The sequence below is a fragment of the Populus alba genome, chromosome 1, assembly GCF_005239225.2.
Source record: "Populus alba chromosome 1, ASM523922v2, whole genome shotgun sequence".
NCBI lineage: Eukaryota > Viridiplantae > Streptophyta > Magnoliopsida > Malpighiales > Salicaceae > Populus > Populus alba.
Genome location: NC_133284.1, coordinates 7,796,689 through 7,866,906, shown reverse-complemented (window position 1 = coordinate 7,866,906; position 70,218 = coordinate 7,796,689). Strand labels below are relative to the sequence as shown.

The following is a 70,218-nucleotide window of genomic DNA, read 5'->3' as shown; positions in this document are numbered from 1 at the left end:
GGTAGATGTCTTTTAAGAAGATACGCTGACGGGAAATAGTCATTGATTAAGAAAAATGAACACAATGTTGATAATTTATGCATAAGTTATGAAGAGTGTATCGTTCTATTAACTTTCAAAAAATCCATCACTTTGTGTTGTGATGCATGCTAATAACTTAAAATCCTAAAGATTTGCACGAGAGAATTCAACTCAAGGTGATTGGGATGAGGTTGAGGTTTAGGATGTCGACTTCGGCTAGGCCCGTGCGTGTGTTGGTAGAAATCCGTTTGGTCTGGCCTGAATGGATTGGATTTAGACGGATGCTTTTTGTTTTTTTTTTTTGGTAATGGTCATCTATTTGTAATTTATTTTTTTTTCTTTTTACCTTGTGATATGCATGCTTGCTGTACCAGAGAACTAACTAATTTGACAAAGAGAGATGGAAGGAAGGAGATTAGAAATTTTACATTCCAAGAACCTTGCTGGGAAGTTAAAACACATGATCGGTACCAAGACAGATCGAGATGATCACGTAAGTCTACGTGGTCACACATCAGCGTTGAAAATGTTTAGCATTGACAAGATTCATTGAAACCTTGTGCACCTGGTTTGCAAGCTTATCAAATCATTCTGGTCCCAAGGGGGTGCTAGGATGGCCAGGTGAGGTCCTTTTCCATTTTTAAAATCAAGAAAAGTTGACAGTTCATCACGTGATTATGGTGTCAAATAGCAGGATCTGAAGATTGTGCGACCTGAAAGGGATTCTTGCATATCAATTTATACTTACTTGATTGTTGTTTTTTTTTTTTTTAAAAAAAAAAAAAAAAAAACAAAAAAATAAGAAGCAAGGCTGCCCGATATAAATAGCCTAGCTAGGTCCCTTCGTTCAAAGGTACTTTTTGGGGCCCATACTGTTCTAAAAAACTAATTAATTAATTAAGGAAAAGTACCAGATACAATGTTAGGGATTTGATCATGGACGATTTATGATCATATCGAGAACTTATTATAATTATGTCCCACTGTCGAAGGTCGATTCTCCACTTTAGCAAAGCGTTCGACCTATGCCATTTAACTGAATTAAAAATTGAGGTTTTGGTGGACATTTTTTCATCCAATTTTGGAAAGCAGATTGCTAACACAATGAGAAAGGAAGGGGAAGTTTTCACTACGAGGAAGTCATCTTTGTTTTTTTATGACAAGAATGAAGGGATTCGTACTTAGTTCAATACAAATTCTCAATTGAAACGACATCTATGAATCTAGTTAATAATTTATAAAAAGAAATTTGTATTTTTATTAATATGGGTGTCTGAACCAGCTTATTTGCACCTCGATTAATTTAATAAATCCTGAAGTTAACGAATATCTAAGTCTCAAATGGCTATCAGGTTTATGAGACTTAAATTAATGATTTTTAAGGAACAAATTTAAAATTTAACCAGTTTAATTATATTTTTTAAAATTAAAATTATATTTTTTGAAGGTATAGAAAAAAAGGCATGAACTCTATTGAGCAACATGGTTCTTAGTCAGCCCTTTTCTGCTACCAGGCTACTATCTTTGTAGAGAGAGGTGGACATCTTCTTCTTTTTTCTTATTATTACATTTTGGTAGTTTTGTTTGACCACAAGGGGTGATCAATGAGCATTTCATTGGCCATGGAAGGGATTTTTTTCAATAAAGCTAAACGAGTAAAGTCATCCCGATTGTGGTATTACATGGATTTTTAGGATGTATTTAAGATTCTAATGGTTGTTTTTGTTTGGAAATATATTAAAATAATTTTTTTTTTTTATTTTTAAAAAATTATTTTTGATATTAGCACATTAAAATAATATAAAAATATTAAAAAAAAAAAAATTTTAAATTTTTTTAAAAATATTTTTAAAACATAAATACAAACACACCCTTGTTGGACACTAATGTGATTCGAGTCACAATTTCAATACTTGTGAGCTTTGATTTTTCAGCAGAGAATTTGTTCATTCGTGGATAATTATAAGAAGGGCTGCTACTATTACATTTATTCTGTCTCTTAAGAAGGCATCTGGGTCCTGGCCTGATCACTTCCATATTAAGTAAGGCTTTTACCGAGGATTTAAGTTGGGCCTGGACTCTTTACCTGAGGTTGAAGCCTTATTGTTGTCGTCCAATTAATCAGGCCTTGTTATCGGCCGTAGGCCTGATTTTATGTTTTGATTGGCCATGTAGCTACTTTGAGCTCACATTTCTTGTTGTGATGCAGTCTTCTTTTTCATCAGCATGCCCCTCGAAGCCATTAATTTGCATCAACGAACACTGTAATAGATTTGTCCAGCTTATTATTCTATAGAACCGATAACGTATCATAAAAATTATATGTTTTTTTATTGGAATATAATAGCATAATACCATGTTTTTTTTTAACAAAAAAAGAGGTACTCCAAAAGAATAATTTTGAGTTTTTCTTTTACACACACACACGTAATCAAGATTATTACTGATAGAAAAGAAAGTTAGGAATGTCGTATTGAAAGAAATAAAGAAAAATAAACATTTACAAATATATATATATATATATAGATTGAGATTTGGTTTCACAAATTGAATTGGGCAAGAGGAAAGTTTAGCTCCTTGAAAAAAATATTTTAAAAGGGGGACAAAAAACTGGGTTATGAGAATACGTGTGTGAGATTGTTATGTGCATGCATTAAAGAAAAACCAAGCTCTGTATATTATTAAGCCATGAGCTAGACATGTGGATTTGGGTAAGCACAAGATCTTAACAATAGACTGGCAATCGCTCACGTCCTCTAATTAGCTTAATTACATTACAAGTAGCAAAAATGTTAGGTTGTTTCTCTCACCAAATTCATGAAGATCAGGCGTGCGGGCATGAGCCACATTGGATAATATTACTCTAATTAGGTTAGCCAACAGCACCCAATTAATAAGATGTATGCAAGCAGAAGTTAAATCCATTTATATTGTTTCAGTCCTTGCCAGAGGCACATTAACACTCCCAAACTCTGCAGTCAAAGTTGGGTCACACTCACCCAACCATATTCGAGATTTTCTTCATCTGCAGCTGTTCAGTCCACAATAATGGAGCTCTTGAAATCCTGCCCTCGAGGAACAATAAATTTCTCTCGCTGCAGATATTTTTATAGGGGAGAAGTGGCTTCTGATGTCCGGAAAAAACTTCACACTTACATTAAATTTTCTATAATTTAATTGCAGGCCAAAACGTGTTGGCTGGGCTTTAATTTTGGATTTGAGCATTCCTGAAAAAACAAGCCTTTCGTGTAATAAAAAGACTCTTTAATGTCTGAGCCGTAAATGATACAAGAAAGATAAATAATATAAGAGAGAATTGAGCTTTGCAGCATAGTACAAAGTCAAGAGGAAATGTTGAGTACAAGTTTGTGAACTCAGAAGCTTGTTTTGGTGACTAAATGTTTTTATAGATCTTGCTTCACCTTGAATTACGAAGAATATTGTGTGCGTGAATAATACGCGCGTTGCCGCATTCTGACTAGTCAAAACCACACACAAAAAAAAAAGTACACGGGGCCGAAGAAAAACACAGTGTGGGGTGCAGTCCATTTGAGTCAAGCCTAAATTGTGTGGGTGTTTCCGTTGCCCGAATGATGACAAATGGTTGGGCTGTTGCTGATTGGGCCGTATGGCCCAAATGGAAAAAATTAATTATTATTTTTTCTTATATAAAAACTTAAATATTCAATTACTATTATCTTCATTCTTATTCTTGAATTGTAATAGTTGTTAAGGTTCTTTTATTTTTTTGCTTTTAAAATTTTTTTCTGTTTGAAAATATTTTAAAATAATTTATTTTAGATTTTTTTTTTATTTTTAACACTAACCCATCAAAATTATTAAAAATATATTAATTTAATAATTTTTTAAAACCAAATATATTCTTAAAAGACGCTCCTACACAATTTCGAAAGCAATGTCAAATAATCTTAAAAACAAAACCGTACGCATAAAACTTCAAAAGAGGCGGACGATTTCACCTGCATTGCGGTGTATTAATTTCCTTTGACTCCTGTGGCAATCCGACAAGGTGTCGATAGGAGTTGCATCAGCTAGACTTGAGGGAGACCTGGCATCGCAGGATTTTAAAAATATTTCATCACATTCCTAAAACTTTATGATATTTCTAATTAATTGGCTCCTCCAACAATTCGGTACATGCTCATGAATTTGATAATTTAATGATAATTTGTCAAAACAGTCTGAGGGTCGTAGGAAGGCTTTCTCTTCACTTGATTGAATTAAGTGGTTGGACCTCGATTTCGGTTCGCGTATAGTTATAATTTAATTCATGCTCTCTCCGGCCAAAAAATATTTAAGTTCCTAACCATATTATAAATGTATTTGGAAATGAGGTTGTCTGTGCTTTTAATATATTTTTTTCCCCCGGTTTACGTCGAGTCATGATCGGCATAGATGGTATTGTGGAACGAAATTAAGAGATGGTAGACATGGACAACCTTGTCAAGCAAGTCGTCGAAGGGGACATGATTAACGCTTATCAGAACAATTTAATATATATTGATGGTTTGCAAGGGCCGGTACTGAGACATATACTTGTATTGTAAATTGTAATTAATTTTTTGGTTAATGTATGGTATGTGTATTAACTGCTTTGGTTTTAATTAGCTACTGCATGCCCATTTTTTAAATCCTTAAATCTCTTTAAGCAAGTAATTAAGTGGGTGAATGTGTGTGAATATGTCTCATTTAAAAATGACATTAATCTTATTTTTTACCAATGAATTCTTCTCGAACTGGTTTAACAAAAAAAAACAGAGAGAGTAAATTATAATTAGTCTGTAGTTTAACGAGAATAATTAATTAATCCTTATAATATTAAAAACTATATATGTAGTCCTTATATTATTAAATTTGTTTATAATCCAATCCTTTTGTCAAATATTCTTCATTGTGTCTCTCAATTAAACCAAACCTAATTTGGGAAAAACCAATTATTTAAACGAAACCTAAATCATGGATTCGTACTAATTATTTATTGTGTCTCTCAATTACTGAACTTTTGTTTTCCACTCCAGCACTTAATTGGCTGCTTTTTACCCAACTAAGAAAGAAGAATTTATTTTGTTCTGAAAGGTAGATTTAGTATTGATGGCATTTCGTTTCGACAGAAGTATATATATATTCAGACATTAATAACCTTAGAGAAATTAATTAACTAGGATAAATTAATGGCATTGAGAATAAATAACTTTTGGATCTGCAATAGGATGAATTACATGAATGTGGGGCTCGAATTTATTGCTTAAACACCGTTTCACTATTATGGATTGACCATACAGTTAATCGAACACTGTATATGAAAGGAAAAACCAAGAAAAAAGCGCCAAGAAACTTTAAAAAATGTTGTAGATAGATATTTAATATTTTAGAGCATTTTGCTTATCTTATCAAATCCACAGGCCTATATAGCGATTAAGCATTTCACATGGCCTAGTTGAGAGGCTTCAAACTTGAAGTAGCAGTAATTAAAGAGAAGAAGAGAAAAGAAAGGCCAATCTTAGGTTACTTAATTATACCCAATTTTGACAGGAAATATTTATGCATGCGGCGACCGACTTTGACTGAGCTTGAGCAAGAAGAGGGTCTTAATTAACCACTTGATCTCTTCCAAATCTCTTCAAGTTCTCTAGCAAACACCTTTTGTCTATTAACAACAATTGTAATATGATCTTCATCATCAAGGACCTTAACTCGAGCACGAGGGACTTTATGTTGAACATTGTAGCTACATTCCACTGGGATGAGCTCATCTTTTTTTCCGTGGAAGATATTGACATCACAATTGAGGTGGTCACGGACTGAGTCCAAGTACCCTTCGAGCTTGCTGCCGGTGCCACAAATGATGTTGTGTAGGGTGTGCCATGCAGCATTGTGGGTGTGGCAACAGAACCCTTCAATTAAGAATGTCTTCATCCTGTACATTTTTTTTTTCTCAAAGTTTTGCATTTATGTCAATAGGAGAGTAGAGAGATGTCTCTTTCATAATGCATGGAATAAATTCAAGTAGAGGTAGAAGAGAAAACACGCACACACATCAAGCAAGCAGTAGCTGTCCCCATCATTTCTGACTTAGTCTGATGGACATTTGACCAATGTTTTTAGGGTAACTTACTACTCGATTCACCGATCATGGTGTATTTCACTAATGGTTACTACTACTTTTCCATATCTATTTCGTCAAAAAGGATTTTTCTAAATCCTTATTAATTTGGTGCTTAAAATCTACGTCAAGCAAAAGTAATTTTCACATCCTCCCTAAGTTCCCACAACAAATTAATAAATTTAGAAAGCTAAAATTAAGATCTAGAAGTTACCAATTTTATTACCATAATGCATTATTTGGATTAAATTAGCATATTTTAACTTTTGTAGCTTCAAAATCTCATATCACCAGATTTTAAAAGGAGGGATGGACATTTGTCAAACCAAGATTTGCAATTTTCACCGTTTGAACTATTGTAGGTGTACCAAATCATTCATCAGCACCATGCCCTCTTTGGAACGACCGCCAATGCCATAAAACAGTCAAAGATCTGCTAGCTGGGCAGTTGAGGGCCGGCAAAATTAATACGATGGACACCTATACTGTGATCGGTCATGGATTTCAAAAATTACACTATAGGCAAGCGATTTTTTTTTTAATTCGGATATGACAATTATCAATTGTGTGGCGGTGCACCGTGGCCCCGGCCCCTAGCAGGGCTCCAGAACTTGGATTGAGGAAATCTGTGAAGAACGTGGTACTAACTAGCTAACAGCACCGGGGACGTTATAGTATAGTGATTTAAAGGCTTAAAATGCTCAAAACCTAACAATATCGATGGTGCCATTATCCCAAAAAATAGACCCTAGCTCTAATAGAAGGTAAGTGAATGTGGTTGGGGCGTCATTGTCGGTTTGTGTCTGGGAATTGACTGGCAGGCTAGTGAAATGCCAGGTCTCACTCATTTCTTGCTATTCTAAAATCTCAAGAGCTTATTAAGAGTCGATCCTAAATTACTTAGAGCCCTTGATCCTTAAGAGAAATTAGATTTAAAGAGCTCAGAATAAAAAGCCAAATACTTATTTGAAATAAGCAAAAGAAAAGGGAAATTAAGACCAAATTAATAATAAGTTTGGTGGTTAGTTATGAAATTGAGCACGAAAGCATGAAAATGCGTTTATTATGAACAAAAGGAGAAGTCTCGATGTTTGAATTTTATCACGGCACTTGAATTCTTTGGACAGGTTTTAAGGCGGTAGAAGTTTGATGAGAATTTACCTGTTTCTTGTGACTAGTTTGGTAAGGAACTCCCACAACCGATGATTTTTGCATATGACAAGGCAAATTGCCCTGCTGATGTGCTCATACCAGCACGCCATCGAGGCACCAAATGTGATCAGTGGCCAAACACGCCTTGGAGCTACTTGTCTCATCACATGCTGCGTTGCTAGGACACCTTTTGGTACTTTGTAATATGGCTGCCAATATCACATAAACTAATCGGTAATCAATGCATTCAAAACTTTGAACGATTCCGTGATTAATTTTCTTGGATAATTGAAACGTTGAAAAAGATTAATAACAACAAAAAACTTTGGAAAAAAGAAAAGAAGAGAAGAACTTACTGGTGCAAGGAGGGTCAAGGACTTGACCGAGCCGGGGTGTTTGACGGCAAGTGCTAGGGCCAAAATACAGCCTAAAGAATGAGCAACAATGTGGAAGGATTTGACCTCGTATGGTTCAAGAACGGATTGTTCAATCATGTCCAAATGCTCTCTTAATGTGTAAAGGGAGTCAGCTGGCTTAGGGCTCCTCCCAAACCCTAATAGATCGATGGCAAATAATCGGTAGGTTGATTTAGCTGCATGTGAGAAGTTTGGAAATAATGTCTCTGTCCAAAATGCTGAAGATGAAATGAATCCATGAATGAAGAGGACATCTCCTTTTCCCTTATCTGATCACATATTACAAACCCAGTATATATTAGTTTCAAGTACTTAAACTAATTATTACACACTAGAATTAATTACACTAAATGAATAATTAATTAGTATATACTGTATGCTACTAATCAAGATAATTATTATTATTTTTAATTTGTTACCTTTAGGTCCTTCAGCCCTAACGAAGAGGGTTTCTTTGCTAGAAGAGGTCCATGAAGTGCAAGACTTGCAATCACAATCAGACCATCTTGAAATGGGATGTAAGTGCTGGCCTCCAATCTTCCCTTGAAGCATTTCAACAATGGTAGAGTTGACAGTTAATGTGGATCTCATAGTTCCTTTCTTGATCTTCTCAGATGTCTGTACAGTGACAGTACTGGACTTACCCTCCAACTTGATTCGCTTGAGCTCATTAACCGTTGATTTTGAAATCTCAGACACTAATGAAGTACGAGTGTAAAGAGTGTCCGAGATCTCTTCTAACCTTAACTTGGTAGAAGTAAGGCAAACGATTTTGGACTCACCTTGTTCAGAGACCAAGATCTTGCCACTGCTAGTTATGGCTTCCTTAGCCGAGGCACAATAACAAGGTTTCCATTCAGCTTCAATGATGAAATCCACAGCTTTGAATGCAAAGCATAGAACGAGATCAAGGATGTCTAGAAAAGAGAAGACAATGAAGCTCACAGCATCATGTAAAACCCTGCCTGTTAATGTTAAAACCATCATGGTTTTTCCCATTACAGCCATTTCTCCAAGAGGCATCACTACTACCCACTTCAAATAGCTGATTAGGCACCAGAGACACAAATATAAAGGCCTGTAGAAGAAAGAATAATGAGATGAAACTAGCTATGAGGGGGAAGTTTTAAGGAAATCATTTGTTCCTAATAGATCCAAAATGTCAATGAAAGCACGCATGCCTCTCTTCTTAGTCTTGATTTCTTGATTTGGAGTTCTCGGAAACGTTGTGGAAACAATGTTTCCCTAACTTGTTGACCACCTCCAAAATGTGCCTCACTTGATGAAAGCGTGAGGACTTTTCTTTTCTACCTTCTTAAGACGTAATGGGGAGAGAAAAGGGGGGGAGAGGGAACACACTACTACTACAGATAGCAGATAATGGAATTGATTGTTTCATTAAACGTCGTTTGTTGGCCAAGGAAAAAAGTTAGGTGGTGGTTGAACCTCCCCTGCAGGAGAAGAAACAATTCTTCTTAGCAAATAATAGGACTACATTTAAGTTTCTTTTCTTTGCCTCCTCAAATGAATATAAATAAATAACACCATTAATTAAACACCCGAACCTCTCTCTAATTAAAAAATTTTAAGGAAAGGAAAAGAATTTTTTCTAGAGAAGAAAAGATCTCTTTCTTGCACTCGAGAAATACCACTACAGCTCTAGATCAATTTTTTTCTCATCTACCAAGTTACAACCCATCATTTGTTAGTACTCTTGATCAGAAATATGTGCCTAACGCATTAATGTAAGGATTATTTTTCAAAATTGAACAGCTCCCTCCGAACCTCTTTTATTTATTGCAGGCTGTCTTGCCACATGACTCCATATATATCCTCACTAGCTTTGATACCCGCGCGATGCCGCGAGTATCTTTTTCATATAAAAAATATTTTAAAAAATAAAAATTGAAAAATGTTGGATTTTTCTGCAAAGTTATACCCAAAAATCTTGGGTTTAGCTGTAACATCTGACCTAAGAGTAATATTTATAATATTAATAATAAAATTAAACTTGCGTGACCCAAGTTTAAGTGAGCCTAGTTGTAACACCAGACCCAAGAATATTGAATGTGGATCTGGCTATAAGGTCGTGTCATAAAAGTGTGATAATTAAATAAAATAATTAAAAAAAACAAAGAAAAAAAATCAACAGAAAAGAAAAAAGTAATGAAGAAAAAGAAAAAAAATTGAATTAATTGGGTTAAACCTTTAAAACAGGTTGTCCCATAAAACTTGGGATCTGCGTCATAAAAGTTTTATAACTAAATAGAAAAAAAAAATGACGGGTTTACCTAGAATTAACCGGGTTAATCCATCAAACCAAGTTAACCCATCAAGCCCATGATACGTGTCATGAAAATCTGATAATTAAATAGAAAGAAAATTAACTTTAACAACCTAAATTAAATGAAAAAAATAATTCGTCAAATCAGGTTAACCTATCAAACCCGAGATTCGTATCATGAAAATATGATAACTAAATAAATAAATAAAATTTAAGATTAACAAAAAAAATTCATTACAAAAAATTAAAAATAAAAAACAAAAGAAAAAAACAGTCATATAATATAATACAATATAATAATAATTATAATGAAAAAACGTGGGGAAAGCTAAAGCTAAATTTTCAACCAACTCAATATTAAAAAAATAAATTTCACAAAGATAATTTAAAAAATAAACATGTGGGGGAAACACTGCAGCCAAACAAAAATCATGCAAGGAAAACACTATAGTAATCCATAGTATTTTTTTTTTTTTTTTGAAAAAAGCTACAAAGTTAAGTTTTCAACCAGCTTAATATAGAAAAAAAATCGAGATTCGTGTAATAAAAATATGATAATTAAATTAAATTTTTTTTTCACATTAACAAACTAAATTAAAAAGAAAATTAATTAAAAGAAAAAAAAACACAAAAAAAAGCAAAAAAGAAAACCCATAGGCAAAACGAAAAAAAAATAAAAATCAAGTGTTTCACTTTGTGCATAGCGATACATTATATGTAAAAAAACAAAAGAAAAACATGATTATCATACGCGTAAAAATCACACGCGTTAAATCAAGCGAGGAACAAAAAACTGTTACAGTAAAAATCACACGCGTTAAAAAAAAACATGTAAAAAAAAGCAAAAAAAAGGGGGTAACTGCTACAGAAAAACAAAACTAAAAAAAAAAAATACGCAACAGAAAAAAAAAAAAAAAAAAAAAAAAAAATGAAAAAAAAAAGCATAAAAAAAACTGAAAAAGAAAAACGAAAAAAAAAATTAAAAACAAAATTGTCTCAAAAAAAAAAAAAACTGCTTTAGCTACAGTGAATTTCCTACGCGTTTTAGTATATTACTTAATAGGTCGTAGCAGCTATTATGATCCTCGCCACCGTCCTAACTCCTGAGGTGAACTTATAAATGATAAAATCCCTGGCTTGATATCTATATAGATGGCTTGGAGGATGAAAACGGGTAGATGACAGAATCCTAGTTCTAATAAAGTACTTTTTATTTGATGGTCAGGTGATATTCTAGCTAGCTAGCAATAGTACTCTGTGCTTGTAAATTATATATGGTGATCATCAATTCAAGTTAACACACAAACTAACTTGGTATTTTACTTTTGAGATAGGAAAAGGATTCCTTGAAAAAAAAAAGTGTTTAGAATTCTTATTGACATATTATAGTTTGAACTTATCTTTATATCCTATAATCTTTCTATAAATATAAGGATCATGTTTTTAGAATTTAGGATGTTTGTGTTTCCATGTGCGTTAAATATCTATAATGAATTCGATTTTAAAAGGTTAAATACTTGAATATTTAGTATTTTCAATAATTACTATTAAAATATGCAAGAAAATAAGAACACGACAATTTAATTATCTAGGAAATAGAACCCTCAATCCTCAACCATGTATATAATATGTTATTGAATGATTGGTTCATAGCTAGTGTTAAAGAAGATAATTTTGTAATTATCAGGCCTCTATTCTTTGTATATAATGCTCAAGCAACTTTTCCTCCATCAAAGATCTTAAATGAGACAGTAAGAGAGTGTTTTTAGAAGTAAATAAAACTTGACTAACTCGGGATCGACAAGGTGAAAGAAATGCCAAAGATCTTAAATGAGGCAATATGAAAGTTTTTTGTTGAGCAAATAAAACTTGACCAACTCGGGGTTGACAAGGTGAAAGGAATGCCAAAATTAGTTCATTATTTGTTCATGGGATAAAAAATAGGCTCTAATCAGCCAAAAAAAATCCTAGTTTGAGAAATAAAATTTAGTGCATTGAGCAATGGAAACTACAAGTATTGTAGCTAATAAAATAGATGTATCATCATAAAATATATATACACACACACTTCGATAACCTTTATTTCACGCATGGAAGAAAGTTAAGAAAAATGTTTGATAATGCTCTAATTTCTAGCCAGCAAAAGCAAGATATACTTTATATAGTAAAACTTGTTTTAAAAAATTTGATTCTAGCAATATGTAGATTATTGGATTAAGATCAATTTAGAAATATATATATTGACAATTCATATGCAATTGCAAGATATTGAAGATCTATATATCCTTTGCAAAGAAAATATATAAGAACATAACTTCAAGTTGAAATCATTTGTGAAACTCATAAAATTACTTGTTTACACTCAATAAGACCTTATTTAGAGGAGAGTTCTTTATTGCTAAATTAAGTGTTTAAGAACATCAATTTAAAGGAGGATTGTTGAGATAAGAAAATGATTTCTTAATTAAAAATATTCTTTGATGATGATGATAATGATGATAAGGTGTTTAGAATTCTTGTTTAAGTAGTTAACTATAATCCTTATTAAACTAGTATTTAGAATTTTTATTGGAATAAGATATATATTTTAATGTTATTTTTATCTTATAATCTCTCCATAAATATAAGAACATGATTTCAATTTAAGGTATTTGTGTTTGTGTTTGTTGAATATCAATAGTGAATAAGACCTTAGGATGTTAAATACTTAGTGTTTATTGTTTTCAACATGGACAACATAATAATTTAATTTCACCTTCGTGCAAGGAGGAGAGGTTGCAAAGATGTGAACTTTTGAACTAACTACATGGGGTTGACGTGGGATTTTGATTGTAAAATTAATTTGGTCATCACTAGTTTACAAGACTACACTACACCAAGGCATATATATATATATATATATATATATATGAATGTAAAAAAAAAATTAGCCTATTTGACTTAACGGGTCTAAGATAATTTAGATAACTAGTAAAAAACCTAGTTTAACTTAAAAAAATAAAATCAAGATGATCATTTTTATATATTAAAATGGAAATATTTTGGATCGAATCGGGTTTCATGATTTAACCTTTTAAATCTGCGATTTAAATGAATGACTTCACTAGGTTTAAGAACTTTGTTTTCTCAAAACTAATTTTTACTTAATTATACAATAACAAAAATAGATACTCATAAAATCTAAATACAAACCAAATACTAAAATGTTTATTTAAAATTGTGATAATTTCGTTGAAAATAAACCAAAATAATTTATGAAGATAAATATAAAATTAAGCAAATATTAAAGAATAAAATTAAAAAAATAAATATGAAAATGAAAAGAAAAAAAAGAGAGTGGGAGAATGAAAAAAAAAAAGAAAAAGCGAGGCCACCTTCTTTACTTTTTATATGAACAGTGAAAGAGTTGGTTGCACCCAAAGTTTTTTTAAAGCAACACTAGTTCGGACGCATGCTATTGCTGCACTAAGAGGGGACCAAATTTTTCTTAAACACAGACATAAATGTCAAAACTTGGGGAATGTTTTGGCCTTGTTATTAAACTTAAAAATATAATTGTTTTGAAATTTTATTTTTTAATTGAGATAAATTTTTTATTGATGTATAGATATCTTGTTGAACTTAGCAAATGCAAGGTTTTTAATAGAAATCATTATTTCCATAAAAAAAAAATATGATTGTTAAAGAAATTTAAAAAATATTAAAATTATATGTCCATATTTTATGTGTCACTAAAAGCTAAAATATCATAAATGTGATAAAATCATGTTTAAAATCTATTTAAATTTTTTAAGAACAAAATGATTGGATTGAATTTTCATGAAAAATTTATTATTAGTATTATTATTTTTATATTAAATAAATAATAATAATTGAAAATAATTATTAAATTTCAAATAAGAATTTTTAATAATATTTAAGAATCATGTTAATAATATTCTAATAAATATTTTTTGGAGTAAAAAAAAAAAGAGACAAGAAAGACAAGAAAGGGTCAGCTCCAATGCCTAGCCCACACTAGCATGCCCCGTATTTTCTCTTAAAATAATAATAATAAAAAAAAAAAAACATTTAAACAATCTGCATCTGAACCGCAATATCAGATGTGGGTGGCTGAAAACGAAGGAAATAAATGATAGGCAACCAAATGTTGGAAACAAAATTAACAAATCAACGTGTGGCAAGTGTACTTTTATAATAATGATCAACCACATTTATCAGCCTCCGGAAACGACGTGTCTGGATGATGCTCGTTGGTACGGCCCGTCGTCTTGTGATATTTATTTTTACGATTCGGGTCCTTAATTAAGTGCGCAATCATATGTATATCATTGGGGAGGAAATCACTAAATTATTAATCGACGGTTAAACGAAGGAACATATGCTTCGCTTGTAATCAATTTTTACCCCCTTTTTTTTAAGAAAAAAAAAGAAAATAATATGCATACTTCTTTAAAATATATTATTTACCAAACACTTCTTTTTCTTACTATCCAAACCATAGTTTTTAAACCCGGACCGGTCCGGGTTTACCAAAAAACCGCCTGAGGCAACAACCCGGCAAAACCCGGTCGACCCGCCATGACCCGGGCGATCCGGGCAAACCCGGACGAGACCCGATTGGAGTTGGGTCCGCAATCTGAGTTTGGAGATCTCGAGGGTAGGCGTTGGTGATCTATGAAAAACTTTGAATCCTTGTTGTGTTCTCGCTTTATTACTTTGGACTTTCCATTACTGTTGAAGAAATTAACAACTCCACTCACTGCTCATCAATAGGCGTAGGAAAGTAAGAACATTGATGCTATTGTTCCCATTTGTTCCTTCTAGTTGATGACTGTAACTTAAATGGGACCAAACTCATAGTTTCAAGAGAGAGAGAACAGGGACCAAACTTACCAGCACCATCAAGTCTTTGACATCTCTCTCTCTCTCTTTCTAGCTAATGTTTTAAAGCATGTAGAAACCAGATCGTGTTCATGGAGGCGTCAAGGAGCAAAGACTCTGCTTCTGGGCTTTCAACAGATCGTGTTCAGCACAAAACAAATGGTTCAAAAAAGAGAGACAGTTGGTTGCTTGTGATGAAGCCAGAGAGGGAAGATAAGCTTTGTGAGGAGATGACGATGAGATTAAGTGCTTTTTCTCTGCACAAAACAACCGACAACCCCTTTATTATTGCCTCCCTTTTCTATTTTTTATTTTGAACTACACAGACTCACCCGGGGTTGACCCATGAAACCCAGAACCCGGTCTCTTGACCGGGTCACTCCCCGGGTCGGGTTTAAAAACTATGATCCAAACACTTACTTTTAAAAACATATGGTTAAACACTTTACAACTAGATCTACAACTAACTTCACAATTAACATCTACAGCTAACTTCTTGTCAATTCTGAGCAAATGATGCCGTATGTACTACGATGGCAACATGTAATAGCATTCAACTGGTTATTTGATATGTGATTTGTCAAGGATTAGATAATTTTTTAAAAATAAATAAATAGGTGAGTTTTTTTAATATATTTTTGAACATACGAAAAATTCTTAATTATAAATTAAAAAAATTATATATGCTTGTAATTAAATAGATCAATAATAATTTGTGCCAATAAACATAAAAAAAAATCATTAATGATAAATAAAAACTAATATGGATAAATCACTATATAAATCAAGATATTTAATTTTAAAAAATGAGTCATGTACCTAGTTATGTTTAATAACTTTGTTTACTATAATAAATTTTTTATTTAATCAAATGATTATACATGCTTGTAAAACATTAAAAAAAATCATTAAGATAACTAAAGACTAAGCTAAGAAATAGAAAGATAAATATAGATTAAAATATTTGATCTCGTAACATGGATCATGTACATAATTATATTTAATAACTTTATTTTTAGAATATTTTTTTATTTAATTATACAATAATAGAAACATACAATAACATGAAAGCTATTAAATAAACTATTATTTAATGTTGCACATATTTAAAAAATGTTATAATTTTACATGAAAACAAAGTAAAATATAAATGATATTTAACTGAAGATTAAATTGAAAAGTTAAGAAATAGATATTGTTGTAGACATTTTATCCCGAAGCACAAACCATAAACTTGATTGTATTTAATAACATTTCAATATTTTATTTAATAAAATAATATACAATATGACTCTAAAATACTCTAAGAAAGTTCCTTGTTGTCTCTTAATAAAACAATATCATTAATAACTTTATAAGTATTAAATCAATTTTATTATGATAATTATGAAATGTGTAAGTTAAAACTAGAATTCATGTATCACCTAGAACACTTTCATTCAGTGTTATTAGCAATTTCCTCTTCACTATAAACATTTGCAGCATCATATATTTCCTCCTTCTTTATACTATCTTTTCATGTAGGATAATTATATCAAAAATAGCCTATTTATGACATTCAAAGCATTTTATATTTTTAGACTTTGATTTTGATCTAGTTATGCCTTCACAATGAGAATCCTTATTATTTGTTCTACTCCTTATAATTATGCTCTCTACATGGTTATCATTATGACTCTCTAACACTTGTTTTTTCAATTTTCTAGAAGAAAACTTTGACATCTTCTGGACTAATATTTTTCTATTCATATAGTAAAGTATCAATAAAATGATCAAGGTAATGAACAAAGTAAAATCAAAGCTTGGTTCTCATCTTTAACCTTAACATTAATATTTTATGAATCTAAAATTATTTTATTGAATTTATCACGATGGATGAAAATGAGCATGTCTTCTTTTCTTACAATTAATACATGAGATCAATTCAATAATTGTAGTCTTCTTAGCAATCTCTCTGATCAAAATTTAATCAGACAAACTAAGCTAAATATGATTAAATGCCCATTCTATGAAATATTGTTTCTCTTCATCATCAATTCTCTTAGGCAAATTATCTATATTTTTAAGTGTTTTCAATAAAACCTTGTTGAACTAACAAGACACATAACCTATTGTTAAATTTCTTTACATCAAACCTCATCGTAAATTTGATAGGTTAATACGGATATATATATATATATATATATATATATATATATATATATGTTGTCCTATATATATTAGATTTTAATGATTATAATATTTTTTCCAATCTAAAAACATGTTAGAAATGACTAGACATTATTTTTTACATTAAATCTAGTCCAATTTGAATTAGATTTTGATTCCAAGAATAGACTTTGTTTTCAGCTAAAAAAACACACATTAATAACTCCTGAACTTTTCTTACATTAACAAAAATTAATTCTGACAAATGGGTGAATGATCTAAGAAAACAAAGCCGAGTAGCCGACCAGCACTACTCTATGAACTAACTTCAATATTCTCTTTGTAAACTACCACCAACACATGGAACCAGTTATTACTAAAACAGGGAAAGAAAAGAAAAGGTAAAAGAAACGGCTCTTAAATTGAAGCACCCGTTGACCTTCAAATTGAGCCCAGAAAGAGTTGAATGCATGAGAGATCAAAAGTCAAAGCCCTAACTAAATTTTGGTCTGGTGAATTCTTCGCGACCCATAACTTCCAATGCTGTCATAATTTTGCATTCCCGAAGCTTCTTGTTATTGGTTTGTCCCCCCCTTTTGTTTTTTTTTGGGAAACCCTTTAGTTCTCATGAAGACATGAACTGCTATCAGTATTAATGACGTAAACGTTGATTTCCTCCCATTGAAAAAACTGAAAGCAAAGATGAGCTGTTGAGTGTTAAAAGAGGCCATGTCTGGGGTTCAGTCTACCTGGCCTCCCGACAGCAGGATATGGGCTCTCTGCTAAACTATTATCGAAGCAGGAAATAGGAGAAATAGCCAAGTCGGTGTTGAATTCTTAACCATTACCGCGTGAGATGTATCTACTTTGTTCATTTATGTATCCATGCTGTGCTTCTTGTGACACCTCTCCTCTCTGCATTCTGTGCAAGCAGCCAAGACATTGACCAGCTGGTAAAGAAAAGAGGGATTTCCTTTATTTATTTATTTATTTTAATAAAAAAAAAAAACCTCGAACTTGAAATCTCTTTTTATAAACATTAATGTGAGCTAAGCTGCAACTCATTAGGTTTTCTTTATTTGTTCAATACTAATATGATCAAACAGTTGCGTATTCAACATAATTTCATCAGCTGCGAACCCTTATCATGATTTTCTTTAGAATAATTAATCTTCTCAATTAAAAAAAGAGGGGCATTTGGGCTGGACGAATTCACTAGACAGGCTAGCTAGCTAGCTAGTTTCTCCCTGCTTTGGTGCAATGAGATGGAGTTCAATTTTGGATGGATCTTGCTTCTGGGTCTCTGTGTTAATGCTTGTAGGGTGATTTCTTAAATAGATGAGATGTTGAGCTGGCCTGCTGGGCTGTTAGGTAATTGCATATTGGGCTTACTGACCCACATACATATTCAGCACTAGCCCTACCAAAAACAAAAATCTCCTCCTCCAAAGGAACACCAGAATGAGCGAGACCATCTGCACAAGAAATGGGCAACACATCTTCATTAAAAATGTCTTTTTGATAAGCTAAAGTTGGGCTTCATCTTCGTTAACAGCAAACTCGTAAATATATCCACTCTGATTAAGACCATGGATGCTGTTTTTATCCAGATTAACGCATCTTTTTTTTTTTTTCCTTACTTTATATATATCGGGTATCTTAGACTAACTTACACGCATCGAATTCGAATTTTATACCCCAAACAGTGCTTGCAAAACAGAATTTACGTTCCACGATTCGTGATTATCAATATTTCTTAACCTCATATAAATAGAAAGTATATTTCTTAACCTCATCTATTTTATCAATTCAGCAACTTATAGATGGTTTTGTTTTGCTTACTTTCTCTTTCCTTTGATAGGCTATTTTTATCTACAATTTGAATAAATCAACATGATGAACCTTTTCTTCATTGAGGACGTATGCTACCTATCTATCTATAGATATGGTTACATAACTATACGTTTGTATACTACCAAAAAAAAAAAACTAAAAGCGCTTAGCTTTTTCTTATAATATGTGAGGAGAAATATTTAGATTCAAGTAATGTATTGACCATTTTGTTTTTCAATGCACTGAATAATTACCTTGGGTTTGGAGGTAGAGTTGTTTTTTTTAAGGTATTAAAATGTTATTTGCCAATTGATGGGGATTAATTTCATAAGTTTAGTAAATTTCATCACTCTTGAAAGCTAAAAAAAAATAAAATAGATTTTTATGTATTTTTCAACTTTATTTGCACAATTAAAGAATGATGATGCCTTAAAAGCTCAAAAGTTTTGGCCCTACAGATAGGGTTTTTTATATTTTTGTATATTTTTACTACAGTAAAATAACATGTTTAGCTTTTGACTTTAAAAAATCTAAGCCTAGCAAGGGGGAGCATTTTTATCTTTGCTACAATTTTTTTTTTTTGTCATATTAAGATGCCCATGCCCTCGATGGTTTTTTAGTAATTCTAATTATTAAAATATTAAAAAATCAATATAAAAAACTGACGCGGGGCAATGCATTATCATCCCCTAGCCAAACGGGTAGCGCATGGGACGTATTAAGATGGCCAAAATCCACCGACAATTGTGTCATCCAACGCTTCAAGTAGCGGCGCAATTGTTGGTATGGCACATTTGGCTTAGTTAGTGGAGATTCAGTAGCAATTAAGGTTTTTCATCCTCCTTTTCTCTATCTCTTTCATGTGCATTGGTTTTCATGCTGATCTTTTAAAAATTCAAATGTGTCATCCGGTTTGTATTTGTTTTAAAATTGGTCCTCATTCATTTAATTTTTATTTGTTTTGAGTTTAAGGTTTCTTGATTTTTTTTTTTGTTTTTGTTTCAATTTCATCCCTCTGCATTTCATTTCATAAAAAATTATATCCAATTCACTTCTCATTCTTTTGATTGCTATTTCTTTTATCCTTTGCATTTTTATTTTTTATTTCATCATTTAGAATTTAATTTTGTTTTGTTTGGAATTTTAGTCCTCATTTTTTTATTGCTCTTTTTAAATCATTTTCTTTATTTATTTATTTTTCAATTAAATCTCTGATTATTTTCTTTCCATTATTTTTTTGTGCATGATTTAGTCCTCATTGTTTTTATTTTTGATATTTTTTTAATTTTTTTATGATTGAGAATTTTGCTTCGTTATTTTTTGGTGTTTGTCTTCTATAATCATGACTCGATCCACCAATTTCAATTATTAGCCCATTTTAAGTTTTTTTTTAATCCTTTTTTTAAATTGATTTTTATTTTTATTTTCATCATTTGACATTGATTTATTAAGCCTTGAGCTTCATGATTTGTTCTGATTTTCTTTTTGTAAGGTTATTCCTATCTTATATCTCGAGTTGCAAGTTATTAAAGTTAAGCTGGTTTAGCTCAAGGTTTTTTTTTTTTTTTTTTTTTTTTTTATCATATAGTATTTTTTTTCCCACTTTCAATGGGATTTTTCTAAATTTTTAAGTGTAAGACAAGTTGCCTCGGGTTTTGTTTTTGTCGTTGCTGTAATTAGATTAAATTAATTTATATCATCCTTCAACATTAAATTAGTTTGGTATTACCTTGTTCTTTTGTTTTGGTGATCTTTGTTAGATCTTACTCTTTAACAAGAATTATTTTTTTAATTAAATTAATTTATCTCACTTTTTAACATTGAATTTGTTTTATATTGAGCTTATTAGTTTAGCCTAGGTTTGAAATTTAATGGTTTGCGACTTTAGAAGATTAACCTGGATTTAGAAGGTTCATCGAGATTTTTTTCCCATTTTTTAGCTCATTTTTTTTTGTTTCATTCTCAAACATTTTCTTATTTTTTTTTTCCAATTCCTACGAGATTTTTCATTTGTTTTGAAAAAAAAACGTGATACTTAAAGACCCAGACCGACCTATGCCTCGGATCCTCTAGGTCATGAGTCAACCCGTCAGGTCGAGCATTTTGAGCATGTATTTTGATTTTGATTTTTTCAATGTTTTTCTTTTTTTAAAATATAGTCTCCACTCACTTGATTTTTATTTTTGTTTTGGATTTTTTTTTGTGAATTTATGGACTTAAGAATTTTCAATTTGGCCCTTCATTTCAATATTTGATGGTATTTTAGGTTTTGGCCCTAAATATTTTGGTTTTAAATTTTTATTCTTGGCACTTTTATTAAATTTTAATTTGTTTTCGATTTCATCATTGGATCTATAATTGTTTTTTTCAATTTTATCACTCAAGTTTGCTGGTATTTTTTTAATTTTTTTTTCATTGATTTTTTTTTTTCAATTATTTCTTTCATTGTTTGGATTTCTGGGGATTGACTATTAGTATTTTTTCTGTTCTTTCTATGATATGGAGCCATTATTTTTTTTTTTAAAGAAAAATAATACACTTACAATGCTTTATCATTGTTTTATTACGCTTCAAAAAAAATTGATGGAACCCGTAATAAAGTGCGGGCAAGCTATCTAGAATATTGCTATAATAGTAAGGTATTTTGGGTTATTTTTGTATTGGCTTTTTAGTAATTCTAAAGTTGGATGGGAATCTTTTAGTAATTCTATAGATCAAATGAATAAGAGATAAAGCAGATAATAAATCTCTTGCACAAATCTAATGTATGGCTTTAAATTTTTCTATGGAAACAATGCAGGGACAACTGCCAACCACGCCCTCTTACCTTCACACATTCTTCCTTCTCGAATTCCCAAAGCACAACATAAATATAAAGAAAAAAAGAAACAGAACTCAAAAACATTTGTGAAAGTTCAAGAATTAAAGCACATTACAGCATATTAATTCATGGTGGCTCTAAGCAGCCTCCAAGTTGTCCAGTTTAGACCTCCACAAGATCTTTCATTACATAAATGGAGACCGAGAAGTTTCATCAAGTGTAGGATTGCAGAGCCAACAGGAGAACCGGCCCCTTTAGGACAGAAAACAAAATACATGGATGGGTTCTTTGAGAAAGCGTTCATGACTCTATTTGCTAGAAAGATGGAGAAGTTTGCGGCTCCTGCAAAAAATGGTTCTGCGAGTAAAGAGAAGGGGTGGTTTGATTATGATTATGAGAGTTTTGTTGATGTTTCAAAGAGAGTGATGCAAGGAAGAAATCGCAAGCAGCAACAAGAAGTGGTTCGTGAGGTTCTCTTGTCTATGCTCCCTCCAGGTGCTCCTGAGCAGGTGGACTCTTCCTCCCTAAACTATTACTTCATTGTTTCTTGTTTTTCAATGTTTGAGAGGCAGCAGCAATACAGTACTTATTAAATAGTGATGAAACCTGTGATTAATGTTTTTGTGTGATTAATATGAGAATTTTTTGAAGTTGATGTATGGGGTTGTTTAGCTTAACATAGCTTACCTAGTTGTTGTCCTGCAAACACAGAAAGCTTACCTAGCTAGCTTCTGTTATTGCAGTTCAAGAAATTGTTTCCACCTACAAAATGGGCTGCAGAATTCAACGCTGCATTGACTGTTCCTTTCTTCCAGTGGTTGGTTGGGCCTTCTGAGGTAATCTAACAATGCCTTCTGATCAGGTGTTTTCTCACAGCTGAAAGTGTCAATACTAATTTCCCTCTTGAAAGTCATGCAAACTGGTCAATAATTTGACATTCTGTACCAAATTGTACTACTTTTAACTGTAGCACAAAGGGTCAATGATATAATTCCTTATTTAGATTTATTTGTGAGCCTAATTGCCCAAGGGAAACTCTGTTTTTTATGAGTTACAATGCAAGCTACTTGAGAGTTTCAATTGACGCTTACATTTTCTGCATTTTATATGTTCTAATTGAATAGGTTGTGGAAGTGGAGGTAAATGGGGAGAAGCAAAAAAGTGGAGTACATATAAAGAAATGCAGGTAGAAATTCTAATCTCTTTAACAAAATCTTACTGTGGTAACATGAATTATTAAAGCCTTCCTCTTTCTGTCTCCTGCTGCAACAAAACTAGGCACGGTAGATAAGTTCATCATGTTGAACAAATTTCCCAATGCTAACTGTAAATTTGAAAAATTCTTTCTCGTCAAGGTACCTTGAGAATAGTGGATGTGTAGGAATGTGTGTGAACATGTGCAAGATTCCTACTCAAGACTTCTTCACTAATGAATTCGGGCTTCCATTAACTATGATACCTAGTAAGTCTTTGTTTATGCCTTCAAACTGCGATTTATGCACGATATCAATAGAAGCATTTGTGAATTTGAAGCAAACACCAAATTCTGTATCATAAATGGATTTTTTGCTCGCAGATTTTGAAGATATGAGTTGCGAAATGGTTTACGGCCAAGTTCCACCCCCATTTGAAGAGGATCCAGTAGTAAAACAGCCTTGTCTTGCAGATATTTGTAAGTTCCCAGTGCTCATCTTTTGTGGCTGATAGACTTTCTCTTGGTTCTGACTATAACATCCTCTGCAGGCACCTTGGCAAGTCCCAACTCAAGTTTTTGTCCCAAGTTAGAAGCTTGAAATTATCTTGCTTCTCAATCCCCTTGATTGTAAAAGAATCATGTATTTGATGTGTGCCTTTCAAACCATCAACGTCGGTCTTATCATTTTTGGACATAGAAGTCCTCTGTAAAATCTAGCCAGAACCAGCTCCTTTTTTCATCTTTACAAATTTGTAAATCTCAAACTAACTGATAGTCTGCTTTTTTATAAGCCATGGTCACATCCATGGCAATCGGTTAAGTGTATATTCTACACTCAGTACGATAGTTTCCAAGAATGCAGCTTATTAGCTGGAATATGTTTGCAATAAGAATAAAATTTGATTTTGTGCATGAAAAAGAATCGAGTTAAAATAGCTGCATATGATTGGCTACTTTTGGTGTTGGATATATAGTGACCAATTGACGAGGATTCAAATATCATGAGTCATCACATTTTCTCAGTTTTTAAGGTAAACATCAAGTTCAATCTGCTCTTTAATTTACTTGGCAATAACCTGGGAATTGCCGATGATGGAAGACCAGAAAAAATCTGTTACTTGCCTGAAGTTGTCGATAGTCATAACAGCCTAAATAAAAAAAAATCAAATTTTAGTTATTAAATAATACATTCTCTGTATAGAAAGAAACGTTGTACAGATTATTATTTATTACAGGGTGAAATATGAACAAGAAATGGCCGTTTTCTTAAGCAGAAGAATTTACCATATTCGAATTCTGCTGATCATGTACTTTATAGCTGAAAAGTTTGAATTAATGTAACAACACCCCCTGATCTCAGAAACCTTACGTTTATGAGAAAGGACAAGAGTTAATTATGGCACGATTTAGTGTTTTAATACTTCCATGTGAAGGTGCCTCAAATTTCTCCGGGGCTAAAATTTAGTTTCAAGTAACAACAGTTACTCAGAGAACATTGTCTTCTTGTCTAAAGATGACACGTGAATCCATAATCACTACCTCAAAAGGTTTTTCTCTGAACTAGTCCAATCTTTAGGCTCGTGTGCTCTCTTAAGAGTTCCCAAATCAAGCCGCAAGTATTGCAAAGGAGATGGTAATTCCTGCCAGAAAAATTGTCAAATCTTTGACGAACTATGTGAGATTCTGACATGGAAGGCTCAACTAGTAATTAAGTCCCACGATATCATAACGGGTTTAAATTTTATCAGTAGAGGCATAATCTCAGTGCATAAAGCATGCCTAAGGATATACTTGTACCGATAGTGAAACCAACATAAGAAATGCATAACTCTATGTCCTAATCACATGACTTGTGGAATTATGGTTGGACTAGATAGACTCTTTTAACTAATAAAACTGTTCATACAAATTGTTGCCTGTGTGTGATAGCCTCTTCCTTGCTCTGTTTAGTCTCATGTGATTTTTGACTATATACACGTATCCGTGACTTCATTGCTAAAGACAAAGTACATGTCCACCAAAATTCATTGCCACATTCCATACTCCAGCCATTGATTACGGTATCCGACGTTAAAAAATTCAAGCAGTCTTTAAGAGACCTTGTCATTGATTAATAGTAATTTACTCTCCTCTCCCAGATAATTCCGCTTTTTTAAAAGCACGAGAACTATCAAGGGCATAAAATATGATCTTTCCCTTTTGATGTGTTTTTTTGTATGTCATGTCAGTGACTTTCAGGTCCGTCATATTTTACATTTTGGATGAAGTTTTTGTACGTTGTCTCTACGCAAAATGTCCAAATTTGCGCACTTGATCCCGTGATCAGCGTTAATCTCTCCCTCTTAACGGCCAACGAACAACCGAACTTCCTGCAACTTCCTGTCTATAAAAGGGCAGCTCCTCTTTAATAATTCAGACCCACAACCCCTTGACTGCTATACATTGCAGCAAGCATAGTTCAAGACTCTATAGTGTGGAGCTCTGGAGGGGGGGAAATGGCTAATGCCACTACATTTTCACTAATGTTGCAGTTTTTCTTCGTAACTTTTTGTTGTCTGAGCTATTTTAGCTTTGCCTTCACTTCTCAAGACTATGCTAATGCTCTTGAAAAGTCTATCCTTTTTTTTGAGGGTCAGAGGTCAGGCAAATTGCCGTCTAACCAACGGCTAACATGGAGGGGGGACTCTGGGTTGTCTGACGGTTCTACTTATCACGTACTAGTTCAAATTCTACTATAAATTAACTTCCTTTCAAAATGAAGAAAACAGGACTGATTAATCCTGGTTTTACTTTTTTGTGGATTTCAGGTGAACCTAGTTGGTGGATACTATGATGCGGGTGATAATGTCAAGTTTGGCCTTCCAATGGCCTTCACTACTACATTGTTGGCATGGAGTGTCATTGAATTCGGTAGCTCGATGCAGAATCAGATTGAAAATGCCAAAGCAGCCATTCGGTGGAGCACTGACTACCTTTTAAAAGCAGCCACTGCCACCCCTGACACACTATATGTTCAAGTGAGCTTCCATAACAAAATTCTACTATAAATTTTGCATACAGAAACCTTCATAAGGAAAAAATGCGCCTGCTCTCTTAAAAACAAATTGAACAATTTTGTAAAATAGCGATACAGAAGCAGGAATATTGAACTCTTAGATGACAGCAGGGTCCAGTAGCATAGTAGGTTTCTGCATTACTTGATAATTTGAAATGGAACTTGGGTGTGCGCTGGATGGTGCAGGTTGGAGATCCAAACATGGATCACCGGTGCTGGGAGAGGCCGGAAGACATGGACACACCACGCAATGTGTACAAAGTAACCATCCAGAACCCGGGATCTGACGTGGCTGCCGAGACAGCTGCTGCATTGGCTGCAGCTTCAATTGTTTTCAAAGAGTCTGACCCTTCTTACTCTACCAAACTGCTTCATACGGCAATGAAAGTAAACAATCACTATTGAAACTACACCCACTGCTCACTAGTCCTCAGCTTCTACACTTCCATTTACAAATAATCTAATTGTGATTATGCAGGTATTCGATTTTGCAGACAGGTATAGAGGTTCTTATAGCAACTCCCTCAATTCAGTAGTCTGCCCATTTTACTGCTCTTACTCGGGATACCAGGTAAGATAGTCTTCAGCTTCTTGGTTTTCTGAAGTTCCATCACTGTTGCTGACAAAGTTTGTCTGTTCAGGATGAGCTTCTTTGGGGAGCATCATGGATTCATAGAGCGTCACAGAACGGGTCATACTTGACTTACATCCAATCAAATGGTCACACGATGGGTTCTGACGACGACGACTACTCCTTTAGTTGGGATGACAAGCGACCTGGGACTAAGATTCTTCTCTCCAAGGTTCTATTCTATAAAGATCCCCGCCTCACCAGCACAAATATTAGAAACCAAATAAAGCCTTAACCTTGTGGGATTTTCAACAGGAATTCTTGGAGAAAACTACTGAAGAATTTCAATTATATAAATCGCATTCAGACAACTATATATGCTCTCTAATTCCAGGAACTTCTAGTTTCCAGGCCCAATATACACCCGGTGAGCAATTTGTTCTCTATTTCTGTGCTCCTTACTAGAAACGTTGATGATAGTGAATATGACAGCATCTCCTTATGCTTTGCAGGGGGGCTTTTTTACAAAGCAAGTGAAAGCAATTTGCAATATGTAACCTCCACAACTTTCCTTCTATTGACATACGCCAAGTATCTTGGCTCAAATGGAGGAGTTGCCAGATGCGGCGGTTCAACCGTGACAGCAGAGTCGCTCATCGCACAGGCGAAGAAGCAGGTGGACTATATCTTAGGTGATAATCCAGCAAGGATGTCTTACATGGTTGGATTCGGTAACAGGTATCCGCAACATGTTCATCACAGGGGTTCCTCGGTGCCATCTATACACGCACACCCGAATCGCATTTCCTGCAACGATGGGTTTCAGTTCCTCTACTCCAGCTCTCCCAATCCGAATGTCCTTGTTGGAGCCATAATAGGCGGCCCTGATAACAGAGACAACTTCGCTGATGATCGAAACAACTATCAGCAATCCGAGCCAGCTACGTATATCAACGCACCCTTTGTTGGTGCTCTTGCTTTCTTCTCAGCCAAAAATTAACAGCACCTCCCACTGTCTCATGTAATGTCGTGTAGACGAAAGCTGTAAGGGGGCAGTTTAGTACATTTAAGATAGAGCATCATGCTTGCCGCTCTAGTTCCAGATCGCTGGATTTGGTCATTTCATTTCCATAAGATCCACATGATCCATGAAGAAGGTAGGCGACTCGAGCAATAATTACCTGCTAAATCCTTCAGAACCTATCTCGTGACATGGGCAACGCAAGAACTATTGAAAAACACGAGAAGGAACGAGTCACGTCAACTTATAATAGCATTCGCCTAAAGGTCACCTGGGAAGGTTTATTTGCTTAACCTTGAAAATAAAGAATTCACAGCTCAAAATAATTGAAAAAATCATTTGCTAATCAGCCAACTGTTCTTGCGGAGAAATCAGGAGCTTAGAATAAATAAATAAATAAATCAAACATTGAAATAATCATCAATACCTTTCAACATCGGTCAAAATTCAAACCAACACACAAATATAGAAAACAAGACTTGGATTTTCTTTTTCTTTTTCTTTCTTACTTTCAAATAAAAAATATATGAAAAAGTTAACTAATAAAAAAATAAATTTATAAAATTATTGTTTTATCAATCAACCTTTTCCAACAGTAAAAATATCTTCGGACCATCTTTTTTATAAATCAAAACTAATTTTTCTCTAATAGTTTTATAAATAGAATTCCACATTGATTTGATGTATTCAAGATAGTTTTTTAAAAACAAAAATGTTAGAATATTACCGTGTAATGTTAGAAAGGTAAAAGTAATATTAAATAAATAAAACTATTTGAAGAAAAAACAATCATGAACGTTTACTTGCAAATTGTCCCCCATGTGAGATTTACTTTTATAACCTTTTAAAAAATAAAAGGTTTTTTTTTAATTGTGTTTAAGTTTATTTTACATGGAAAAAATGTTTAATTAATATTTTTTATGACTTTAATATATTAATGTTAAAAATAAAAAAATTTATTTATAAAAAGTATTTTTTAAAATTATTTTACTGTTTGTTTTTGTGTTTTTTTGGTGGAAAAATAATTTTAAATTTTTTTGATTTTTTTCATTACAAATTAATTTTTAATATTAAAATAAATTTAAAAAAATAAAAATATATTATTTTAATATATTAAAAAAAACTATTACAATGCTAAAATATTTTGTACCATAATATCCAACTTACACTGAGGTGTGTTGAAATGTGTAATATTTTTTATGCCCTTTTAAATTGTGTTTATATAAAAAAAAAATATTAAAAAAAAATATTTTAAAATATTTTATTATGTTTTTTGTGTGTTAATATAAAAATTAAAAACAAATCTTCAAATAATTATTTAATATTATTAAATCAAGAATATTCTTGACTTTCCACCAAAATACCGAACAATAAGAAATAGCAACAGACACAATAAAATAAAATATAAAAAATAGAAATATATTCTCTCCTTCAACCAACGCCAACCATCATAAAACACAGATCAAAATCAAAATCAAAATCAAATTCCAATCTAATCCCCTCTTTCTCAGATCCATGGCTTCTTGTTTCCTCCTCTTCTCCCTCTTCACTTCTCTTCTACTCTCCTTCTCCCTTGCCGAGATCCATTTCTCCGAGATCCGATCCGACGACCGTCAAATTATCCCTTTCGACGAATTCGGGTTCACCCACTTCGGCCTACTCGAACTCAACGTCACAAACATCCACCTCTCAAACCCTAACCCCGATCTTGACCGATCAAAAATCGGATTCTTCCTCTGCACTCGTGATTCCTGGCTTCACGTTATTAACCAGCTCGAAGATGGTGAAATCACGTGCGCTCTTCAATCGGATCTTATCAAACCCGTTTTCACTTTCAAAGAACTCATAAAAGACCAAACTAGCCTCTCCAAAACGCTCACCCATAACGATGCCGATCAGTACACGCTTGTGTTTGCCAATTGCTTGACGTCGCTGAAAGTCTCCATGGACGTCAAGTCGGCGATGTATAATCTCGATAAAGGCAGTAAAGCTCGTGACTATTTATCAGCAGGCAAAACTATGCTGCCGCGGGTTTATTACTTATTGTCGCTGATTTATTTCGGTTTAGCTGGGGTTTGGATTTATGTTTTATATAAGAAACGACTTACTGTTTATCGAATTCATTTCTTCATGCTTGCTGTGGTCATTTTAAAGACAATGAATTTGTTGTGCGAAGCTGAGGACAAGAGCTATATTAAGAGAACAGGTTATGCTCATGGATGGGATGTTTTGTTTTACATTTTTAGTTTTCTGAAGGGAATCACGTTGTTTACTTTGATTGTTCTGATTGGTACCGGGTGGTCGTTCTTGAAACCATACTTACAAGGTAAAGAAAAGAAGGTTTTGATGATTGTGATTCCCTTACAGGTTGTTGCCAATATTGCCCAAGTTGTGATTGATGAGACTGGGCCGTATGGGCAGGATTGGATTACTTGGAAACAAGTGTTTTTGTTGGTTGATGTTGTCTGTTGTTGTGCGGTTTTGTTTCCAATTGTTTGGTCGATTAAGAATTTGAGGGAAGCTGCGAGGACAGATGGGAAGGCAGCCGTGAATTTGATGAAGTTGACTTTGTTTAGGCAGTATTATATTGTGGTGATCTGTTATATTTACTTTACTAGGGTTGTGGTTTATGCTTTGGAGACCATTACTTCATATAAGTATTTGTGGACGAGCGTGGTGGCTGGAGAATTGGCTACGTTGGCGTTTTATGTTTTTACTGGGTACAAGTTTAAGCCGGAAGCACATAATCCATATTTTGTCGTGGATGATGAAGAGGAAGAGGCTGCGGCTGAGGCTTTGAAGCTAGAAGATGAGTTCGAGTTGTAATTAATTTTGAGATCAAAGAAGATGGTGTGTCAAGAAATTGAGAGATTTTGAGGTAGATACTTGATCATTGCTACATTTACATTGCATACATGGGATGGTTTACTATGTGGTTTTCTTAATCTCTTTTGTTTTGTACCTTATTTTTGTTATTGGGTTAGTAGGGTAGGCTCTTAAATTTCATGTATCTCCATGAAAATGGATATCCAACAGTATGTACAAGCTTTTAAAGTAAATCAGCCACTGTTTTGACTAATGTGTTGTGTTTAGTCCCTTTGTGTTTTTTGTGTTAATTAGCATGCAAGTGTTGAATTTAGGTGAATAACATGGCAATGATGCAGATGTGATAGAATGTGTGCGCTTTTGGAATTGGTATTTGGAGATTGATTTGTCGTACAAGATATTATTTTGGTGGGTTTAAGGGAATATGGATCACCAGTTTGTGACTGATTTCTCGTTCACATGGTATTTTGGTAAGTGTTCAGCAAGATGCATGCTTTTCTTTGAATTATGATGGCTTTACTCTGAGTTTGGCTCTTGCAGCCAAGAGAACGATCGCTCTTTGTTAGTGTTATAGTAGACTTGTTTCATTATAAAGCTCTCGTAAAGTCTATGCTATTACTAAGTAACTCCTTTATTATTTCCTGTTAACAAAACAATTATATAATCCTTCACTTTTCAGACTTAGTTGCTTTGACTTTCTCAATGTATTTCTATTAGATTGATCCATAGGGGAATGGTCCATGGTTGGTTGCTTATCATGCATTTTATGTTCTTGAGCTGACCTGTCCACTATCTGGGATTTGTATCATGCTCCTACTTCAGACAATTCAAAGAGTTTGAGTAACCTTTTGTTTTGAATGTTGTAGGCTAATTTATAAGATGGCCATCTTGCTTGGAATATTCCTCATACTCAAGTGGCTTGTCATTTCAGAATTGTTGGTAACCATTCTTGTTATTGTTATCAAGATGCATGCTAGTGGTTTTGTGATGTTTAATATTGTGTGTACTGGATGTTCTACTGGCAAGTTACAGAGAATGGTCATGATCACCATGACACTAGTGTTTGAATATTTATCTTTTATTTATAATTATATGCATGATTATCCTTTTCACTTTAAATAAAAATATATGGTTTAAAAAAATGGGAGGCTGTGCATGATTATTCTAACTCATGTGCTACATGGGAGAATAAACTGATTGCATTTGTTCATCATGTGCCACAATCAAGCTAGTGTAGAGTAGTCAAATGGGCTGGATAGCCCATGGGCGGCCTGAGCCCAGCACTGTAAGGCCAGTGTCAGGCACGGCCCATGTTGTCCACGAGCCTGGTCAATGCCTGGCCAGCTACAGTAACATGGAGCCAGGCGGAAGGACTCGAGCTCAGATCTCAAGAAACAAGATGGTTCACACCACTAGGCTTGGCAAAGCACTTGTTACAAGCCTTGCGGGTTAGAATAAAATTTTGTTGTCAACTCAAAAACAAAATGCAGGGATTGATAAAAGAATTTGTTTTGAAAAGATTACTTAATTAAATGAATCTATAATTATTAAATGCTAACCAAAAATTAAGTTTAAAATTAAAATACATTTGCATATAAAGATATTTAATTGCATTATGTACGGAGCTTTTAAAAAAAATTATGTAATTATATAGCAATAAAATTATTTCTTGTAACAAAATTAATTATTTCCTAGGTTTAAAATTTCTAGTATAATTCATTCATTTTTGTTAACATGTTTTTTCAATAAAAAAACATTTTTTTTCCTAGGTTCTTAGTCATAAAAATCATAAGCAACTAGAATTAATAAAAAACAATATAGAGGTTTTGAAATAAAAATAAAAAATGGTTTCCTTTCAATTAAACCCCATCATCTAGTGTGTGTGTGTGTGTAATTTTATCTATTTAACCATAAATATTTTTTTATTTAACTTTAAGAAAAAAACAATTATGAAGGGTTATAAAAGAGAGCCCGTTAATATTATAAAAAAACTATCAAAATCTCATTTGAAAATAAATCTGAAATTGAATGATATTTAATAGGATAATTTTCTAAGAAAACAATTGTAGCTATTCTAATTAAATGATAAATTAAAACAAAAGTTAATAAGAGACTTTAAAAAAGATCTTAGGAGTCTAGGCTTGTAGTCCAAAAAAAAAAAAAAGGATGCAAGCCCATGAGCCTGCCCATAATTATTATTTTGCTAAGTTGGGCTCTAAAAATTCCAAACAATACGTCATCTTAGGTTCGATTTTGACCACCTCAAATGATCAAAAAGCAGGGAAATCAATTTTCATGACCCAAAAAACCTATTTTGAAACCCTTTTGCACATGAAAAATGCATAAAGAACACCATGTAAATCTTAACTAGCTATTTAACCTGCGTTTCGCCACGGGTTATAAAATATTTTTAAAAAAATATCGGGTATACAACCTGCTTCAAAGTGTTTTTTTACATAAAAATCAAGGTGTAAATTGGAAAGCTTATGCAAACATCTAATTAAATGAATTGATAATTATTTATGTAAAAAAAAAGTCGCTAACACTAACCAAGAAAAAAAATAAAGAAAATCATAGATGAATACAAGAAAAGATATTCAATCACATAAAATCATACATTCACTCTATTATATTTGTTGAACTTATTTATTTAAATAAATAAAATATAACTCCATACCCTAAAAAAACTCATGACTGAAAGGATAAATACAAATGAAACTGATTGAATAAATTCACGTCACAAAAAAATATTATGCAAGGTTGAACAAATTAGCAATATTATTTAAAAACAAATATTTTTTATTTTTTAAAAAAATTCATTTGTATATAAAAAAATATAGATGAATTAGAATAATATCTTAAAAAAATCAAATGGAAACAAAACAACTAAAACAAACTTATATTAAAAAAACAATGCATGTAAAATGGTGACCTAGGTCATGAGACTGGGATAAATTTATAGAAAAAACTTGAAGATAATCACAAAATCATATTAAAAAAACTAATGCAGAACGATAAGATCGTACAAAGCCGAATTCCCAACAAATTAAATGTTGAAAGGTGAAACCAGAAATAAAAATCAACTACAAAAAAAGATCTAAAAAAGTAAAGGTGAAAAAAAATTAATTAGAGGGATACAAATTTTCATTTGGAGGGTTAAATTGAATTGAAAATTAGCTTTAATAAAAGGAAAAATAAATCAAAAGAATAAGGGTCAAACTGAAAAAAATAAAACAACAAAAATATTGGTCGAATGATGGAATTAAAAGTAAAAAAAAAACTTCAACAAAAGTGCTAAGCAACAAAATTAAATATAAAAAAAAGAGTACCAAAATGAAAAATAAAACATATGAGAAATTACAATTGAAGGACTAAATTGAAAGAATAAAACTTCTATAAAAGAAATAAGAACAAAATAAGAAATTAAAAGAATAATGACTACAATTAAAAAAAAACATGAAAAATTTTAATTGAAGGACTAAATTGAAAAGGAAAAAACTTCTATAAATAATAAAGGAACGAAATAAGAAATTAAGATAATAAAGAATAAAATTAAAACGTGAGAAATAAAGAGGATAATGTTGTACATTATCTGTCAGGATAGAGAAAAGAATGAGGCAAAACATCAAACAACTATTAGTGACAATCTAACCATCATAAGTTGTCACACGCCACACTATATGAAAAAGAACATGGTGGAGCATCTATAGAGACGGTGGAAGGCAGGTTTTGGCCATTGGGTGACGTCACACGCATCGCGCATATGGCGCGGACACCACCTTCTCATTAACACGTGTTGGACAAGCGTCAACAACTTTTCTCATTAAAAAATAAAAATAAAAAAACAATGCGAAAATACCAAAATATCCCTTATAACCCTGGCAATTACACAAAATACCCATGTGAAAATACAAAAATACTCCCAAATACAAAGCTTATTTTTCGTTTTTTTTTAAGTTAAAGATGTACTTTCATTGTACATGGATATTTAAAAACCCTAAAAAACTCTTATCCAATAGCCCAACAATTTTTTGACTATGGGCTAAATAAGTATTTTTCATGTTTTAAAGCTTCCAGAAAGTCAAGAAAGCCCTTGACCAACTGTTTTAAATTTTGTTGACTTTAGGGGTAAAATCATATTTTTATTGTTCTGAAAATTTTAAAAAGAGATAACACCCCTATAAAATCTTTTAATGACCAATAAGTCAATGAAAAAGAGTAAAACACCCCTACCCTCAAGGCTTCATCTTTTTTCCACTCAAGGGCAACGTGACAATTTTACTATAGCAATCAATAATAATTTATGTCTTGAGCTATAGTGAAACTCCCTCGGGTTTTAGAGTTTTTGTTAATAAACTCATTTATGGTCTTAAATTGGCATTGAATTGATTAAAAGAATGAAAAATCAACCTAATTTTCAAAAACTTCATAGGTCCCAATCTACCTTTTTTGATAGGACACATGTTGACACAAAGATCGATTATTTTTTTGGTTGAAATCGAGCCAACTGACAATTTTATTTCTCTGCTCCTATTTTTCTGACTTTCTCTTTCATCTCTCAAACCTATGGACTAAAAATGAATAAAATGAAGTTTTAGACCAAAAATAAAATTCTAAAAACTAAAGGGATTGAAAATGAATCCAAAAAAAATAAAATAGATGGACCAAAGTGAATTTGTTCATACCAATATCTTATTAACCGCTTGGTTTCTCCATATTTTACATTTTGGTCCTCTTTTATTTTCAATTAAGTCTTTCTATAGAAAATTATAAGAAATTTGTCATTAGTTTAGACATGATGCAATGCAAGAGGGAAAAAAATTTCACGATCAAAACAAAAAAGATTGGCAATGCTCCAATCCATTGTGATATTCAAGAGAATACAGTGTTTGTACATTGAATTTGCTATAGTGAAAATACCACATGTTTTAGATCTTATTAGATAGGTGGCATATGCTACGTTACAGTCTAGGACAAATTATTCCTAACATAATAATAATAAAAAATACTGATGCGATAATAACAATTCTAAAGGAGCATGAAAAATCTAGAACCTTAGTCATTGATTCTAATGGGTTCAATGATTTTTGTTAATTTAATAATATGACTAAAAAATCTAACGACAATAAAAAAAACCATAAAAAAATCAATGACTGGAAAAAAAATGAACGTTTGCCAATATAATGAAAATATACCCTTTAAATATTTTTAAAACATCATAACGATTTTATTCAGTAACAAAACGAAAATTGAATGAGAACGAGATAAGCTCATAAAAAAAATAAAATAAATTGGAAGCTCAATTATCAGCAAAGCAAACGTTGAAAAAAAATCAATTTTAAAAAGTATAAAAAAAATGACTCGTGTCTGCATGTCAAATTCACGGTCTCGCCATGAGACTAGGAAAACCTCGCCCGTAAAAAATTAAATAAAACGATAAAGGTCAACTCTCAAACAAACTAAATAATGATAATCAAAAATGAAAAAAAAATCAATTAAAAAAACATTGAAATAAAACACAAGTCAACTCATGTTAACTCAACTAACTTGTGACCCAAGATATGAAATTGGGATAATCCCATAATAAGGAAAGCGAATAAAATCACAAAACTCAAGGCCTAATAATCTAATTTTGAATGATAAAATTGAAAACAAAACCTCAATTTATAAAAATTAAAAAAAACAAAGTTAAATTGTGCTAATATTTAAAACTCGACCTGAGTCATGATATCTGAATTACCTTATAGAAGACATACAAGAAAAAAAAACGAAGCAAAATTCCATATCATTCAAAATTAAAAAAAAAAAAAAAAAAACAAAACAATGTGGACAAAATTTGGTATAATATAACAAACCCAATAGCTAGATCAATTTATCCGTTTACCTTCCACGTAAAGGGTAAATTGAGCATAATTTTATTTTTTTTACATTGAGTTCACCAGAACTTTTAACGAAATTTCAGCAGAGTCTTTCCTATACTGGGAGATCCCAAGTTATCGATAATTTACCTTGCATGTATTTATAATCACATCCCACACATAAATACATCCATAATTTGTTCAATTCAACCATTTAATTCATTCAAGAATATACTTAAGATAAATCTTCATGCTCAATCTCCATCTCATATCACTTGCATAAATTAGTAATGAAGAGAACCATTCAAGCATTGAAATTTCATATATAAATAAAACACAGTTTAGCATTCTAAACATAAGCTAATGCATTATAATATTCCAAGCATATATGATATATTTTATATTCCAAACACAAAATAATACAAGGAGTATACTATTATATTCAGGTTACATGTTTACTGCATAACAAAATTACATGAATAATTCTTAAGTTTCTAATTTATACAAAAAGTAATCCAGGAACCTAAATTCTACTCCTGACGTGAATGGAAGAGACCTACAAAACATAAATTTTCCATATAGTTAAAAAAATAACTAAAATACAAACAATTTACGGTAGAAAAATCATACAACATATCTACCTACTTAAGTCATATGCAATTCTATACACCACAACTAGCCCCTTTTAAGAATTAGCAAATTTGTTTCCTTTAACTATGTTCCCTTTTCTCTTTTCTCTTTTTTTCTTTTGTTTATGTAATCCAAGATTAAAGGTATTCACCCTGCCAGTACTCCCCACATTGGGAAGACTACTGTCGACACTAAGTGACCCCCATTAGTGTCTTTAGTTGCCCGTCATGGGGCCAACTAATCAAGTTTATAAAAATACCGACACTAACGCGATTGTTGGTGTCATTAACTATTTTTGGGTTGAAATAGTTAATCAATGTTCCATGTTATCTTAGGAGGTCCTCGGGTATTCTGATGTCAAGTATTCTTGACATCATTAGCTTTTACCTCGGAAAGCTAATCAAGTCCCATAAATTTTACCGATATCAACATCACTTGCCAATATCATTAACTATTATGAACCCGAATAGTTAATCAAGTTCTATATTTCTCTTCTTATGTACCGGTAATGCCGATGTTAACCAACTTGGCTAACATCATTAGCCTCCTGTATCTAAGACAAGCTAATCAAATTCGAGGAACAATCATTCTCAAAATTCATTGTTACTATTCATTTCCTCCAAAAGAATCCGTAAATCAAATCTAGTTCTTCATTTCTATTTTCCCATCATTTAACCTTTCCTTTCCACATCAGTAAGCATCAAATTTTTATAGTTCAATAGTTAATTAAAATAATTATTAACTAAATAGATATAGGTACTGGGTACCTACCTATTGTAGGTGCTCGACTTGTGTTTCCCTGTTGTTGTTGCACTCCTCTCATGGTTTCTTTTGAAACCACAAACACCCATCATTATTCCATATTGGTCCACATGTCACAATACATCAGCAACAATGGCAATAATATCATTTTTCTTTTACCATTTTTTTTCTCACCTACATTCCTCATTATTATCCTTTAAAATTTTAGCTCATTAATAATCCTAATGAACATCATGAATTTAATTTCAATCATGTTTTATTTCTTTCTGAAGATAATGACACAATGTTACACGCTTTAACAAGGGCAAGAAAACAAATTCCACCCTTAATATGGCTAAATCTTATCATTTTGTCGACTTGGCCGAATCTACCAGCGGGGCAACAACTCGACCTCCCTCTAGATTTTTATCGTATCTAGAGTTCTAGGACTCTAAATTAGGTGAGGTCAGACTCGTTAAAAAGCTAACACTGTCGGCTACAACTTCTATGAGATACCCTCCCTGGATTCTATTATCTTCATGTCTAAATTCCCTCAAGAACTAGGGCTATGAACATTGCCCTATTTCATCAATGAACAAGGTATCTCCAATTTATCTCCAATCCCTACTTCCTCATCAGATACAACCATGCCTTCCCTGCATCCTGCATTTATGACCTCCCAAGGTCATTTGTTCCAAGTTAATTAATTAAGCAATCATAAGTTATCCTTCCCTTTTTTATTCCCCTCTAATGGTCAGTCATCCTACATTTTTTCTCTCTTTGGTTTTTTTTTATTATTATTCCCTGCATCCCTCCACATTTAAGACCATTTCTATCACTAAATTATGCATCAAGAATTACTTCATCCACTAGAATTTCTCTTCCCTTCCTTGTTTGGCTTTTTGGCCGAAACATACCTAAAGGACCCAAGGTTCCCTTCCTCTCTTTTATGCACTCATTTCTTATTTTAAGGAACTTAGACTATTCTATTAATCCATTTAATTTCAACCATTTCTGCATTTTCCTAAAATTTGATGTTCAAGAACCTTAATTCCCAAATCAAGAAAATTATGAAACTTCTAATCAAATTGAATTTAATTTCATAGAAATTAAAATTAGAACTCCTTACTTGCATGAAATCTAAACTTTACTTCACAAACTTTAAAAGAATCTTAGCCTTCTTTACCTTGCATGTAGCCAGCCACTCTTCCCCCTCTTTTCTTCACTTTTCTTCTTGTTAATTCTCCACCCAAATATGTTTCCTCCACTTAATAATTCCAAGGCTTGCGTAGGTATACCAATTTAGGTGTTTACTCTTAGGTTGATGAAGGAAAAATCTGAAATCCCGCCCTCTTCTTGATGTAATCCAGCCAGCCATGAGAGAGAGAAGGAATGGGGTATTTATAGTCCCATTTCTTCTTAATTCCATTTTGGACCCATCTTTTCTCTCTTTTTGTTTTTATCAATTAAGCCCCTTTTCCCTCCAAAACCAATAAATTTTATCAACATCATTATTATTTTTTGTAGTTACAATATTTTTGTATTATAAAAAAATGTAAATTATTATAAATCCCCCCACTTTTTTTTGTTTTTTGGAATAATTTGTTCTCAGGTTTCACATATAAAAACTAAATGGAAAAATAATAATAAAGGACTAGATTAAAAAATAAAATAAATAAATATCAATCAAAAGAATAAGGACCAAATTGGATATAAAAAATTAGATGAAATAAAATCATGAGTGATGAAATTGAAGAAAAATCAAGAAAATGATAAAAAAACAAAACAAAAAAAGCAATCAAAAGAATAAGAATCAATTTAGATACAAAAATCAAATCAAATAAAATATAAAGGGATAAAATTAAATTAAAAAAAATCAACTTCAAAAAGGCATTAAAAGCAAAACAAATAGCAATCAAAAGATTAAGGACCGAATTTGATACAATTAAAAATTAAAAGGACACATTTGATTTTTAGAAGTGTTGGCATGAAATATGAGGTGAAGAGAGAGAAAAGTGGGGGAAAGAAAAAAGATTCACTGCATCCCAACCGTTTCTCTATAATGCACACATGTCTGACCACATGGAAAAGGATGTCATAACACTTCCAACATCATCGCAAAATACGACATTTGATTGTTGAGAGGTGTCGCATGCACCATGTAAAAAACACGTGTAACACGAGCTAGCAATTTATTTTTTTAATTATATTTATATTTATTAAAAGATTGAATTTCCCCCACAGCTAAAAAACTCAACATGAAAAGATAAAAATACCCCTAGACGTCAATTTTAATGTTTTTTGCTTTTAAGGGCAATTTAGTCATTACATTTTGGAACCAAAATGGTAAAAGACTATAAATCCCTTGGAGCCTATTTTATTTCTTTTTTCTTTTAAGTTATTTAATTATGCATAAAAAATGTAAAAAGACCAATTTATCTTCAATCAACATAATAATGATAAATGAATCATATGAAAAAGATTGTTTTGCCCCAATAGATAGATAGTTAATGATTTTGTTTAGGAAGAGCAAAACTCATTTTTCACAGTGGACCATATTGGATTTCGAAGATACTCGAATGCATTTCAACTTTTGTTTAAGGTTTCTTGTTGAAATACCATAAAAAATAACATTCTAAAAGTTTGTGATGATGAGAGAGCAATGTTACTACACAAGTTAGAGAATGATGATGATAAAGTAGCAATTACAACTGATATGTGGACTTCTAACTATTAAAAGAGAGGGTTCATAGTCATTACAACACACTCTATTAATGATAAATGGAAATTACAACGTTGTATATTGAAGTAAGTTTTATTTAATATATGTTGTTAGTAGCCTTTGCAATTACTTGTAATGCATATTTATTATTTTATTTTGATTTAGGTTTGTTTATATGTCATGCCCACACACAAAAGAAGTGCTAGCTAAAGTTTTGGTTGAGTCCTTAATGGATTGGAATGTTGATACTATCTTATCAACTATTACATTAGATAATTGCTCAACTAATGATGCATTGATATCTAATTTGAAAGATAAATTACTAGTTCAATAAGGATGATTTTGAGCTTGATAGTGAAACATGGGTTGGAACTAATTAAGAGTGGGATTGAGAAAACTAGAGAGAGTGTACTTTATTAGACAACTTCATCCAAAGAAGGGAAATTTTTTTTAAGGAAAATTCTTGACATGTTTGTATTCCTATAACTAAAAGCTTGGTTTTTTTATTGATCAACGAGGTGGAATTCAACATATTTGATGTTTAAAATGCTTTGATTTATAAAGATGTATTTTCTCGACTTAAGCAACGACAAACCCAATAAAATAAATCTTTCAAGTGAATTTGATTGGGAGTTTATAAGTTTAATTTGTGATTGGTTGAAGATATTTTTTTAGGCCACATTATTAATTTTTTTCAGGAGCAAAGTATCCTACAACTACTCTATACTTTCCCAAATTTTGTTTGATTACATTGGTAATGCAAAATTAGGCTTCTTGTCATAATACCTTTTTTCATCCAAAGAGTATATAACCGATGTTTTAGATACAATCAATTCATCAGGGATTTGGACATGTGAAGAGTTTTCAATTTTTTTTCTCAATCCAACAGTTGTAGTTTCCTTAACAACTTCTCTCAAAACTTATTAGACAAACAAAGTTGAATAGCATTATATGAACATTCCATGATATCTTATTTCTCCTCATCGTCCATTCTCTTAAGCAAATTGTCTACACATTTCAGTGTCTTGAATAAACCTTATTAAACTTGTTGTTACCCATTTTGGGTTCCCCAACAAAAAATGAAAAAAAATACATATAAAAAAAATATTCGGAAGGAATAAAAAAAAAAAACAAGAGTGAGAAAAGGATGCTGGAACGCTCATAAAATGGCTAGGAATTGTTGAGGAGGTTCAGAAATACAAGAATTGAAATTTGACTTTATATATTTTTACTGATGAGAGCCCTATTGATAAAGAAAATTCAAGTTAAGAAAGAAATGTTCAAAATAAGATGTTTATGGACTCAATTAAATTTTATCCAAGGTTTTGAATTTATGGAGGGTTTGATTGCAAGAACATTGATTTTTAAAGTCAATTTAGGCTTTTATTGGAAGTAATTAAAGTTATGGGGTCCAATTATAATTTTTGAAGAGTTGATTTGGTCAAATCAGGGGCTTAATTTCATAATTATTGAAGTTTGATGGCCAATTAAGAAGTTAATTGAAACAATCCAAAACCAAGGACTAAATTGGAAAAGACGCTATAATCAAGGGGTCTAATTATAAGTTTTCTAGGGGGCTTGATTACAAAATTTTAAAAACATCCAAGGACCAAATTAGAAATATTCATTTTGAATTAGAAAATGACGCTATTTCATTTGTTGATCACCTTCTACATCTGCAATGGTTTCTACAGTAAGGGCAATGCAGGCATTACCAGCTTCAATCAAGGAGCACGTTTAGCGGCTAACATCCCTCGCCACCGTGATGCACGTTAGCTGTTACCAAGAAACGCTTGCATCCTCCGGCTATAAAAGCCAGAGGAGGAACCAAATCGAAGGGGAGGAGAACAGACATAAGAGAAAGACAGAGAGAGGGAGGGTGGAAGGAAGAGAAGAAGAAAGACATGAAATAGCACAGAGGAAAATACAAGAGAAAAGAGTTAAAAAAAAAAAACGAAGCAATGCCGAACAAGGAGACCGGAACGGAAGAGCAAAGGAAGAGAAACCGAACGGTGAAGCAAAGAACACAGATAGGAGAGGAGGTCAGCATCACCACCGGTTTCCTTTCTCCAAAACCGGGTATGCTCATGTCCTTTCTTCGCAACAATTGACACCAGGTTTGTCTAGAAAAACAAAAAGAAACAGGAGACGAAAGCAAGCCAAAAGATCGCCATTTCGTTTTTGCTCTGTTAATAACCAGGGGTCTTTGTTTTTGCTATATGCCAAAAATAAAGGATGAACAATGCGAAGGTAATATAATTTACCTTTGCACTGTTCCATGCACGCATATAATTTCATGCGTGCATGGCTTAGTCCGGTCAAGCCACATGGGTGGCTGGGTCCAGCCCAGCCTGAAAAAAAACATTCCTTCAAAAATTATTTTTTAAAAATATTTATGATTTTTCACAAAATTTTTACTTCATTTTGATCGATATCAGTTTTTATTTTTATATTGTAAAGATATAAATCCGATATTAAAATACTGGTTTTCATTAAGACATTAAAAAATAATAAAAAAAATATTTTTGTTTTCATGCATACGACCAAGTCTCTTAAAAATAAAAATAAAAATAAAAATTCATCATATTGTATTTTCATATAACAAATAAAATTTCAAAAAATATGTATTAGCATGCATTTCGGCTTTAATAACCAGTTTATTAAAGTCACGAGAACTAGGCCAATATTTCAAAAAAAATTATTTTGTTTTTTCTTTTAATATTTGAGTTTACAACCTTATACGTAAGACGTATTCTGGATGTTAAATTCTTTTGTTGACATTAGAACACTTAGGTTTTATCTGATAAGATAAGAATCTCCTTATAGATGAAGACTTTTTTTAAACCTTAGATAGACCAACAACTAGAAAACACAATAAGACCTTAGATTTTATCAGACAATTAAATAATGCAGCCTACCTTAGGTAAGGTGTATTTGGGGTGCTAAAACCTTCCCTTTACGTAACCAGTCCCCGTACCTGATCTTTGTGACCAGTTAGGGTTCCTAGTGACCAAAATACTAGGTGACGACTCTCATTTCAAATTTTCCACTAATAAAAAACAAGAATTTCTTGTCTCCCCACATTTAATAGATTAATACAAGATTTTGAGGATATATATTTTTGTCGCGACGCTGCACACGTGCGAAAAAACTAACAAGGCACATATTAATAAGCCACAAATTGAAGTCATTCCTACCATTAAACTTATCTACATCAAACTCCATTATCGATGTTACTTTTATCGCCATCAAGAAAGCCAACTACTAACTAGGCAAGTTCTAATACCAGTTTGTTGCGGAAACAACTCTAAATCTTAAACCAATGGGTAAGTAGAGAAATATAAAATAATAAGCACAATAATCATTCATAATAAATTTATATAGTTTGGCATCTTAGGCCTACTCCATGGGAGAGATGGTTAAGGAAATTCATTACCAAAAAATAGAAGTAAAATGTCACACAAAATTGCTTTTGTATCCAAGATCTCAAAGTAACAACTTACATTTTCTCTATTCTCTCTAGTCACCAAAGTTAGACAATAAAGCATTTACAAATAAATATTAACCTTAAAATATGACAATTTTAAAATTTATTATATAGACTAATTATATGAGTATTTATTTTCTGATTTATTATATAAACTAATTACATCAATATTTTTTTTGAACCTATAATTAAAGACAAACCCAACTTCACATTTATTGGGTGTCCTTTTAAGAAATTTGTACAAATGTTTTGAGTATAAAGCTTTCAAGTCTAGTATAATCATATAGCTGCATAGAAATAGACACATGAAGTGCAACTCTATATGGCTGGATAATGTAGCATTAACTAGCCTTTCACCTTCCATCCCCAATGAGGTCACTGAGCCTTGGTTCAGTCATATTTAGTGGGGAGTGCATTTGATCACCTCGTGGAATAAGATCAATTGGATTGTGATTCTTGCTCTTGCTAGCCTCGGATGAAGTGGATGCTTTTGAAAAGTTGCCAGTTATATCCTTAAAATCCCAATCAGTCAAGTAGCTTGGCTTTGATGTAACAGCACTCACTTCAATATCTCCAGTAAGCATTGCTACAACTCTTGACATTGTTGGCCTCATTGCTGGTGACCCTTGAGTGCACAAGAGAGCTACTCCTACAACTCGAAGAGCTTCATTTTCATCGAATTCTGTTACACTTGGATCCATCAGCTCTAAACTTCGCCCACTTTCATGCAATTTCCACGCCTAGAAACATTATACCATCAATTCACTTTGAGAAGGACTGATTTCATTGACAAGGGTAAATAGGCAAGTAAAAAAAAAAGTATACAGAGTTTTTTTCTATTACCCATTCGAGAAGATATACCCTTTCGTCATCCAAACTAGAATCAGAATTTGCTCTCCCACTCAGGATCTCTAGAGCAACGACACCAAAACCAAAAACATCAGCCTTCTCTGTCAGATGTCCACGCATTGCATACTCCGGTGCCAAATAGCCTCTACAAGAAAATTAATTTACTTGGTGAGAAGGTTTATTGTAAGAATCCCTTCAAATAATCTCCATTGATTTTATATGTGGCTTCTGAACGCTGTGCTTTGGTATAGACTATAGCTTGGTTCATAATCAGCAAATTAAGAATGATTTAAGGACATGGTTGGAGGAGGTCTTACATGGTTCCTGCAACTCGAGTGCTGATGTGAGTTTTCTTATCATCATAGAGTATTGCCAATCCAAAATCTGATATTTTAGGGAAGAGGTTTGCATCAAGCAAAATGTTACTGGCCTTGACATCTCTATGTACAATCCTTGGCCTTGACTCCTCATGGAGATAAGCTAACCCTCTAGCAGTTCCCAGGCATATATTGAGGCGAGTTGGCCAATCAAGATGCATGCCATCTTTTCCTGCATAATTAGGAGACGCAAGCTTAGTACATAATCCATTCCATCACCAAAATGAAGTCTGAAAACTGAACATGTATCTTATTGAAGTACAATGATTTGTCCAGCCAAGATGCAAGACTTTTCTATTCACATTCTTCAGCAACCAAAAGTAAATCTGGCCAATTTCGATCCTCTAGATGGGTGTAGAGAATCAAGTTTCTATGACTACTTAGTAAAGGAAATATGCAAGCATTTGGGCATCTTCATACCAAAGAGTGTCTTATCAAGGCTTTTGTTTTCGAGGTATTCATAAACGAGGAGGCGTCTATTTCCTTCAATGCAACATCCATACAATTTCACAAGATTGCGATGTTGAACTGCCGATATGGTTGCGATCTCCGTCACAAATTGATTTGTTCCCTGTTTAGATGCTACTGAAAGCTTCTTTACAGCAACTTCTCTCCCATCAGAAAGCATACCCTAAAAAGTACCAGAATTTAGTACCGTAAAGCACAATTTGATTTCTTCCCATCAGAAAGCATACCTGGTCCTAGGTAGACAGAAAAATCTTGAACCTCTACCTTATCTTGTTTATAAAATGTAGAGTAATTGTCTTGCGCTTCTTACCTTGTACACAGGTCCATATCCTCCTTCCCCTAGCTTATTTGAAAGGCTGAAGTCTTCGGTGGCAGTCCTCAACTGGGAATAACTAAAAGTGTTTGGTCTAGGGCCCATCCCAAGCAACACTGCAAATTTAAGCACGAAAAAAAGAAGTCATTAGTTTAGGATACCTTTCTTTATCTAACATAATTTATACAGATCCTGTTAACTTAATATATAAAGTTCTCTACAGGAAATGGCGGATCATCCAAGCAGAGTTAACCTCCTCCAAAGAAATTACACCCAGATTCATGGCATAAAATCATTTTCTGTTTAAGAAAAAAATTTGAAGGTTCTTGGTTGTGTATCAGGATCAAGTACATCTTCACTCATATGAGAGAGTTGAAGGCTTGAGGAGAGGTTTGGATTGGACAAACTATAATAAGTACAAGTTGTCTGATTATTAGATGGCCTTGCCTTCCTCATCTTCCCTGTCTTTTTTCATCCTGATGTAAAGAACGGCAAATATCAGGATCAAGCTCACAACTCCAACAAAAATGGAAACACCAACAATCACCCCCGTCCTGCTCTTCTCTTTTCGAGTACTGGATGGTATCCCACTAACATTTGGTGTAAAATCTGTGCAGTAAATTCAATTAGCAATGTAGTGAGAACCAGAGAAGCACAATCTGAACATACTAAGTTTGATTTGTAAGTTAAGACATGTTACCTGGAACAACATTGAGGGCTGAAATGATTGGTCCATAGTAGCCTTGCACAGGGTTACAGCACGTACCCTTACCAGCCCAAAACAGGTGAATTTCAAGATGATTTTCTGATACAGTAACGTTAAAAGTCTTCGTAATTGCTCTGTCGACCCCACCTGCCTCCATTGATATGTCAAAGTCCTTCAATTGACGGTTTCCCTAAGAAACATATGAACACAGAAAATGGAATTTTAATCATAGAAATTTGTACAACATGCATTTGGTTTTAAACCTTTTTTACCTGAATATAGATATCAAAAACACGTCGTGCTAAACTCTTCCAGGTTTGTGAGCTTCGAGCTAAAAATCTAGTTTCTGCAAATAACAGGTTTATAGTGTAAGGCCCATTCTGGAGACCTAGGCCATAGTACCTAAGGGAACCAGGAGATATCCTTGAAGTCTGATAAAGCTCTGGGGTGTTGGTGCCGGTAACTTGTTTCAAGTTGTTTTCAACATAACTAGGATTTTTTCTCTCAGCGTACAAGCCTGTATTGCTCAATGCCCATTTCTCAGTGCTAGTTACAGTGAATGATGCTGCACTGATAGATGAATTTTCAGCTTCATAAACTGTGCCGTCAGCAGTTGTCATCATTGGACCACCACACTTGATTGAGAAATTTGCATCTACAACAGATGACAAGATAAGAACTGAAATCAATTATTCTCTTCCAAATTATTGAAGCATGAAGCCATTGTCACCTTTATATGAAGCTAATTCCTGGAAGTCTAGACATGCTACACAAAACTAGGATGATTACTGGCAGGGTCTGGGAAGGCGCATTTCATATTCAATAAGACAATGAAAGTTCTAGTAGGAACTAATTTGCTGAATGAAGAAGCTTACAGCGTGGAGGATTTCGATTGCATGGGAAATTTCTTTGTAGACAGTTCAATCCTGGCAGAACACTACATGGGAAAATATTTATTGCTTATCAGAATTGGTAACTTAAAAAGAAGGAAAGGAATGGTTCCAAATACAGGATCATCATTGCATTAGTTTTGCTTGATGTGCACCAAGTTAATTATAAGGGCCTTGAAAATACATATCACTTCACCTTATATTTGATTTGTCAAAAGTGAAGTTGTTGGCCACTAAATTCCTGCATAGTTTCACAAAGGTTACTGACAAATATGTGCTGTAAAACTTAGTAAAGATTCATGATGATAGAATAAGGCGATATTGATTTCTAAGAGGTAGTTCATTTATTTGGTGTTCACAACGTAGTGTTAAACTCAGAAAACAAAGATGCGTGAAGAAAGCGTCGTGGTTTAGGACACATACAATTCTATAGTTGAGGTTACCCATGAAGGAAAAGTCCCTGACAGATAATTGTAAGATAAATCTCTACAAAAACAAAATTATATAAGCGGGGGTTAGTAGGCGCATGATAACAAATGATTTGCGATAAAATTAGATTCTGACTTAATTCAGATACAAAAAAAAAAAAAAAAAAAAAGAAGAAGAAGGAAATAAAGATCAAAAGGGTTTCAGGATATAGTCCAATAAAATAATGGTGTCATGATATGATTTAACATTGCTTCAGAAGCTGTCATGTAATTGCTGCTTGGGCAGTGCCAGCAGTTTCAATGTATAATATTCTTTGGTACGAGGACTTACATTGTCTGAAGTGTACTGCTCTTCTGGTTAGGAAGGGTTCCGATTAGACTATTGTTTCCAAGAAACCTGGCCATTGCAATATATGGCAAAAAAGTAACAAAGTGAAGAGTTCAGCAAGAGTGTCAGAACTAAAAAAAAATGATCAAAGCACTTCTAAAGGTTTAGTGATATTTACAAGTATTGAAGAGAACGCATAGTGAATAAAGCAGTTGGAACTTGGCCTGTTAAATTGTTGAAACTTAAATCCCTGAAAAATTGATGAAAAAATTGCATAAGAAAAACACAGGTGCAAGTAGATTTCAAGGATGGCTTTGGCTAAATGTATCAAGAACTTACAGTATCTCGAGCTTCTGGAATATTTCTCCAATATCAGATAGAATACTACCACTAATCAATGCATTCCTCAAAGTCCTTCGGGGAAGATAATCGAGAAATTAGTGCATACTTGGATGCATATAAAAATAATGGATAGACTAGTCAACTACTTACAAGTCGGTCAAGCTTTTCAAGTTCTTGATAAAATCAAGAGTAGAGCTCACATTGCTTAAATCGCTGATTCGCCTGTACAGTTATGTGCATTTACACATTACTGAAACTAATTTTATTTTGCATGTAGACAAACATATGAAAGACAGAAAGTTATAAATGTATTTAAAAAAAACTCACAAAGAGGTTAGTGAGGTCAAGTTGGAGAAACTGGATGGTATAGGACCTTCAAAAGAATTCCCCTGAAATCTCCTGCAAGAACATTCCATAAACCAATCAAACAAATCATTCTTCCTTGTAGCTGTAAACATACTACTGCTGTGTCTAACAAATGCAAATATCAGAAGATTTTATGGCTTACAATGATATCAGCCCTGTCCAGTTGCCTATAAAGTCAGGTATGTTGCCTGTGAAAGCAGCATCTGAAGCCCATCTGAACATATACAAGCCAAGCGAAGGTAAGCCATGCTGGGGTACACTAACCTTGGATTTGAAGATGAACAAACTGCTATAAACTTATAGAATGTTATTTGCTTACAAGGTTGTCATTCTTTGAAGGTTAACAAATGTTGAGGGAATTTCACCACCCAATCCACAACTATTCACATAACTGCAAAGCAAACAAATATCAAAATCCTGTATTTAACTACATATGGTACAAATACTTACAGAAATGAGGTCTTGGGTTACATTACAGGGAACACGTGCTACAACTTACAGTTCCTCAAGATTGACAAGTTGACCCAGTTCTGGAGGGAGTGTTCCTGAGAAATTATTTATACCAATAGACCTGTTGAACATTTAACAAATAAGGCTTTTTTAGAATATTATCATCCAAATACGATTGCCTATGTGCTTAAAACCATTACAGTACTTCATCTTGTAATCTGTCCATAAATTAAGACCAAAATGAGGATATATGCAGATAATTTATTCCACGAAGTAAAATTTGATTGAAAAGCAAATCCTACAGCAAGGTTAGCTCTTTCAGATTTCCAAGCTCCTTAGGAATGGTCCCAGAAAACGCATTATGCGCAATTGACCTAGTCACATGAAAAAAGTAAGGTCAATGAGCTGTCGAGGTTCATTTTTTTTTCTTTTTATGTAACAGAAGTGTGTCAGTTGTAATAAAATGTTCTGGAAAGAACTTCTTTACTTACAAACTCTGCAATGCAGTTAAATTTCCTATAAATGCAGGCAATGGACCGGTGAAGTAATTTTGATCAATTTTCCTGTAAAATTCCTTCAACTATATAAGCTAGAAGCATAGAATCTTTCAACAAAAAATTAATAATTTGGGTGTTTCCTTACAGAAGGGTAAGATACTTCAAAGCCGTAATTACTTCTGGAATCTCTCCTTTTTTATCCAAAGCATACACTCTCCTGAAAATAGTTAGAAGTTATACGTAGACTAAAACATAGACCAAACAAATGCCAACTGCCCTAAGATTTATGAGGGCTCATGTGAAAAATTGAAATTCTTTAGAGAGAGAGAGATATACAGTTGAGTAATGTGACATGTAGCACTATTATTGTAGGTGCAGTCACATTTGATGGAAGGGTTGTTGGCAGTGTCTTCAAAATTGGTGTCGTTAATGGCAGATCCACTGCATGGCTCTCCACTTAAGTTCCATAATCCCACAGCTTTTGTGTCCCATTGTTCAAATAATGAGTTCAATGCACTCACTGTCTCACCATCACAAAACAACTTTCATAATTAGTTTTAACTAAGGCTGTTTTTTTTTTTTTTTAAAAAAACCAAAAAATTTATTAAATCAATATAACAAAAAATAAATAACTGAAAAAACTAGAAAAAAAAAATCAAATGAAGCAATTAAAAAATCTTTTGGTGCAGTTTGGTTTTGCTTTTGATTTCAAAATTTTAAAACTGATTAAATGGGACCGGTTCAATTTGAACCCTAAACCAGGTATAAAATGTTTATTTTTCTCTTCGAAACCTTATTCCACTAATTTCCTTTCCTCCCGCAGCCACCCTACCCTCCTTCTCTATATCTATAGTTTGTCGACTTTGCTCACCTCTCTCTCAACCTCTCTCACAGCCTTCTCCCCCTTCTCTCTCTATTTCTGGTCTCTTAGTTTGGTGCGGTTGAAATGGAAAAACATTGAACACTTTTATACGAGAGTATACCGTAGTAATTATTTTTAAAAATGATTTTTATTTTAAAATATATTAAAATAATAATTTTTTATTTTTAAAAAATAATTTTTGACATCAACACATTAAAATAATCATAAAACATTAAAAAAATATTAATATAAAGTTTAATTTTTTTCAAAAACGCTTTCAAAATACAATGTCAAACAAGCCAATGATCATTAATATATAGTCATATTAATATTTAAATAATATCATTCAATTAAATTTTTTATTAAAAATTATATTAACAATATTTTAATATTTTTTTACATTAAAAAAAATAATTTAACTCCAAATACAAAACAAGCCAATGATCTCCTAGTGGAACCTAATTTAGAAGAGAGCTGAAAAGGAGGGGAAGAGATTAGAAAAATAAATTGAAATGGCATCTGTGTATTTGTATTTTGTTATATATGTAGATAAATTTTTTTATTTTTTTATTTTAAGTTTTGAATTGACTAAGAATGTAAAGCGTAATTCTTTAAAATATAAGCTAAAGCAAAAAAAAAAACAATTAAACTATAAGAGGCTTGATATAATTTTATTTTTTAAAAAATATAAGTATAAAGGATATTTTTAAACTGAATTTTATATCAATTAATGCTATTTTTTTTTAAATGATTTTAAGAGAATATTATTATGGTATATTCAGGAGAGAGAAAAATTGACGTTGTATCAAAATTCGACTTCAAAAGGCTCAAGAGATTGAACGAACAAGTATTAACAAAAATTGTATGTAAAAACGGTGATATGAAGGGATTCATCACTCTACCAACCATAGTTTTTATTTTCTGATGATCATCATGGGTGGACTTCCTAATCACTATGCCTTGAACATAATATTTTATCTGGGCCTTTCTCGCTCGCAGCCCACAGTAATTTTTGAAATTTTATGCCAGGATACCTGGATCTTTCTCGCTTGCAGCCCACAATAAAAAGTTGTCCATAATATGTTTTTTTCCTCCTTTTTTTTTGTTTGGTTTAAGGGAAAAAAAAGCAAACAATGATTTTAATTATGATACCAATCATCTACTGTTCTATTCTAAGTCATTTAATCAATTTTTTATAATTAAAAATATAATAATTTGTTAATAGTGATATTCTTATTCATGTTCTTGGTTAATAAGAAAATCTACAATTTGATTCTTTGTTTTTATTAATTTTTGAAAAATTTGCGTCATCATTTTCACACATGAATCATTTACGAAGATATCAACTGGAATTAACTTTAAAAAAATAATTAAAATATAAAAACTATATTGTTTTAACAACAATTAAAAAAATACAATAGGGTTTTTTTATCTAGTTCTACTGGATAATCAAATCACATGTAAATTCTTATTTTTAATTGGATCAAACTAGACCCAGGTCCCATGTTGATCAAGCCACCAAGTTGGCTTGGTTTGGATTTTATAGAGATATACATAGAGTGAAAATCTTCCAGTATATAGCACTTTATCTTAAGTTATCTAAACGAATCTTTGAAAAAATTCAAGGGCTACGTAACATATGTAATTACTTACCCCACTTAAAGTTAGATTAACTGGTTTATTAAGAAATTGATCAAACTTTTGAATCGCCATAGCAAAAGTTGAAGTAGTAAAGTCAATTACTTACATTCAAGAGTTTGATTAACAAAAAGTACCATAAGTATTAGTTGACTGTTTGCATGGATTATATGAAAATTCCGAGGTAATGACTGTAAGAAGAGAAAAAAACCTCCAAGGTGATGAAATCACAGTCGAGGATTTCTAATTTCAAAATGCCCCATCAAAAGAAAGAAAAAAAAACAAAACAAAATGGGTGCTTGAAGAGGGCATTGATTGTGACCCCCTACAAATATCCATCCACCCTCTCTTTCAGATTATTATCATGCCAAAAATATATCATAAAAGCTAAGCCATCGGTATGGACATGAGTGAAAAATATAATATCTTTTTCGCTACCAACTTTGGAGTGGGGAGGTCTATTTTTTTGTTTAAAAATTTAATAAATTAATATATTTTTTATTTTTTAAATTTTATTTTTAACACTATCTAATCATAATGATATAAAAATAATAATAAAATATTAATTAAAAGAAACAGTACAAAACTGTTTTTTTGCTACTTTTGTTTAATATGTGAAAAACAAAAACATCATCAAATACATAGGTAGCATTTTTTTAGTTTTAATCTCCTACTAAGAAGGCAATTCTAATCGCCATGAAATATGGATGACAACAGACCAAGAAAGAAAAGTAAGAGTTTCAGTCAGATTTTACATGTATATGATACTTTGCCTTAAGACTATAACCCAGATTAATTTTAAGAACGTTAAAACAAGATAAGAAAATACGTATTTTAATTATTAAAATCATTTGAAGCTAAGAGCTATATTTCTTATATATAAATCTCCGATCTGTAGTTTTTTATTTTTTATTTTTTTTTTATGAACTAAACTGCATACCTTAGTTTTTCATGGTGAGAAAATAAATTTCTGTCACCCAGTACCCTCATAGCTAAAACCAATGAAACCCCGTATACGCGAGGATTGCAAGAGTAAAAAGAAAAGAAAGAAGATGCAAGAAAGATGGATATGGAAGCATATTCACATGGTTTATTTTGGAACCATTTGCCCCTCATGAGCATATTTATTTAACTTGTACTGCAGAATTCAGGAGGTCTGAGAGAGATAGGTACCTTCAGACGGATCAGTAGTGGCGTTTTGAGCGTTGGACAAGTGAAACATTGAAAGAAGGATGAACAAGTGAAGACAGCAAGAGTAGATAGCGAAGACTGAAGAAGGGAGCAGCTTTACACTCCATCCCATCTCTCTCTCTCTCTCTCTCTGGGAAAAAGAATGCCTCCTCCCTTTAGAGTCTAGAGCTGTAGTTAAAATGAAATGAAAGGCTTGTCCTTAAATACATAAAAAGAGAGCGATAGGAGTGAATTACCCGTTTGTTTGCTGTTTATATACTTGGAAAGTAAATGTTTGAAAAATAAATTATTTTTTTATTGTTGATAATGTTATGAAAAATAAATTAGAAAATATTTTTTAGTATTTGATTATGTTATGGAAAATAAGTTGAAAAATAACTTATTAATAGTTTTTTTCAAGTTTATTAAAATAATAAAGAATAAATGTTCCAAATTAAAAGGTTGAATAAGAATAAAATTGAAAAAAAAATTAATTTAATAAATTATCTCAAATAAAATAAATAACAATTAAAATAATAAAGATCAAATCTAATAGGAAAAAAAATTGAAATAATAATAAAAATAATAATAAAAATTTCATAAATTATTTCAAATAAAATAAATAATTATCAAAAGAATAAAGACCAAATTTGATAGATAAAAATTATCAATTAAAAAAATGATAAGAGAAAAACAAATAACAGTCATAAAAAAAGGATCAATGTTAATATAAAAAATAAATTAAATCAAATTTTAAAGGATAAAATTAAAAAAAATCAAAATAAAATATATTTATAATTAGAAGTTTAAGGATTAAATTTGATATGATTTGTAAATAATATGATGTTTTTAATTTTTTCATAACAACTTAAATATATTTTTCATCCAAAATAAAAGTAAAATATTTTCTTGAAAGCTAAGATTTTCTTTAATTGAAAATATTTTTTATTAATTAATTTTTTTTAATAATAAATAAATATATAAAAATTTTAAAAAAATTATTTTTCGTAAATAAAACGGAAGAAGACTCTTTGTGGTCTTGGTCTACCGTCTACGTAATTGACGCGCTGTTCTCAATTTTGGTTTTAGATGGGGAGGCCATTTCCTTCGTTTTCAATTTATAAGGTCAGATCACTTTCGCATATAAATGATACAAACAGCATATAAATGATCAAGGTGGGGGAAAGGAAATCAAAAGGACTAATGGCAGCCAGTGAATATTGACCATAAATGAATGAATGTGTCGAAATCTTACAGTCAACAAAAAAATATGGGATGGAGTTCTCTTCATTTTCAAAATACATATCATTGTAGTTGACATTGTTGCCGGCATCAGTCTCTCCATAATCATGTTCGTGCTCGTCATTTTCTTCACTGGCACCAGAACTGTGTCCTTCGGGGATGGAGTTCTAGTCCACCTGCTGTGAATCAGCATAATTGGCATTGGAGGGTTTGCTTTCTTCTACCTTTCCAGGAACCTCCTCCTGTGATCATACAGCATATATATTAACTTATGACCATTAGGAATAGAATCTTTAAAGAAAATAAAAGCACTGAAAGTGTGAAAAAGTGGAAACAATTCAAACCAAGCATTGATGGTAACAAATAAAAAAAAACCACCAATGTCACAATCATACAGTTTAGATGAATAACATGTTTCTACAGTTTGCATGAGAGGTGCAGGTTCAATTTGCAGAGAGTTTTAAGTCAACTTTCTCCCTTAGAAGGTGGTTTTTTAACTCAACATGGCTTAGAGTTCAATTACTTAATATCACTTCTGTATTATTTTTGTGAATAGAAATGTCGATTATACTAATAAAATGATGCAAATGAAGGGCTCCCGCAAGGTTTAATGAAATTTTGTCACCGATAATAAGTTCATAACAACTAGCTGAGCCCTATATCAATACAACCTACATAACTCTCCTCTCCAAGACAGACGAACCCATTGAGTTTAAAGATTTTCGGCCCATCAACATGATTCATGGTATTTATAAGATCATTGCTAAAATCCTTGCATCTAGACTGAAAGTTGTTATGCAAGATATCATTAGCATTAACCAATCAACGTTTATAGCAGACCGTAACATTATAGATGGCTTTATGATTGCAAATGAGCTGGTGAATGATCTAAAAAAGCAAAAAGCGGCAGGTTTGATTTTCAAGATTGATTTTCATAAAGCTTTCGACTCAGTCTCCTAGGATTACCTAGATGATATCATGGGTTACATGGGGTTTGGTAGAAAATGGAGAACCATGATTTATAAATGTCTTTCTTCATCAAAACTCTCGGTTCTCATCAATGGATCTACTTCAAAAGAATTCTCTTTTCGGCGAGGGCTGCGTCAAGGAGATCCGATTTCCCCTTTTCTGTTTGACATAGCTGCTGAGGGCCTCTCTGTTCTCTTTCAAAGGGCATCTAGTGGGAATATTATCAAAAGGCTGCAATTTGCATCAGGAATTTTCGTCAGCCATCTTTAATATGCAGATGACACATTAATATTCATCCCGACAGATATTGATCAGTTAGTTCAAGTCAAAAGAATTTTAAGATGGTTTGCTCTGTCTTCGGGCCTTCATATAAACTTCCATAAAAGCTCCATTATTGGTATCAATGTCGATGATCACTTGTGCTTGCGCTTGGCTACATCTATTTTCTGCAGATCAGACTCCCTCCCAAGCAAATATCTTGGCATGCCATTAGGAGCCAATCCATCTCGTATCTCCACATGGAAGCTAGTGATAGAGAAGTTTCGTAAAAGGCTTCATATATGGAAGGGGAGACTACTTAGCATGGCTGGTCGTCTATGTCTTATTAAAAGTGTCCTTAATTCCCTGCCTATATATTTTATGTATGTATTCAAGATGCCAAAAGGGGTAGGCAGGCTTCTTTCATCCATCCAAAGACGTTTCTTGTGGTGTGGATGTACCAAGAAAAGATCTTTCTGCAAGATCCAATGGAGAATAATGATGAGCGATAAGAAACAAGGAGGCCTCGGTGTAGGCTCCCTTATATCAAAAAACAGAGCCCTGCTTCTAAAATGGATTTGGAGACTCTCTTCCCCAAGTACAAGCTTATGGAAAATGATTATCTCTTCAATGTACAATCCATCTTATGAGAATGGGATCTCAATTTTCTACAACCAACCATCCAAGATATGGAAGGATATTATGTCCATTGTTCAAACCGACGTTCACCAAGTCTTCACGAATCATTGCAAATTCATGGTGGGGAATGGCAATTTAATATCCTTTTGGCTAGACAGCTGGATTGGTGACGACCTTCTCAAAACAACCTTCCCAAGGCTATATCTTTTGTCTTCCTCTAAAACTGCTTTAGTGGCTGACATGGGTAGATGGAGTAATGGAATCTGGCTCTGGTCCGTACAATGGCGTAGACCTCTTTTTCATTTTGAACAAGAACAACTATCACTTTTATCATCCTTGCTGGAATCCAAGCCAATGTTCTGCCACAAGATGGATAAGAAAATCTGGACCCTCAACAATGATGGCCTCTTCAGTGTAAAATCTTGCTCCAAAATGATGGACCAGTTACTCTACGGTGGAGCCAAACCATTCCAATCTTCTGTTTGGATAAAACTAACCCCACCAAAAGTGAAGCTTTTCCTTTGGCTCCTTGTCCAAGATAAAGTAACCACAAGAGATTTCCTATTTCAATGCGACTACCTCTCCTTTCAGGAGTCAAGATGTGCTTTCTGCAATAAAAGCTTGGAATCTTCAAGTCACCTCTTCATTCACTGCCACTTCTCTTGGAATATATGGATGAAGCTGCTTTCTAATCGGGGCTTTTGCAGTGTTTTTCCAAAATCTGTTGATGATATGTGCTGTCGCACCCCAAAAAAAATCAGCGCGCGCCATCGGTTGGCGATTTTTCATCTCGTTGTTGCGTTTGCTTTGAATTCGTTCGTTGGAGTCGCCACCTAGTAATTTATTGAAGGCTACTAGGAAACCGGATGCACTGGTCTTGTCAGAGATTCGCGGGTAAGGAACTGGTTGTGGTTAGGGAAGGTATTAGCACCCCTAACGCACCCTACCTGAGGTAAGCTGCTTCGTGGCTTTGACGTGTTAAAGAAGTTTTAATAATTGTCTTTTCGTCGGAAATTAGAAATATCACTTACGTATAAGTTAATAATTCTTAACCGTGATCCGATCAAAATATTAAATTCTTCTTTAATATATTTTGCAATTTTATCGTAAAAAAAAAAAAAATACAAATAAATAAAAAAAAAATACAAACACATATACACATACAGTTTCACTATTTTGTTTCTTTTCTTTTCTTTTTTTCTTTTCCTTTTCTTTTCTTTTACATCCACAATACAAATACAAATACAAATACAAATGCAAATACAAATACAAATTCAAATTCAAAATAAATAAATAAAAATACACCAACACACACATCCCCTTTTTTATTATTATTTTCTTTTCTTTTCTTCTTCTTTTTTTTTTTTTACATTCACATATTACAAATTTAAAATAAATAAACAAAAATTACATTAAAACTTTAAAATTTACAAAATGGTCCCTCAAAACTCCCGAAATTGCAGGGAAGGACTTCTGCGCCGGACAGAAATTCAGGTGGCGTGAGGGGGCTGCAATGGCTTCCTCCCCTCTTCAATCTCTTGTTGTCCGTCACCTGCAAATCCAAAAAAAACACAGCAAGGGCAGTCGATTTTAAGCTTTTTTTTTTTAGTTTTTCAAATCTGTTTTTTGTTCTTTCTTTTCAGATCTGCAGTTCATCACTTCTTCTTCTTCGGATCTGCTTCTCCTTCTCTTCGTCTCGGTTTCGGGGAGCTGTAGGTGGTGGTCAGATCGGTGGGCGTCCTGCTGGAGGCGGGGAGCTGGATCTGCTGGCGTTCGGCGAGAGGGGAAAGCGAAGGGGGACGGCGCTGTGGTTTCTGTGGCCGTTGCTGCGGCTGACGGAGGCGAGCTTGTCCGGTGTTGGAGGCACCGCCGTGAGTGAGAGAGGGGAAATCTTCTGTGAGGTGAGGCTTGAGAGAGGAGAAGCTGCTGGCTGTTGATTTCAAAGGAAGAAGGAGATGGGGGCGGCTGTGTTGCTGTTGGCAAGCCGGCCGGAGAAGAGGAAGAAAAAAAATAATAATCCGGGGAGGGGCTTTAGGGGGCTGTTTGGGGGCTTTTTGTTGGATGAGAAGGGAGGCCTGCTGTGGTTGCTTTGAAAATGAGCAAAAATAGGGAAAAATGGTGATGGCTTCGGGGCGTGAGCAGGGGAGACGAAGGAAGGAACTGGTGAGGTCGTGGCTGAAGAGGGTGGCTCAAGAGGGTGAGGGGCTGTTTGGCTGGTTTCGAAAGAAAAAAATGTCAAGGGTGGGGGCGGCTGCCTTGAGAAAAATGGGGGGAGAAGATAGGTTTAGGGTTTTTTCTTTTTTTGTATTTTTTTGGTGTTTCCAAAATTAACCCCCCCTAAAAATTAGTTTAGCATGGTATTTATAGGCAAAAATGTTGCTAGGTTTTTCAACTTGGCCCCTCAACTTCTTTCTTTTTGTAAATTTTGATTTTTCTTATTTTTTGTATTTTTTTGAAAACGAGCAATATCAACGTCGACTCAAATGCGGAAAATCAATGATTTTAAAAATGACGCGTGAAAAGTCGAATGCGTTTGAAAATATTTTAACAATTTAAATTCTTTTTTAGACGCCGTTGAAAATGCTAAAATGACGAAAATAGATTAAAAAACATATTTTTTTGGATTTTCTTTGTTTTTCTCAATTTTTTGGATTTTTTGAAAATATATCAAAAACATGGGTCAAAAATTGGGTAGCAACAGATGCCCCCTGTTTACAATGCTTACGAAGCGAAAATCCTCAAAATTTTGCATAGTAAGCTTTGTAAAGAAAACAAACGGAAAATGATTTTATTATCTTGGGCGACCTGCCCACACACTCACACTGATCTATTTTCACGGGCGACCTGCCCACACATACTCACTCTGGTCTATTTTCACGGGCGACCGACCCACACTCTCCCAATGGTCTATTTTCACGGGCGACCTGCCCACACATTGGGTTTACCTGAGATCCCATCTGGCGACCTCATTCAACTGGAACGAAAATATTGTGTAACTCGGTTAACCTGAAATCCCATCTGGCGATTCTCTTTAACCAAAGCTACATGAGATCCCATCTGGCGACCTCATTCAATTGGAACGAAATATGTGTAACTCGGTTAACCTGAAATCCCATCTGGCGATTCCCTTTAACCAAAGCTACATGAGATCCCATCTGGCGACCTCATTCGACTGGAACTAAACTGTGTGTAACTCGGTTAACCTGAAATCCCATCTGGCGATTCCCTTTAACCAAAACTACCTGAGATCCCATCTGGCGACCTCATTCAACTGGAACGAAAATGTGTGTAACTCGGTTAACCTGAAATCCCATCTGGCGATTCCCTTTAACCAAAGCTACCCGAGATCCCATCTGGCGACCTCATTTAACCAAAACAAAAGAATGTGTGAAAAATGGTCTCATTGTATGGGTGACAAACCCAAGAAAAAAGGATGGTCTCATTGTATGGGTGACGAACCCCAGAAAAACGATGGTCTCATTGTATGGGTGACGAACCCCAGAAAAAGATGGTCTCATTGTATGGGTGACTAACCCAAGAAATATGATGGTCTCATTGTATGGGTGACGAACCCCAGAAATATGATGGTCTCATTGTATGGGTGACGAACCCTAGAAAAATGATGGTCTCATTGTATGGGTGACGAACCCCAGAAATATGATGGTCTCATTGTATGGGTGACGAACCCAAGAAAAATGATGGTCTCATTGTATGGGTGACCTACCCAAATGGAAAAAATGTGAAGTGCGGTCTCATTGTAATGGGTGACCTACCCAAATGGAAAAAATGTGAAGTGCGGTCTCATTGTAATGGGTGACCTACCCACGTGGAAAGAATATGAAAAAGTGGTCTCGTTGTGATGGGCGACCTACCCAAATAGAAAGAATGTGAAGTGCGGTCTCATTGTAATGGGTGACCTACCCAGATGGAAAAAATGTGAAAAACGGTCTTATTATGATGGGCGACCTACCCAGATGGAAAAAAATGTGAAGTGCGGTCTCATTGTAATGGGTGACCTACCCAGATGGAAAAAATGTGAAAAACGGTCTTATTATGATGGGCGACCTACCCAGATGGAAAAAATGTGATATGACAAGTGTGAAAAATAGGACTTACCTGGCGAAGTTCTGAAGGGATGACAGAAGAAAAGGGCTGGAAAACTTGGTGCTTCCTGATAATTCTCGATCATAGGGTTTGAAAACTCGGTGTTTCCTGACTGCAAGGGTTGAAAACTCGAGGCTTCCCGATTGCAAGGTTGATCTTTTCATTTCTTTGGGATTTTCCTAATGGTAGGGTTCATCCCATCGTCCTTTTATTCCATGATCAAAACCGATTCTTTATTTATCATCACCACAATGCTTCTTTCTCTTTCCACCATCTTGCTGGACCCCATTAGGGATTTTCCTGTAACAATTCAAAAATACATGCAAATGTTTTTTTTTTTTTTTTTTTGAGGTTAGATGATATGCACGCATCCTTACCTGACTTGAAATATAGGTCCCCCCCTCTTTGATGCTCCATCGTCATAGGGTGCCCTTGTTTGCATCCCAAAGCTTTCTTTGTTCTTCCGATGCATTAGCTCATTCATGTGCTAGCCATCCACTCAACTGTAATTGCAGTGCCCATCCCGGGCTGTCTTCGACAATTACTGCTTGCATCATTCATCAAGCTTGACCCTGCCCCCAAGTGTGGTACTGCTTGATTCATCATGAAGGATTTTCTCTCCTGGCTTCTTCTGAGAATTATCCTCTGATTGATTGTGTGCATCATGCCAATACCCATCAAGATTGTTAATCAGTCATGAACTTGCCTCTAGTTGAAAAAGTACTCTTCAAGTACATGTTATCATCAGCCTCGTTGGAACTCAATCAGTCATCTAGACATGCATCTCATAGCTTGCAGTACAAAGGCTCATGGTTGTATGCTCAGTGCTCTTCTCATAGATTCCTTTCAACTCTTCTAATCAGATTGTGAAAAGAAATGTCTCAGCCTCATCAATGATGTTGTTTTTATCACTCATACTCATGCGGTGAAGCGCTCATCTGGCTTCAGAACAAGTTGTCCCATAATCAGTCTTCGAGGTGGGTGCCTTTCCGACATTCATTCAGTGCAGTTGTGTGATAACATCTGTCTATAACCATGTTTCAAAGAATGACAATATGAGATTGTCCTTTAAGTGCAGCATTGTTCCACAGTCAGTCTTGGTGGTGTGCATCTTTTCACCATTCAATTACATTCATCTGTGTATCTTCATCGATTGCTAGCCATGTTTCAAAAGATGATGATATGAAAGTGTCCTTCAAGTACATCCTTGTTTCTCCATTGCCGACAGGGTTCACTGGAGCATGGGCCATTTTGGAATGACATTGCCCCCAATATGATCTGAATGTGCTCGTTCATTGATTATCTGTCTTTGAACATCATTGTCTTCAGTTCACTGATTCATCATTTAATCATTGCCTCATAGTTGATCTAAGCACTGCTTGTTTTTCCTTTTCAAGGTCTACTGTATTGCCCCCAGCTGCTCAACTTTTCAAGGAGTGTCGAGGACTTCAATGTCATTTCTATCAACGATTTTGCATACTCAATCAATGTTCTTCTGTGTTTGATAATCTTCCTTGTTCTGGAATCAACTCTCATATTTCAAAGATCATGTATATTCAAAGTCTAGTTTGTTGAAATGAAATCAGAGATGTCCTTTTTGAAAATCTTTTGAAAATCAAGCTTTTTTATCAAAGACCCAACACACGTTATTCAAAATATATAGTCATTTGATTGTCATGCATTTTGAAAACAGAAATGGACCCAATGTAGGATTAAAAATGGCTTTTTCCATGGTTCTTTGTATCAATTTGAATCCTTGATATTGGGTATATCATTTAATAGTCTATGATGAGGTGACCTTTGCATGAATTTCAAAAAAACAAAAATGCTCAAGTCAAAACTCCAGCTTTATCAAGAAAGGTTGTTTCTCTTCTTATAACTTGTTTTATCAGCATGCATAATAACTAATAGCTTAATTCATGAAGTCACGACCCTTATGGAAAAAACTCTTCAAATTTTGAGAGCGCCATTTATCGGTTCAAATTGCTTGCTTGATTAAAAAGGGCTTTTAAAAGCACGTAATGCAGGCTATGGTTCATGGCTATGAAAGAAAAGAATTTCAAAGGCTCAAAAGGTGTTTGAGGGTTTCAAAGACCTAGGATCAACATCAACTCTTTTATATTGTCGTCATTGTAGCGGAGTGACATATAACCTTGTTAACCTCAAAGTTCAGACTTTTCTTAACACAAGTTATAATGCAAATCCACCTTTCCTTGATGAATAACCAACCTTAATCATCTGATAACATCAAAAGCTTTATAATGGACACCAAAAGTCACGTTTATAGCTTAGTCTTTTCTGGTATTGACTTTTGTTGTGCATTTCCTTGATTGAAATTTCTTTTGCTCTTCATAGACTTGATAGGCGTTCTCCTTCCTTTATCTTTGACTTGTATTTAAGTGAGGGCAATTTCAACTTCCTTTTTTTCATTCTCTGTTTTTTTTTCATAGCCTTCCTCAAAATTTTCTTATATGCCCCCAGTCTATGTATTTTCTTTTAGCTCTCTCTCAATCATTGGACCTTTGTTCTAAGCCTTCCCCTTTATCCATTAATTATATCAATGTCTCCAAAATATCTCTCATTTGCCCCCAGTGTGGGGTGTGATCCTAGTCAGGGTTTCTTTTTTGAAAGAAAATATTTTACCAGGCTCAAAATGGGACTGCAAGGGACATAATCTTTAGAAAGTGAAGGGATATCAAAGATGGCCTTTTCTCATTTCAAGCAAGGTCGGTTAAAACCGATAAATTTTGACCTCATCCAATGTAATGATTGGGACTTGTAAGAATCATGATTCACGAGTCCATAACTACCGAATCCACTACATGTCATTATGCATACTGCTAAAACTTAGCTATATGATGTGTGGTTCAGTTTTAAAAGGTATGAGTTCAAAATTGTTTGGTCACCTCATGTCATTTTCAAGCATAGAGTCATTTCTGTAATCAAAACACTTTTAATCTTCCGGATTGATTAACCTTTATCGCATGTTGGAGTTTGATCAAAATATTTTGTCAGAATAAAATGCTAAACATCTGTTGATTTCAAAACAACAAAAAGACAAAAGCAAGGCATGTTTCGTTGAAGGATGAGATGTGATATCAAAACAAAAATGCAAAATCCATAACAAAAATGCTTGACAGTTTTGACTCCTTCTTGGATCAGCTTCTCTGGCAATATTTATGTTTTGCCGAGCAATTCCGATCACTTGTCATTCTGAAAATGATTGATGACATCATCTTTCGCAAATTGAGCTCGATTCTTGAAACTCTTGCATCTGTTTACTAAAATGGTCGAGGCCCCACCATGACATCACATCTCTTGTCTGGATTAAACCATCCAGAAAATGGTGGTTGCATAGGATTTGTCGGAGTCAAGCAAAATTCTGGAATCTGGCAGATGCTGGTCGACAAACTTAAATGGCAGAGGAATGTCCCATCTTGGCAAAGATATTTGAGCAATTGATGCTACCGTGAGACCTGGCTATACCACATAATTAAGGGCTCACACCGTCAAAGTCATCTCCTGATTCACCTCTCATCATTGTTCTAGAATCCATGGCAGATCCTTCAATCTTTCTTCTCTTCATAGCTGGTTTAATTCTTCGGCAAATCCTCATAACATTATTTCAATCTTCCAATGTTGCTATGGTTGGTTGAGGATTGTTAGAAAACTTTCTAACAGCTTGGTAATCTTGGCAGCGCCCAGAAACTTGTAGTATCGCCACTACCGACGTGTGGAATCACACATTGTCTTTATTGGAAGAGCACCTGATTAATCTAAAACTCCTTTGTCCCCTCTTCAATTTCTCACTGACAGTGCAACAAACAAACACCTATAGAGGAAGTCCTGCTCTGTTGAAGTTTCAGTATTCTTCATGTTTTTCAGTCTAGGCATGTATCTCCTCTCTACTTTTGCATTTTAATACTGACACTGTTGGAGAAAAATCATAAATGATCTGAAACTACTGTATTCCTTCTTGGATTTCCCACTTGCGGATCCACAAACAGATTCCTGTCGGGAGAGCTTTGCTACGTTGAAGTTTGATGTCTGCTCATATTTTTCAAGCCAAGTCTGGCTCTTCAACCTGCTATAGTTTCTTCGTGCTGAAACTGATGAGAGAAATATGTGTAGCATATGCAATTAGTAAATCCCCTCTTGCATTCCCAATTTGCAGAGCCATAAATGGATATTTGTAGAGAGAGCTCTGCCACATTGAAGTTTGACAACTGCTAATATTATCAGACCAGGTCTGACTCTTCTGCCTACTACAATGTTTTGCTGGTGCCACTGGTGGGAAAAAGTTTCAAAGCATATGAAATGAATACATTCCCTTTTGCATTTGCCATTGACAGATCCACAAATAAATCTCTACAGAGAGAGCTCTACCGTGTTGAAATTCAGTGTCTGATCATGGTTTTTTTATTTTTATTATTTTTTTTTTCAGACCAACATCTTGTGCTGCTGAACTGGAATTGAGCTCATAATTGGGGTAACTTCAAAGCAGACTAATGCACCATGAACAAGAGGTTAGTAGTCGTTTGGTTCCATTAGATGATGTGGAGGCGATGAATACTTAACAGTGCAACTGGACAGGAATCAGAGTTGTCATTAGTTGATGACTGAAGGCGTTGCTGTTGTTCATGACTGAAAAGGAAAGGTACAGCTTCAATTGGACGTGAACAAGCAGTGTTCCCACAGAAAACTGTGCAGACATTCTCTTTTCATTTGATGCTCAACACTTGTTCGAGCAGATCTGAGTCCCGCTACTTCACTCTTGATGCTCTCAACCTTAATATGATACTGAACCTATATCTGACTCCTTTGTTCACTTCCATTATTTTTCTTCAATCTCGTGCAGCACAACTTGTACAAGGGACCTACGTTTCGACCCGGTTCATGCATGATAAATGTATGAACATGTAATCTATATGATGAACTCTCCCTTCGAGAGGTAACAATATGGTCGTAACTCTTGTATGATGGACAAGAATCGTGATTTTTGCCCAAACTCTACAATGAAAATTTTCGGAGCAACGGCCAATGTGTCACCCACAAGTCTTGAGTTCAAGATGCTTCAAGAAGGGTTTGCCCTTATGCAAAAAACGATAGCACATACAACCTAAGGACAAGTTCTATTCATTATGTGAACATGGGTAAGTTTTATATCTGGTCTCAAAAGGGTCTCATATCTGCCCAGTGACGTTCTTCGTAAAAACAGTATGGGGGCGTTGCAAGGAATGGTTAAGGCACATATACCCACCATTACCAAGCAGGCACTCAGATATGAGTTGGGTGTTTCACGCATCTGAACCCTGACCAATAGTCTTAGGGCAGATCGCTAGTTCCCCACCTAACCTAGAAGCTTGTGTGTGCTTTTAAAAATAAATACACGTGATGCATGAGACAATTCTATAAAATGCATGGAAATAAATATTAACAAAAAGATAAAAATGCAAAAACTTAAACACATCAAATACACAAAGCTTAGTCCAATAATCGAAGAAATAACTTCCCCAGTGGAGTCGCCATTCTGTCGCACCCCAAAAAAAATCAGCGCGCGGCATCGGTTGGCGATTTTTCATCTCGTTGTTGCGTTTGCTTTGAATTCGTTCGTTGGAGTCGCCACCTAGTAATTTATTGAAGGCTACTAGGAAACCGGATGCACTGGTCTTGACAGAGATTCGCGGGTAAGGAACTGGTTGTGGTTAGGGAAGGTATTAGCACCCCTAACGCACCCTACCTGAGGTAAGCTGCTTCGTGGCTTTGACGTGTTAAAGAAGTTTTAATAATTGTCTTTTCGTCGGAAATTAGAAATATCACTTACGTATAAGTTAATAATTCTTAACCGTGATCCGATCAAAATATTAAATTCTTCTTTAATATATTTTGCAATTTTATCGTAAAAAAAAAAATACAAATAAATAAAAATAAAATACAAACACATATACACATACAGTTTCACTATTTTGTTTCTTTTCTTTTCTTTTTTTCTTTTCCTTTTCTTTTCTTTTACATCCACAATACAAATACAAATACAAATACAAATGCAAATACAAATACAAATTCAAATTCAAAATAAATAAATAAAAATACACCAACACACACATCCCCTTTTTTATTATTATTTTCTTTTCTTTTCTTCTTTTTTTTTTTTTTACATTCACATATTACAAATTTAAAATAAATAAACAAAAATTACATTAAAACTTTAAAATTTACAAAATGGTCCCTCAAAACTCCCGAAATTGCAGGGAAGGACTTCTGCACCCGCATGAACAGTTCCGGCGCGTCTTCCCACGAATGTTGCTAGGTTTTTCAACTTGGCCCCTCAACTTCTTTCTTTTTGTAAATTTTGATTTTTCTTATTTTTTGTATTTTTTTGAAAACGAGCAATATCAACGTCGACTCAAATGCGGAAAATCAATGATTTTAAAAATGACGCGTGAAAAGTCGAACGCGTTTGAAAATATTTTAACAATTTAAATTCTTTTTTAGACGCCGTTGAAAATGCTAAAATGACGAAAATATATTAAAAAACATATTTTTTTGGATTTTCTTTGTTTTTCTCAATTTTTTGGATTTTTTGAAAATATATCAAAAACATGGGTCAAAAATTGGGTAGCAACATGTGCTACCAATGGTCTTCTATGGTTAAAGGCAAGCAACAAAATCTCTCATGGCAACTTCTTTTCTCATCGAAATGATGTTATTTTTAATGACGCTGCCCCTAACCTTCAAATCTGTTTCTCCATGGTGCGCCAAAGTATTGCTTTATGGCTGAGGCTTGACTCCAACTCTTTCGAGCTTAATATAGAGAATGTTTAGTCGGGAGGAGTTGGTTTCTTTTGATTTGTCTGTTCTCTTTTTGTTGCTATCCCCTATTTCATGCAAAAGTTTTTGTGCTTCCCTTTCCTCTGCTTGTTCTTCTGATGTAAGTTAGGCTACTATCTTTGTAGCTTTTTCCTTTTAATAAAATTTCGACTATTAACAAAAAAAAAAAGATATATAGAGAGAGCAGCTTCCTTTTTTTTCTTTTCTTCCGAGGAAACATAAAGTGGGCAAATTCATCAAGCAAAAAAAAAAAAAAGGGAAGTAGAGAAACGTACAGGCTCATCATCCAATAGCTTCTTCAAGACATCATAGTTGATTTTCGAACTCGATATCTGGAAAGACCAGACAAAACAAAACGTTGGTATCCAAAAACACAAGAAGTTACTAAGAGGGCCACAAATTCTCGCATGATGGGCAAAGATTTAACATTAAAGCTGTTGGGAAAAAAACTTGAAAACGTGAAAACCATAAAGTTTTCAAATCGATTCTGTAGAGAAACCTCATTGGTAAGCCAACAGAACTTGCGCTTTGGTTGCATATCTTTTGCTCCGAAAGCAGAATTAGGTCCCTGAAGAGAGGAATCTCTATACATCTTCCTTCCATATCTTTTGCTCTAGTCAAGCTGTCACTAACTTTGCCACAGATACAAGTAAAATGTCTAAGATGCGAGGCAAGTTCATTAAAACCTGCAACTCTCTCTGCGTAGCATACTTGTGATTTATTTGTTTTTGCACTTATCTTACAAATAAGAGTCGTATTTTATTTCAAGCCAGCAAAACTAATGGACATTTATACCTTAGCTGATAGGGGCCACATCTCCTATAAAACCTTTATCTGGGAAATGAATATGTGATCTTTCAATGTCTATAGTGAAGCCCTTGAGCCAGATTTGGAATCCTTTATCAATTTTTAAAACTAGATGATAAATAATGCTCCTAGATGATACCAGACTCACATTTCTCATGTCAATTATACTAATAAATGAATAATTGTGGGGGGAAACACAGAAGAAACATGATTGCTTTGAGGATAAAACTTGATAGCACAATTCATCAGCGCTTCGTTCGCATCGTACCAAAAAAAAAAAGTTAACTAAAAGGAAAAAAAATGCATGCATTGTTAGCCATACATTTTCTATTTACAAGTAAAATTTTAATTATAAACTTAAAATTTAATGTATTTAAAATAAATTTAAAAAAAATAACAAGAGAGTGACATTTTCCCGAACTTTCAAATAATTTTTATTTAATTACATAGCAATAAAAAAATACAAGCTATTTGAAAAACAATAAGATAAAAGTTTTAAAAAAAATATGGTGGGTTGTAAAAACCACTATTTAATATTATAAAAAGATTGTTATAATCGTATTCAAAATCAAAATAAGAATTGAAAGATATTTAATAAAATAACATCTAAAATATATTCTTATTTAATTTAAGAATTTAATAAATTAATATTTTAATAATATTTTAAATTAATTAATTTTAAAAAAATATATTAATTTAAATTAATGAAAAACCAAAAAAAAAAAAAACATGTCAGGCATGAGCGCATGGTCTAAATTAAAAAGCTCACGTGCACTTGGGCAAAAACTTAAGCTTATGCTAGGAATTTTTTATTTTTTTTATGTAAGGAGCGGATAACATGTCATCCACTCCTTCTTTTTTAGGTGACAGGTCATCTCTTATGCCTAGAATCCAGTCACCAATTAAATCTGAGGTATTATTATTTTATTTTGAATTAGGTTCGTTCATGTGTCATACCTACACACAAAGAAAGTGCTAGCAAAAGTTTTGATCGAGTGCTTGATGGATTGGAAAGGTGATACTAACTTGTCAACTATTACATTGGATAATTGCTCAACTAATAATGCCTTGATATCTAATTTGAAAGATAAATTACAAGTTAGTTCATTGATATTAATATTGAACGTGATTTTATTCATACGAGTTGTTGTGCTCGTATTTTGAGCACTGTTGTAACCCATTTCTGGGTCCCCACATAAAAAATAATAAAATTCAAAAAAATATATTATCAAAAAAATATAACAGTGAAAAAATGCCAGAGCGCCCTAAAAATTGATTGAGGATGTTCAAAAATCAAAAATTAATTTTTGACAGTATATCATTGACTTATGAGAGCCCCGATGATAAAGAAAATTCAATTTGTGGAAGAAAAATGCAAAATCAGAAGTTTATGGACTCAATGAAATTTTATTAAAGGTTTAATTGCATTTATGAAGATTTTAATTGCAAGAAAAATTGATTTTGGAGTTAATTTGGGCTTTAATTAGGAGAAATTAATTTTCTAGGGTCAAATTATAATTTTTGGAAGTTAATTTGGTCAAATCAGGGGCTTAATTGCATAAATATTGAGGTTTAATGGCCAATTAGGGACTAAATTGAAGAAATCCGAGACCACGGACTAAATTGTAAAACACGCGCAAATGGAGGGCCTAAATTTGAATCTGACGCGTTTTGGCGCCAAATCCATTTAAATGAAACGACGCCGTTTCATTCACTGTTTAAAAAAAAGAAAAAAAAGAACCCAAAACGGTGCCGTTTTGTACGGCACCATCATCTTCTTCCCCTGGACACGCAGCGAAGCAGGGGAAGAAGAATTATTTTTTTTTTCTCTTTTCGCCTACCTTCTTTCCCGGCTTTGGCGCAATAAGACGCCCACAATTCACCCACTTGCCTGG

General features: G+C 33.4%; 5 protein-coding genes across 6 annotated transcripts; 3 read left to right on the top strand and 2 right to left on the bottom strand.

Moving 5' to 3' along the window:
- Positions 1-5,377: 5,377 nt before the first annotated feature.
- LOC118033957 (probable lysophospholipase BODYGUARD 3) lies at positions 5,378-9,079 on the bottom strand. Its single transcript, XM_035039101.2, has 4 exons — positions 8,133-9,079; positions 7,654-7,982; positions 7,307-7,506; positions 5,378-5,959 (listed from the first exon to the last, which is right to left on the bottom strand). Exons 1-4 carry the CDS (start codon positions 8,734-8,736, stop codon positions 5,635-5,637), a joined length of 1,458 nt encoding a protein of 485 aa, XP_034894992.1. The 5' UTR covers positions 8,737-9,079; the 3' UTR covers positions 5,378-5,634.
- A 12,571-nt stretch (positions 9,080-21,650) lies between these two features.
- On the top strand, positions 21,651-24,148 carry LOC118033958 (beta-carotene isomerase D27, chloroplastic). Its single transcript, XM_035039103.2, has 6 exons — positions 21,651-22,192; positions 22,427-22,519; positions 22,808-22,869; positions 23,039-23,145; positions 23,260-23,355; positions 23,427-24,148. Exons 1-6 carry the CDS (start codon positions 21,812-21,814, stop codon positions 23,474-23,476), a joined length of 789 nt encoding a protein of 262 aa, XP_034894994.1. The 5' UTR covers positions 21,651-21,811; the 3' UTR covers positions 23,477-24,148.
- Positions 24,149-25,306: 1,158 nt separating this feature from the next.
- On the top strand, positions 25,307-27,624 carry LOC118033959 (endoglucanase 1). The gene is made up of 7 exons (XM_035039104.2): positions 25,307-25,592; positions 25,686-25,895; positions 26,120-26,320; positions 26,412-26,504; positions 26,575-26,736; positions 26,820-26,931; positions 27,017-27,624. Exons 1-7 carry the CDS (start codon positions 25,374-25,376, stop codon positions 27,502-27,504), a joined length of 1,485 nt encoding a protein of 494 aa, XP_034894995.1. The 5' UTR covers positions 25,307-25,373; the 3' UTR covers positions 27,505-27,624.
- A 1,310-nt stretch (positions 27,625-28,934) lies between these two features.
- On the top strand, positions 28,935-31,439 carry LOC118033960 (protein CANDIDATE G-PROTEIN COUPLED RECEPTOR 7). 2 transcript variants are annotated; one of them, XM_073407142.1, is made up of 3 exons: positions 28,935-30,403; positions 30,690-30,821; positions 31,218-31,439. In XM_073407142.1, the coding sequence occupies exon 1, from the start codon at positions 29,041-29,043 to the stop codon at positions 30,349-30,351; it is 1,311 nt and encodes a 436-aa protein (XP_073263243.1). In that variant the 5' UTR covers positions 28,935-29,040; the 3' UTR covers positions 30,352-30,403; positions 30,690-30,821; positions 31,218-31,439. The 2 variants fall into 2 exon arrangements, with proteins under 2 accessions (XP_073263243.1, XP_034894996.1); XM_035039105.2 differs by lacking the exon at positions 30,690-30,821.
- A 12,469-nt stretch (positions 31,440-43,908) lies between these two features.
- Positions 43,909-53,671, bottom strand: LOC118033974 (probable LRR receptor-like serine/threonine-protein kinase At1g56140). The gene is made up of 24 exons (XM_035039121.2): positions 53,477-53,671; positions 50,140-50,323; positions 49,949-50,020; positions 49,798-49,869; positions 49,609-49,680; positions 49,356-49,427; positions 49,176-49,247; positions 48,999-49,070; positions 48,818-48,889; positions 48,641-48,712; positions 48,488-48,562; positions 48,327-48,398; positions 48,152-48,217; positions 47,816-47,878; positions 47,589-47,633; positions 47,378-47,439; positions 46,775-47,157; positions 46,497-46,692; positions 46,244-46,405; positions 45,794-45,912; positions 45,436-45,646; positions 44,956-45,187; positions 44,633-44,783; positions 43,909-44,529 (listed from the first exon to the last, which is right to left on the bottom strand). Exons 1-24 carry the CDS (start codon positions 53,604-53,606, stop codon positions 44,143-44,145), a joined length of 3,114 nt encoding a protein of 1,037 aa, XP_034895012.1. The 5' UTR covers positions 53,607-53,671; the 3' UTR covers positions 43,909-44,142.
- Between the last annotated feature and the right edge of the window lie 16,547 nt (positions 53,672-70,218).

What these genes read in the sequence shown, in the direction of transcription:
- LOC118033960 (XM_035039105.2), top strand. Translation starts at nt 29,041, where the DNA reads ATGGCTTCTTGTTTCCTCCTCTTCTCCCTCTTCACTTCTCTTCTACTC.
- LOC118033957 (XM_035039101.2), bottom strand. Translation starts at nt 8,736, where the DNA reads ATGCCTCTTGGAGAAATGGCTGTAATGGGAAAAACCATGATGGTTTTA. An exon ending in TAGGGCTGAAGGACCTAAAG is followed by an intron (nt 7,983 to 8,132) that starts GTAACAAATTAA and finishes ATATGTGATCAG; the next exon opens with ATAAGGGAAAAGGAGATGTC. An exon ending in AAACTAGTCACAAGAAACAG is followed by an intron (nt 5,960 to 7,306) that starts GTAAATTCTCAT and finishes AAAAATGTACAG; the next exon opens with GATGAAGACATTCTTAATTG.
- LOC118033959 (XM_035039104.2), top strand. Translation starts at nt 25,374, where the DNA reads ATGGCTAATGCCACTACATTTTCACTAATGTTGCAGTTTTTCTTCGTA. An exon ending in CTGACGGTTCTACTTATCAC is followed by an intron (nt 25,593 to 25,685) that starts GTACTAGTTCAA and finishes TGTGGATTTCAG; the next exon opens with GTGAACCTAGTTGGTGGATA. An exon ending in CTAAGATTCTTCTCTCCAAG is followed by an intron (nt 26,737 to 26,819) that starts GTTCTATTCTAT and finishes GATTTTCAACAG; the next exon opens with GAATTCTTGGAGAAAACTAC.
- LOC118033958 (XM_035039103.2), top strand. Translation starts at nt 21,812, where the DNA reads ATGGTGGCTCTAAGCAGCCTCCAAGTTGTCCAGTTTAGACCTCCACAA. An exon ending in GTACATATAAAGAAATGCAG is followed by an intron (nt 22,870 to 23,038) that starts GTAGAAATTCTA and finishes TTTCTCGTCAAG; the next exon opens with GTACCTTGAGAATAGTGGAT. An exon ending in GCCTTGTCTTGCAGATATTT is followed by an intron (nt 23,356 to 23,426) that starts GTAAGTTCCCAG and finishes CATCCTCTGCAG; the next exon opens with GCACCTTGGCAAGTCCCAAC.
- LOC118033974 (XM_035039121.2), bottom strand. Translation starts at nt 53,606, where the DNA reads ATGGGATGGAGTGTAAAGCTGCTCCCTTCTTCAGTCTTCGCTATCTAC. An exon ending in ACATGTCACATTACTCAACT is followed by an intron (nt 50,021 to 50,139) that starts GTATATCTCTCT and finishes AACTATTTTCAG; the next exon opens with GAGAGTGTATGCTTTGGATA. An exon ending in TTTTTGATATCTATATTCAG is followed by an intron (nt 46,693 to 46,774) that starts GTAAAAAAGGTT and finishes TATGTTTCTTAG; the next exon opens with GGAAACCGTCAATTGAAGGA.